This window comes from Lynx rufus, unplaced genomic scaffold (assembly GCF_022079265.1).
Source record: "Lynx rufus isolate CCGP_SWC_20201006 ecotype Redwood Valley unplaced genomic scaffold, mLynRuf1.p SCAF_15, whole genome shotgun sequence".
Taxonomy (NCBI): domain Eukaryota; kingdom Metazoa; phylum Chordata; class Mammalia; order Carnivora; family Felidae; genus Lynx; species Lynx rufus.
The window spans coordinates 26,248,308-26,320,396 of record NW_025814829.1 but is presented as its reverse complement, the minus strand read 5'-3'; the positions used below and the strand labels follow the sequence as shown (position 1 = coordinate 26,320,396).

Genomic DNA, 72,089 nt, shown 5'->3' with positions numbered 1-72,089 from the left:
TTTTTGTTACTTGTCTGCATCTCTCATTGCTCTACAAGGACAGGGATGGAAATCTAAATTGACATCGAGGATTATCATATCTTATTAGGATTAGCGAACTCAGAAAATGAATATACATTTTCAAGAAAGACAATTTCCAAAGAATGTTGAAAAGGGTTGAAATAATTCATAAAAAAAAAAAGAAATGCAAGAAGCCAATAAACATTTTTAAGAGCTTTTTTTTTTTTAGTTTACTTATTTATTTTGATAAATAAATAAGGGGCAGACAGAGATGGAGAGAGAATCTCAAGCAGGCTCCATGCTGACAGCATGGAGCCAAAGTGGGGCTCAAACTCACGAACTGTGAGATCAGAACCTCAGCTGAAATCACGAGTTGGAAGCTGAACCAGCTGAGCCACCCAGGCACCCCAACAATAAACATTTTTTAAATGCTTAATCTCGCAAAAATAAGATTATTATAACAAGTAAAATTACCAATTAAAGACCCTTAAAAAGCTATAATAGCTTATGTGGAAGGGCTTCAGGGCTCTCATACTGTCAGCAGAAATAAAAATGGCTATAATACATCTGGAGGGCCCTTCGGTAATAAATATCAAAATAGGTTATGAATTTTTTGTTCCAGAAATTTTATATCATAAGGAAATAATCATAAGTCTATGCAAAGTACACACATATAGCAATGTTTATAGTGGAAGAATATTGGACACACCCTCAATGTCCAAAATTTTGATTACATTAATCTGGGGCATGATACGCAGTCATTAAAATAATACAAAAAAGGAGTATTTATTAGTATAAAAATTTAAGAAGTATTATTAAGGGGAAAATTATAAGATATTATTTAATATTGTAAAATATCTCATAACATCTCCCCGCCTAACAAGAACAATGTAGAAAAAAATCGTATTTATTACACACTAAAATGCAACAGGTAATTCTGGATGGTGCTTTCCAAATCTTGCAGTTTCTACAATAAACACCTGTGTTTGTCTCTGAACAGAAACATTTTATAAAACTAAAAGTGCAGTAAAAATTTCCCCAGTGAGTAATAACATAAGATAGTGGAGAGAACATCCACCCCTTGAAGGAAGCACACGAGACTGAGGGCTACTGCGGCTGAGGACTGAGGAGCTGGTGGTGGGGTGGGGGCCAAGCAGCTGACTGGGCTTGGTTAGGAGACTGACCGTATACAGAGGGGATTAAGCAAATGAGCAAATATGTCAGATCCTTCTAATGACTATACTCAACTTTTGCATCTTTGGTACGAATGTAACAGAAATGACACTGAGTTTCCCTCGTTATATCCTATCCGGGGCTCACGGCCTCAGCCGATATCATGAATGGAGATGTCCACTCTGCTCGCTTCACTAAAGGAGGTCTTTCAGCCTTCTTCACAGTAAAGCTATCTTCTTTTTGTAACTAATAAAGATTTGGTGGTGTGATACGTTCAGATTCTGCAATATCCCATTCCTTATCAGTTTCTCAATTCAATTATTTAGTACCAGCATGAGTTCATGAATTCCTTTTTTGTTCCATGGGTAGTAATTACCTATTGCTTTACGGTATATTTATTACAATATACCTATTACCTTTACGGCCAAATTATCTCAGATTTTGCCAATGGAAATCTCTTCAAACTGATTGCCGTGTCCTTAGAGCACACCCCTACTATTCTTTGAGCGCTGTCTTACTTTCTGGTGAAACCAGATGCTTGGGCTCGACTGATACTTTTGTTACCCCATCGTTGGAATAAGTCATTTCTGCCGTTCCCATTGTTGTCTCAGTGGAAAAGGCAAGGGGGTATATGCAGGTGTGTATATACAAGCGGTCATGCATTTACACACTTATATCTATACTTATTTCTTTATCTAGCCACATATAATGAAAAGAAAACCTAAAAGGGAAAGGCGGAAGAGGGGAAAATATAGGAGAAGACAGGATGGAAGGAGAAGAGGAAGAGGAAATTTCATATATTTTTCCCTTGAAACTAAGAAGCATTCATTTCTGGAATTTTCATATAAAAGTAAATCAAGATTCATGTTTATGTTGAAGAAAAGATGTATATACCTTTAATTTATAATTTGTCAATCATATGTTACACCTGTTTATCGGCCCTGAAAATCTTTCCAACTATTTTATATTTCCAAAAAATATCCTAAACGGTTAGGATTCATGCCATTAAAGTAATTTCCCAGGAAATAAGTTTAATAGATATGTATTATATATAGTCTACAATATATATCTATATTAACTATATCTATATCAATTTTACTGTTAGCATATTTAATGTGATTTTTAAATTAAAAAATTTGGTGTCCAAGGTGTGTTAAAATCATTTGGTTACCTATTAAAACAAACGACCAACATGTTTAAGTTAGAAAGTTAACCCACTTATGTAATTTAATAAAAATACGTTTAGTCTAAATATATACCTGCCATTGTTTCAGTATAAAATCTAAAATATAAGGGATTCTAAAAATATTTTTTGTTTAATAGTATTAGGGATATATTTTTGTGAATTAATATTCAAGGTAATATTCTTTAAACTGTAAGTCATGATATGAAATTAATGGGTCTCAGCCAGAATTTGGTAAAAGAATGAGAAAAGAAGAAAAAAGAAAACGGGTGATTGTGCAAATGAAGCATATATATTGTGAGTTAACTGTAGTGTATGCCTGTATGAGACTACTGCATCACTAAATAATGTATTCCTTACCGTTGTTAACTGTCAAAATAATTCAAAACCATTCAAAGAGATAATGCAAAAGATGATAAAAAATTTCCAACAAAGCATCTTAGATAAAATAAACTTCTCAGCATGTAAGTAAATGAATAACTATCAAGTAGGAAGACAAATTTAATATCACAATGTACTGAGAGTTATAATAAAAGGTAGCCAAACTTTTTTTTTTCTCAGCATTAATGAACTTGTATTAAGCACTCCTATTAGGTATTACTGGAAATAAATGCTCTTTCCCCTCAATTGCTGACTAAGGGACACATCATGTTTTTGCCCTTGGATTGGTGCGCTGGTGGTATTTCTCATTGCCAATGCAAGCTGCAGAGTGAGCAAAAAAGAATCTAGAACAAAACAATTGCTTTTTTGCAATAATAAAAATATCACCGGGTGAATAGTTCCTATTCAACTGTCCCTAAGGAGAAACATGTATACAAAACTAGAGCTCAGAAGAACTGGATTTGTTAGGACGTCTACAATTCCACCAGGCTGTACGATTCCAGGGGATACCATTCATGTAGAACACAATGTACAGAAAATACCTTTTGCAAAACTGCTTGAGACTGCCACTCGTTTGCCACTGCTGCGACCATGGGAGCAAGTGTTCTGAGCCTTCATTTCCTCACCTGGAAGTGGGTGGAGGGAGTTTACCTTGTTCATAGTCATTGTTCTTTCTAACGGGCCATGTTAGCTCATGAAGAAGAAGGAATCTCTCTTGGTACCTTCTAAATTCTTTCCATTATGTTTCTCCCCTGTCTCTGGTGCCTAAAGGAACTCAAGCTTTGCATGCTGTGTAATAATGACTTCAAGTGGTATCCTTTGATTGTTTATATTTTAATAAAACTTTGGAGAACTTAACATGAATTCTCCTGGTGTGTTTTCAATTATCCCACCAAGGAAAAAATATGGGAGCACAATCCACGTTCTCTGGTGAATATTATGCGTATGTATTACTCACCCTTGTCCATTGATCATGGATAAGATTGACAGTGGCTTTTTCCATCAGTTATTTTATAATCACTTCATTGTGCTACACGGATATGATATGTGGCATTCACAATGTGTAGATATTTTTGAAGCCAGGGTCCAGTCCTCTCTCCCTCCCTCCTTCTCTCTCTCCCTCCCTCCCTCCCTTCCTACTTTCCTTTTCCCCCTCCTTTTAGAGAGTAGGTAGAGGTAGAGAATTTGCAAATTCTCTATTTTGCAAGTAGCTCTTGAAAAAATAATGCATTAATTTTATTCAAAATGATTATTTGCTACTCAGATTTTTAAACTTTTTTCTTTTAGACCAGCTTTGTATCTATAGAAAAATCGTGTAGTCCAGAAGGTTCCCATGTATCTCGCAGCCAGTGTCTCCTATTATTGGCATATAATAGTATGATATATTTATGAAAAATTATTGAACTAATATTGCTACATTAATAGGTGAAGTCCATACTTCATATTTCCTTGGTTTTTAACCAACTGTCCTTTTTCTGCTCCAGGATCCCATCTAGGATGTCACATAATACTTAGCTGTCATGTCTCTTTAGGCTTCTCTTGGCTGTGACAGTTTCTTTGTTTTTGATGACCATGACAGTTTTGAGGAGCACCAGTCAGATATTTTGTACAATGTTCTTCAGTGGGGATTTGTCTGATATCATGGTTAAATTGAAGTTATGGGTTTGGGGGAAGAAGGCCATAATAATAAAAAGTTAAAAAACCATAAACATGACTTTTCACTGTTAATGTTGACCTGGATCACCTGGCTGAGGTGTTTGCAAGGTTTCTCTATGATAAATCACTCTTTTATCCCTCTTCCCATACTGTACTGCTTGGAAGAAAGTTAGTGGGCTCAGATCACACTCAAGGAGAGAGGAATTATGTTCCTCGAGGGGATAGTATCTGCATACATCACTTGGGATGTTCCTTGATAGGAGGTTTATCCAGACTCCCCCACTTACTTATGTATTCAACTGTTTATTCATATTAATGAGGACGCATGGATATTTATTTTATATTTTGGCTTTCATTGATTTTTTTTAGAGTATATAAAGCTTATCTGATGGAATTTGGACCCCTTGCCAGCTCAACTCCTGCCACTGTCCACCACACACCCCAAAATTCTAGGCGCAGGAAACACTTCTATGTTCTCAGACATGTCTCTTTCTCACACACCTGTGTCTCCACACACCGTTTGACCTTCTGCATGCTCTTGTCCACATTTGGTAGTGGAATGCACATCAATCCCTTATGATCTAGCTCATACGACTGCCTAGAAATTAGACTTTCTCTGTGCTTCCTTGGAAGTGTACGTATATGTCTATTATGGTATTTGTCACATTATCTAGCGTTGTTTGGACTCTTTATCTTCCTAATGAGATTGCTACGTCATTGGGCTACTGGTAGGTCCTTACACCCTTCTCTGCTCTTCAATATCTAGTGCCCTGCCTGGCGTAGAAGAGATTCTTAACACTATCTTCGAATGGATGGACAAGGACCACAACTTTGCTAGTTAACGGAGTTGATTTTAGAAGCAGTCTCAGGGTCCTTTCTAGAGAAAAAAAATGACATTGCAGATCTGCTGTTAATAGGATATACATTTTGAGTTGCTTTTATCCTCTTGTAACGATGTGTTTATTCTGATCATCCAGATTTTCTTATGCAGTAATCTTTGAAGATCAGGCATTCATGAGATGGCTGGTCAGAGTTAAGGTCACAGTTTCTAGTCCAGAAGCTGCCTTTCTCTCTGTGAGGAGAACATACCCCCCAGGCAAGGATGGAAGCCAGGGTGACCTTGGCCTCATTAGTAGAGTGCCCTAACCAACCGAACTAACCAGGCAGACTACAAAGGCAGCAGAAAAGAAATCCAACAAACACAGAAGTTGACTTTGTAACATAAAAACTGCAGCCTGTATTGACACACACAAACTGGCTTGACTGTTTTGACTGTCAAGTAGTCAAGAAAGTCAGAAAGTAGTCAAGTTAGCCAACAAGCATGTCTGACTCTTTTTCTCTGACTAGACTCTGAGTGCTGATTTGACTGGTGTGTGTTTGTAGTAACAGTCATGTTTTTCTTGCCAAAAGAAAATGCTAGTGGTTTTTTTTTCACTGAAACTTAATGTAATAACTGTTACATCATATAAATTCATTTCCTTAAGACTATGTGTCAGACTATCAAATCAGTTAAAGAAAATTCTCATCCTTTTTCTCTTTGAAATTATGGATGGACTTGTTTTGCTCCAAATTAAGTGAATTCATACTGCCATCTAGTGCTTTAAAACAGAATTATCTGTGCAGTTGTGAAGAAATTTCAAATCAGGCATTGATTGGGTGTAAACACAATATCCTTAGTTCCCTGTGTAAACAAGTCACTTGGCTGATTCAGGCTAGTGTTTTGTGTTTTTGGGTTATTACTCATAGTTGATTGGGTATTGACTTTTTATGATACTTAACTGGTGTGGGAAATCATTGATTCAAGTACAGCTTGAAAAGAACCCCCAAAACATAACCAGAAACATATGTCTCTTTTCTTTTAAAAGTATTAAGCATGAAATGAACCCACAAATAAAACCAAACTGCGTTTGATGAATGATGAGAATTGCAACCTTAGATAAATTAGGTCTCCTTCCATCCAAATACGGTGGTACAGTAGAAGGATCTGAAGACAGATATTATTTTATTCCCTATACTTATGAAAAAATATATTCCCTGAGTCTGTTTGGAATGAAAATCCAGAAAGGAAAATGTTCACTGAAGAGAAAAAGCAAATTACTTTGCTTCTTCTTCAAGAAAACAAACCGACCTCTGTTTATTAAACAGTTTCTGCCTTGGTTGCCCTCCCTTCCCATAGAAAATTGTTCTGACAGTTTCAGAACTTGATTTAAAATTTATGAAGGAAACACACAGTGAAGAGCCTCTTGATTTGGGAGCATTTCTGATCAAGGCACAAGTAGGCAACATATTTACATTATTTTGTTGTTGTTGTTCCTGAAGTATCTTTATACGTATTTCTCTTCACTTAGAAGCCTTGTATGTGCTATTTCTTCTTCCACTAGCACTGTGAGGTATTATTAGCCCCAGGTACGGTGAGCTGCGGGGTTGGCATCCACAACCTGTCTCCTATCTTCCATGGCGCTTTCACAGCTACAAGTGTCCTTAGTTCCCTTAGCGGAGTTTTGAAAGCTTGGATGGAACAGTAAGAAAAGGAGTAGAGAAGAAGGGGAGAATTAAGTGCCCTGGACAGGGAGAGAAGGCGGCTCAAGGTGGGCACCGGCGAGGCAGGCTGTGAAAGCTTCATGCAGCATTTTATACAAGGCTTTGTAGCCCGTATAATTCCCTAAAGAATGGAAGAATTATGGTAAACAATATATTTTTATGGCATATTCCTAAGTAGATTATTAATAATTATCAAACACTTAATGAAAATTGGTAGTGTAAGGGGCGAATGCAAATTCAGTAGGGAGATCATGCAACATACTGAGCACCAGCCTGTCAATTGCGGCTAGTCACATACAACCAATTTTGTTTTTCTTTTTCTTATCTATTCTGATTCGTTTCAGATAACTTACTTTTTTGGTTTTAATGTTCCCCAGAAACAAATTCATGTTTTATAAGTATTTCATAATTAAAAAAACGTTCCTATAGCCTAGACTTTAAAACATTTTAAAATGAAGCTTAATTTTAAGGAGTGTTCTGTTTTGACCATTATAGACCGGCCATTTAACGTATTCCATGTAAAGTAGTTTTATCACAATGGATTTTCTAATAGCGGTTCCCACCTCTCTCTAATTGGTAGGGGAGAATCCTTTGCCCTTGCAGTATTATGTTGCTCTGGATGGAAAAACATGCTTAGACACTGAAATATTTATGATTTCGTCTACCTGCATTATCAACTCATCACGACTTATTGGTAAGCAATCGTGGTGCCTCTTGGCGAAAAAAGCAATGCCAGAAGTGGTAAGGCTCATGCTGACGGCTGTGTCTGGGCTACCGCCAGCTACTTCAGTGCTCCTTGCCCTTGGCAAAGAACTTAGCGAGAGAACAATAAAACATATTGTTGTAAAACAGTGAAATGTACCCGGTTTGCCAGTTTGCATATTTCTCTGCAGCTCCCCGTGATACAGGTAGCTATGGGCAGACCTGCAAGGTTTGCCCAGTCTTACTGGCTTTGAACAAAATTGTTTTGTTTCAGGCCATTCTATTGGGTGGGCTCCCGAGGGCATTTTGAGGACGGTGGGGGAAATGGATATTTTTTTGTTTTGTTTTGCCCTGTTTTGTATTTTTAATAACAACAATTCATGAATTAATTTGCCCCACACAAAGCCTAAACAATGGGGAAAAAGCCTTTGGGAGTCATCTTTGAAAGGAGCTGGCAGTCAGGAGGAAGAAAATATTTGCCACAGCAGTTAGAAGAACATATTTGACCGCATCGACATTTTATCATTCACCGAAAGCCTTTATTTGATTTAGCTGTTGTTCTGTCCACAAGTTTTGTCCATGTCACGCCCGGCCAGCCCTCCCGCCTGGAGCCTCACTCCACCAGCACAGCGTAAACTTGCATTCACAGGAAATCTACGGAATACCTTAGCTGCGCTGGCAGAAAAAATGAGCTGGTGCCCAGTGAGTTCCAACCACAAAAAATTAGACAGCAGGAACTTGCAATTCCAAATGGGGTAATACAGTAATTGTTTTTCTGTAGCTCTAGAATAAAGAACATGAGTTATTGTAAATTGTATTTTCCTGCTTTCCTGAAAATATCAACCTTCCACTTCATCTAAACCCACGCTTGGGCCTGAACATTTAAAAACTCTATTACATTTATGTCATTCTGGCCTTTGTGGAAGATTCTGGAAATCATCGCTGTATCACCTGGAGGTTAGCAAAGAACGTGTGTGCAGTATCCGTTGAATGGTTTGTTTGTTGAATGAATGAATTTAAAAAATATAAAGAGATGTTTCAAAATTAAAGTGAAGACAAGTTAGTATTATACGTCAATCAAATATGTTTTAGAAGTTGCATAACATATGTAAGCATGTGATTTGTGTAAGTATCAGCATGAACAACCAGCCAAGTTTTATGCCTGTACCTGTCTGGCAATCTGTTTTTCCTTAATCATATTTTAGTTTTTCTATACATAATTAGAATTGGCCAACTCTCTGTATTTTTTTAAAAGATAGTATTTTATTCTTAATTTTATTATAGAATAAAATTTTATTTCTAAAAGGAGACAATTAGATACATTTTTTCCAAAGAAATTAAAAAATTAACATTTGTTTAAGTCTAACCATGTTCAAGGAATTTGATTTTGTGTGTTTCTATTATAAATACATTGGCATGTCATGATTAGAGAGAAAATTCAAATGGATTAATACAGATTGCCTTAACTATAACTGTCGGCGTAAGAAGCGTTTAACGGTACCAAACAGAAAAATAATTATGTTTTCTCCCTCCCTCCCTTCTTCTCCTTCTCTCGCTCTTCTCTCTCTTTCTGTTTTGCATGGAGGGATTTATGGAGAGAACATGAATCCTGAAATTGTTCCCCTCCTATCACAATTCATGGCAGCCTATAAAACCCGCTTAAAATAGTAGTGTGTGAAGAGATCGTTCCCAGTGCATGCTTGGAAGAATGTGTCATAGTTTCAGGTTTCCCCATGTGCATAGATTGCTGCAGTAGAACATAGGAAAACAAAAATAAAAAGCTAAAGTAATGGAAATACGATAGCGGAAGAACATTGGTAATTGCAGACTGAAAGACTGATAGCATTTTGTTATTGGCGCAACCAAATAGACACAGTAAAGAATCCAGGTGAGGTGACATAAGTTCTTTAGCATAAAACACAGGCGAACAGGATGCATGTGTAACCCTACACACATGCACGTGCACAACCACCAAAAGATCATGGAGAGGACCAAGACAAAAACACTTTTTTTTATAAATATATGTAGCTAAGTGCCTCATCTCATTGAGGGAGGGCTGGCATCTGAGACTAGCACTCCAATGTAGTTATAGATGAACAGGTAAACAAAAAACAATTGCTTTTTGTTGGCATGTGAACATTCACTGAAGCTTACCTTGTAGTAAACATGAGTTTGGTTGTTCTAGACAAAACTGTGTAGTACTTCCAAATTTAACAAAGAAGAGAAACTGAAGACTAGATGTATTGTTAAGAAAGGACCCCCATTCCAGTAGGATCCAACTGAAACCTTAGTCAAAACTGTCATATTCAAAGTGAGGAAGCCAGAGCCTGTTGGTGGCTCTCTGCTATTTTTGCAACGCAGGGTCTACATCTGCATCCATCCACATCATTGACGTCTCTTGGATCTTCTTCCTTGGTTCTCAGTCATTGTACTGCCTGGGGCTCGGGTCTTCTCGTCTTTCATTTGTTACAATACAATGCAAATTAATGTAAGTTTGAAGACATCTGATACCTCTAGCAGCAAATTTGTGCTTAAGTTTCTTTCTCATGCTCCCTCAAAGTATCCCATATTTTGGCTCATTGTGGACATATTTCCTCTTTCCGTCACACAAGTGACACGCTTCGATATCTTCTCACTATTTCTTCTACAGACATTCAACCTTTTGAGGAAGAGGAAAAAAACATTAAAACACATGATTTTGAAGGCCTTTACCTTACTGATTGTGAAACTGTGATATGGTTCCTCAGTTTTCTTATCTGTAAAATGAAGATAACAATACCTACCTTACAATCTGGTTTCAAAATTAAATTAGAAAGTATGATTATGTAGTGGTCCTGCACTGGTGCTGGGTAGAGAGAAAGTTCCAAGTAAATACTAGTCTCTTTCTTGCAAAAGCATCCTACCTCCAAAATATTTTGTTGACTCTGGGCCAAATTAGTTACATGAATCACATCACATCATTATTCATTGTGAGAGCAAGAGGAAAAAGAAAACAAGAATATGGCTTGTCAACTATGTTGGTGGTCATTCTCTGTTACCAAAACAAAGGATAACTGTATGCTGTAGATAAACTCTCTGATAGGAGAGTTTAGGGAATATTGTGATTAGGGAAGGATTAGGGAATTCTTGAAATGACGAATTTACCTTGGCAAGAAGAAGAATTGCAACCAAGTGTATAGACTCAGGATAACATGAGTACATTTTTAACTCTATATAGGAAGATCATATTCTATTCCCTAAAATACTCTGTGGGTTGAATGAAAAGCAGGCAGTGGGTATTTTAAAGATAATACATCACGAGGTCACATTTGTATAAGTTGTTTTAAAGATTGGTATTACCATCTCCCTTCCTCTTTTGTATCTGTAATATTGTGATTTCTAATAAGAAATGTATATTTGGTCTTCATTTTCATTTCTGGCACAGAGCTCCTAAAACCTTTGGGATTTCTTAAGTGAGAAGAATGACAAAGATTCTTTTGTTATGATAGTGTGGTAACTTTTGAAATGTCTCTGGGTCACCTAAGGATAGGGGATTGGTCACCAGAAAAACCAACCATATGATTAGAGGATTGGAACTTCCTTTTTTTTTAAATATGAAATTTATTGTCAAATTGGTTTCCATACAACACCCAGTGCTCATTCCAACAGGCGCCCTCCTCAATACCCCTCACCCACCTTCCCCTCCCTCCCACCCCCCATCAACCCTCAGTTCTCAGTTTTTACGAGTCTTTTGGTTTGGCTCCCTCCTGTCCAACTTTTTTTTTTTTCCTTCCCCTGGTCTTCTGTTAAGTTTCTCAGGATCCACATAAGAGTGACAACATATGGTATCTGTCTTTCTCTGTATGGCTTATTTCACTTAGCATCACACTCTCCAGTTCCATCCACGTGGCTACAAAAGGCCACATTTCATTCTTTCTCATTGCCACATAGTATTCCATTGTGTTTGATGAATGGATAAAGAGGATTGGAACTTCCCTTAGCCTCCTCCTTCGGGGAGGGTAGAGGGGCTGGAGGTGGAATCAATCCCCAGTGGCCAGTGATGGAATCAATCATGCCTTTGTCACGAAGCCTCCATAAAAACCCAAAAGGTAGGGTTTGGCGAGCTTCTGGGGCTGTGAGCTCATGGTGGTGCTGGAAGAATGGCATAGTCAGAGAGGGCATGGAAATTTTCTGCTCCTTCGCCCTTTGCATCCCCTCCATCTGGTTGCTGTTGAGCTATCCTTTTACGACAAACCTGTAACCTAGTAGGTAAGTAAAATGTTTTACTGAGTTCTGGGAGCTGCTCTAGCAAAGTAATTGAACTCAAGGAGGAGGTGTGGGAACCTATGGTCTATAGGTGGTCCCCCAGAAGCATAGGTGATGACCTGGAATTGTGAATTGTGTCTGAAGTGTGTGTCAGAGGATGGAGGGTGGGGTGAGGAGTCTTGTAGGACTGAGCCCCAAACCTGTGGGATCTGATTGCTGTCTATAGAAAGACAGTGTCATAGCTGAGTTGTATTGTAAGACACTCCTCTGCCAGTGTTCAAGAACTTCTTGGTGGTTGGGAAACCATCCCCCTTACACACACACACACACACACACACACACACACACACAGACACACGTATACACACACTGGAACTGATGTCAGACCTTTAGTATCTCTGTCTAGAAAAATATAAAAAATATTGCTATTTCTTCAAAGGGTGAGATACTGGTAAACACTATCATTTCAGGTGGGGCTATTCATCAACAGCTTCTTTTAGAGGGATGGCCAACTGTATCTTTCCATGTCATAGTATAATATTTGAAATATAAAGATATATTTTCTGATATTTTCTTTTACTTTTTGGCCTTTCATGGAATCAACGGCTAGATATGCATTGCCTCAAGGAAAGAGCAATGCAACAGTGAGAACTTTGCACTGAAATTTTTACCTGGTTGTTGAGTTTACAAAACAAAGACCATAGACAGGAACAAACAAATCTCCCAAAACAAAACCCTGGAGAATATGCGATGTCATTGCAGGGCATATCACCAAGTCTGGACAAGGTGCGTCAGGGAGGAAAAAGAGACACTAAGAAGGGAAGTATTGATACTCTGAGTCTTTGGGAAAGACTCAAGGCTTGTATTTCACCAAACCTTAGCTCTTTTCCCAGGTTGGGGCAAAAAAAAAAAAAAAAAAATCCCTGAAGGGGTCTGGAGGAATCTAATCGTAGAGGCGTTTGGTGCTTCTCTTCCCAGGTAGAGCCCTGGTGTACAAGAAGACCCTAGACATGAAGTGGCTCCAGGATGTGTCAGTGCAATAACACGTGTGTGACAAATGGCCTTGGGTAGCACCATACGACCTACCATAGCTCTCAGGGTATTCAGGAGTAGGCAGTTCTGATGCTTTCATGGAGGAGACGTGAGCAGCTGGGTGAGTAAGATCTAGAGCTGTCTTGGGGAGCGTAAGTAAGGGGTGACTCAGTAGGAAGTCTTGTGGGCTTCTGAGGAACAGATGGAAATGCAGTGGGCTGGGTGGATGTCCCTCCCCCTACTGCTTCGACACTAGAGAAAACTTAGCCTTAACTTCAGAGAAAAGGGAACACCCATGTTGACTGAGATTGAGATCCTGTTAGGAAGACAGGTGGCTCAAATCAGATTTAAATTGGATTGTAGAAAAATAGAGGTGTTTTTGCACACATTGAGGACCGAAATAGTCAACCTGCAATTCTATATAACCTCTAGGGAAGGAGCATGATCTGGAAAATATTCATTTTGTAAATGTAAGCATCATCTGTGGGTTCACTGGATAGCTGACTTTATCTCTGGACATTCAAGGTTCAATTAGAGTGCCCTCACTGAAGAGTTTAAAAAAAGATGCAAGCAGGCGGGGCACCTGGGTGGCTGAGTCGGTTAAGTGTCCGTCAGACCTCTGCTCAGGTCATGATCTCGCTGTTTGTGAGTTTGAGCCTGGTGTCAGTCTCTCTGCTGACAGCTCAGAGCCTGGAGCCCACTTTCTGTGTCTCCCTCTCTCTCTTTGCACTCCCCCCCCCCCCCACGCTGTGTCTCTTTCTGTCTCAAAAATAAATAAATATACACTAAAAAAAAAAAAGACGCAAGCAGGCGATTGCTAGAGTTTTAGTTCTATCTACTACAGCAGAGGCTGTGTAACCTTGGGCAAGTTTCATAACATTTTTGTGCCTTGGTTCCTCAACAGTCCACAAAATGGGAATATCTGTGATTCCTACTTTGTAAGATTGTGGTGAAGATTGAATTAGATATCATGTAAAGTGTTCACATAGTGACTAGTGTATGATAAGAGCTCACTAAACGTTCACCAAAATAAATGCTTTCCATGTGATTTTGAGGATGTGATTTTACAAAAAATCAACTATGAAGGAAGATACTTAGAACAGGAGTTAGAGTGAGCATCTAATAAAGCTTACTCGGGGCCTAGGGCTACACTCAGTAACACTGGTGCTTGCTTTTGCAAGGCTCATAGTACCTAATACGAACAAGAGTCATATGTATATGGTTCGACCAAATATGTACAATGTTTTCTCTTGTCTCTGATGCTTTTCCAACATCTTGACACATCATCAATTAGAACTTACAGCTTTTTTTTCATGCACAGTTCAATACTTTTTATGGGCATTCATACAAATAAAGAAAAAAGTCTCGATTTATTTCCAGCAGCTAGAATTTCCTTCTCTTGACTTTGTCTTTGCATATAAGAACAGCACACAGTTGCAATGGATTGATACAAAGTATATAATCAGACAAGGAGACTCTCCTCTTTGAAAGAGGGAAGTAAAAAGTTTGAGGAGGGGAACTATTTCAAGGTGGGAAACAGAAAGAGAGTTTTAGTGCCACTATTTTAATTCGCTGGCCTGTTAAGTTGGAACCTTTCTAGAAAGATGAGCTCTTAGGATGCTATTTTTCCTTCTGCAGACAGGTGATTTTGCACCGTGGTTCCACTCTCTGGGAGCATGCTGTTCTGAGGATGGAGCTGAACAGCCAGGCTTTCATTAAGCTTATTTGCATATCAGCTCTTCGGACTGTGTGCGATCTGTTTTCTCCTTATGTAAAATGAGCATAAAAATGCTACATCCCAGGGGCGCCTGGGTGGCTCAGTCAGTTAAGCATCCGACTTTGCCTCAGGTCATGATCTCAACAGTTTGTTGAGTTCGAGCCCAGCATCGGGCTCTGTGCTGACAGCTCAGAGCCCGGAGCCTCCTTTGGATTCTGCGTCTCCTTCTCTCTCTGCCTGTCCCTTGCTCATGCTCTGTCTGTCGCTCTCACTCAACAATAAATAAACATTAAAAAATATTAAAAAGAATACTACATCCCAGGGTTATCTTTATCATATAAAAACATACATATAAAATACTATGCAAGTTTTAAAGAATTATACAAAATGAAGGATTAAGTTGTTTTGTATTTCTATTTTCATATAATGTTTACTTTTTTTTTTTTATGACTGCAACCTTGGTAGAGTTTTTGGCATACAGCATCTTCTCCTAAGTCTTGCCATAGGTACTTGGCTTCTGGCCTTAGAAGAGAAAATAGCTTTTGGGTAGATATTAAGTGTGTGCCTTAAGGAATTGTGGCCAGGTGACTTAAGTCTTAGCTGTGGAACAAATCAAGTGCCTGGTTACTCAGTATACTTCTTTCATATATTTATACCTTCATCCACTCATTCACCTCTCCATTCATTCATTTAATTATTTATTTATGTATTCATCATTCATCAAATATTTGTTGAATACCTGCCCAGGTGGAAAGGACCAGGACTCAGGCATGAATAAAGGGGTTGTAATCCATTATTGAATTTGAGATAAAAAATAGATCTGGTGTCAGTCCCCCTTTTCACTATCCTGTCATATATCTCTGTCTGTCTCTCTCTGTCTTTGTCTCTCTCTTGCCTGCACAGCCCAGCCACAACAGTCTTATTTCAATCACTCAATCAAAGCATTCTTATTCCTGACCCCAGGACCTTTGCCCTTGCTTGTTGTTCCCAGTTCTTCACCTGATAGATCCTTCTGCCATTCAGGCAATAATCAAACTCACCTCTGCTGACGCTCCTTTCCTGAGCCCTCTAGCTACGTAGCTCTATACTGTTTCCTGTGTTATAGTCTTTATAGTTCTTATTGCTAGCTGGAATTACCCTGTATATTTGTTCCATCTCCCACTACCCCCAGCCTTCCCCAGAATGTTATCTTCAGATTGGGGACGTGGCTATCTCCAGTGTCTCAAGCAGTGCCTGCCTCAGGTCTTCACATGGCTTACACAGAATAGGAACTCAAAAATCTTTATTAAAAGAATAAGTGAAGTGGAAACCTAGCCTTTAGCTCTGGCTGAAAGTCAGGGCAGATGAGAAATAATTCACATTTAGCTTCCATCATCCTTCAACAAAGTCATTACTGATATTAAAGATAAGTGAAAATGGATACTGTCTTTCTCCCAGGGATTGTGGAGAATAAGCGAACTACATTCAGTTCTCTGACAATGAGCTGGGGAAAAACAGTATCTATAGCTACACGAACTGGTGGGAAAAACATCCTAACTGCATACTGGGTGAGAATAAGCAATAGCTAATATCCATGAACATGACTTTTTGTTATGTACTTTTCACTAGACAAAACCTTCCTCTTAGGGAGAAGTGAAGAAGCCAGAGGTGGACCTTAATCATATTTGATATCTGCCTCTCCCCCCCTTCCCAACCGGGCTGGGCTAAATGCTCTTCATCTGTTCTAACCCAATGGGGATATTTTTATGGTTATACTTTGTACATTGTACACCACAGTGATCACTTTCTCTGCTGCATCCGTCCTAGACACTCAGCTCTGTTTTTTGTACACCTTTGCTTTCCTGGAGTCAGACATGAGGCCTGAACAAAGCAGGTAACTAGCCATTGTTTCTGGACAATTCCTTTGTGCAATGGAAAGAGAAGCATCTGTGTGTGAGGGATGGTGGCAGTTAGAGAATAACCCTGTTATTTGCTTCACAGTTACAGCAATAATATGGATAGTCACCGTTCACTTCCAACTGTTAGACAGCAATGAATAGTTGAGCAAAGGAAAAGGATGGAAAAGGATGGGAAGGAGGGCCTTGATTTGATTGCAGAGTCTTACGTTATGCTAGATGGCAGAATCATTTCTAATAGATTTTGGTTAACCCCAAACATTAAACATTTAATAGGAATTATATTAATTAATTAATAAATAGGAATTAATTAATAGGTTATAATGTGATGCTTGTTACATCAAACTGCGTAGCATTGAGCAAAACATCATGACTAACGTTATTAGGAAACTGTTTTCTTTAGATATAAAAATTATGTTGCTACTTTCTGAAATAGTAGAGGGGTCTAAGTATTTCCAGTAAAAGATTTGGCCTGTGGAAAAAATGCTCCCAGAAATAAAAGCCAAAACTGCAGTGTAATTTAAAGCTCTCCTGGTCTCTTCTCTATCTTTCCTGTATTTGCCAAGGAGCAGATTATACTATTAGTCTGAGTTCAATGGAGGACTTTAATTGTACGTAAGAGTTGGAATTCAATGATTCATCATTTCATTCAGCAAATATTTACTGAGGACCTACTATGTGCCTGACACCATTCTACACTCCAGGAATAAAGGTAACAGTGGAAGGAAGGCAGGCAGTGCAAGCGAGGTTGGAAATGGCCAAGCTGATTTTAAATAATAAAATGAGATTGAAAAGAAAACTAGGTGGTTGGAAATGGGAGCGATTTGAGGTGGGATGGTCAAGAATATCTCCTTGACACGCAGATTTAAGAAAGCAATAGTCTGTATAGTTGACAAGCTGGGAAAATAGGAGAAAAATCAATATGTCTGCGATATAAGAATGAGCCACATATGGTAGTATGTTTACCGTAAAAAAGGTCAGCATAGATCTTCCTAACAGTCTTAACACCTCTTTATCAAGGAAGAATGGCACTCCCCCAAATATATTAAGTTAACAAGTTGGCATGGAAATGCTACACTGATTACTGATAATATTTCAAGGTCATATTTACTACAATTTTGCAGTAATGATGTTTGGATCATGTATTCACAGCCAGTGTGACCATTCCGTAGGGAAATTTCTTATGGTTTGAATTATCTTCTACTAATGTAGAGTGAAGGACAATTAAAGAAGAAAGCAAAACAACTTTATACTAGCTAAATATCTTACTTATGTGTGATATTTGCTAGGTCAGATACTTGCACAGGTTGAGAAATTAGCCTCTCAAAAATGTTTATTGGTTTAATTTTATAAGCAAGGGCCTGTCGTACCTACTGAGGATAGAAGTCGACCTTCAAGGATCTTACAGTCTAATTGGAAGATTAGATGTGTGCACACACACGCACATATCTTGCAATGTAATAGTGTGTAATTTAATAAGGCACCAGCAATAACTCCAGGAAATGTATAGATATAACACATGATTTATTCAGACACCAATCTATATTGTCCAAGCACCATTCTGATGGAGAATTCCTTTCCTGGTTTTCGCATTGTATGGATTAAACTTTGGATGACAATTATAGTGAATGAGGCCCATCTATTTCAGGGATCTTTTCCTTTTAACTGGAGCAGTTGACGTAAAAGACGATAAAAAAAGATTAGTTACAAGTCCCATATTGTGAAATCAAATTTATAGCAGCTTACCAGACAACTCACTTTGGCAACAAATATGTACATGCAGTCTGATATTGATGTTCAACAATATATGCTCACTCCAAACTGGTGAAGCCCATAGCCCTCTATGGTCAAGGGACATTTCCTCTGTCTTGATATTAGTAGAAGCATTTTCTTTTAGGTCTCTGATTCTGACTCCTATTCTACATTATTTCATCCCCTATACTCTGTGTATCACATACAGTGCAATGGTTTAGATCACAGACGCAAGGGTTAGACCACCTGGGTTTGCATATGGTTGTCCTCACTGTATAGATGTGAGATGGTTGCTGAACCTATAGGCCTTAGTTTACATTCTGCATAATGAAGATGATTATAATACTGTAATGGGATGAATGGTGGTCTCCAAAAAATTATTTTCACATCCTAATCTCTGGAACCCGTGAATGTTACCTTATTTGGACAAAGGATCCTTGTGGCTGTAATTAAATTGAGGATCTTGAGAAAAGATCATCTTGAGTTGGGCCCTCAATCCAACAAGTATGTTTATAAGACATAGAAGAGGAGAAGATACAGACAGCACAGGAGAAAGTGATGTGAAGGAAGAGGCAGAGGCAGCATAAGGTGACCACAAGCCATGGAAGCCACGGACGGCGGCAGCCATCGGAAACTGAAAGAGGCAAGGAGGATTCTCCCCAGAGCTTCCAGCCCTGCCGGGAGTACAGCCTATTGAAATCTTGACCTCAGACTCCTGGGCTCCCGAATTACGACAGAAAACGTTTCTGTGTGTTTCAGCCGCCTGGCTTGCGGCCATTTGTTTCACAGCCTCAAGACACTCCTATGAGTACCCGCATCTGAAATTTGTTGTGAGGATGTACATCAGTTGGTGCAAGGCTCGGCACTCAGTCAAGTTTGGCTGTCGTTATTGGAACAATTGCCTTCTGTAGCAAGGTTGTTTTTCGTGCCCGACATTCATTCGTCTAACTTCTCAACGTCACCTTGACTTTCCTTTTGGGAACTACTGATTTTATGTCCTGAATGATACACGGACACAAAATGATTGCTGCTAATTTCATTCATCTAGGTGTCCTAAAGTGACTTCATTTTCTCTTGTCGTCAGACTTCACGATGCCCCATTTCTTGGTCTTTTACTCCATTTGGTGGCCTGCACCACACATAACCTCTTTCCTCTTGAGTCGCACTTGTGTGTAATATACAGGCGGTATCTGGAATGTGCATAAGTGGCCATTGCCACATGCTCAGTGCTAAATAAAATAAGCTATTAATATGATTTCTGGTCAGGCTCTCCCACTAATTTTGAGACTAGTTTTCAAATTGATAGATGTTTCCACTTGGCTGTTTTGAGATGGTTTCACTCTGAGTATGTGTAACATACAACTATCTTCCTCAAAGGCTCTATTTTTAGATTATCCTTTCCTGATAATTACATTAACTTTTTCTTATTCAAGTTTTGTTTTAACCGTCTTTAACATTTCTTTTTTTTTTTTTTTAATGTTTATTTATTTTTGGGAGAAAAAGAGGATGCCCGCGCGAGCTGAGGAGGGGCAGGGAAAGAGGGAGACAGAGGATCCGAAGCGGGCTCTGTGCTGACAGCAGAGAGCTGAATCCAGGGCTCAAATCCACCATGAGATCATGACTTGAGCCGAAGTCAAGAGTTGGACGCTTCACTGACTGAACCCTCCAGGCGCCCCTTTAACTTATTTCTATCTATCATGACTATTCCCCTATTAGGGCCGCACAATATCATTCAAAATTCGTCAACGTCTATCTTGTTTTTCTCTCAATACTCAGCCTAGTCCTGATTCACAGTCTTTCCTAGTGAGATGAAGATAAATATTTAGCTGAATGAAAGATTTTCCCCTACTCTTTATTTACAATCCAGACTCCTGAAGGTAAGCCTTTCTTAAATACTGTTTTCATGCATAACATTTTCCTACAAAAAATTATAATTCCACTTCTCTAACAATAGAACATGACAAAATAATGGATCCAGCAGTTACACAGTGGAACGTTTGTAGTTATTAACAACGTAGGATACAAAACTGCATAGGCAATATGATCTCAATTTTGTTATATGTAAGCACTCATATAGAAAAAGATTAATGAAATATGTTCAAATGAAACTAGCAGTTACTGGGGAGCCTGGGTGGCTCAGTCATGATCTCATGGTTCATGGGTTCAAGCCCTGCATCAGGCTCTGTGCTGACAGCTCAGAACCTGGAGCCTGCTTTGGATTCTGTGTCTCCCTCTCTCTCTCCTTCCCCGCTTGCGCTCTCTGTCTCTCTCTCAAAAATAAATAAACATCAAAAAAAGAAAATAACGGTTCTCTTTAAGTGATGTTATTAGAGTAATTTTACTTCCTTTTTATGTTATTTCCCCCCCTGACTTCTCTACAGTGGGTGTGTAAACCTTTTATAAGTAGATATAGGAAATATAAATTTAAGACACATTCATACTCTGTAATAAAATTTGGATTCCCTTGGCTGTCCTTCAAGATCTTCTGTAATGTGACCCAGTTAACCTTATGTCCTGCTCTTTCCCAAGCAGAGATATGCCCATTCCTGCCTAGTGTTTTCACTTACTTTGTCCAGTTCGGCGGATGCCTTTTATATCCAAATCTCACCTGTCTCTCGAGGCCCAGACCTGTGAAGACACTCTGAGACAGCCCTTCTTGATCTTTTTCTTTTTGAGAATCTTTGTGCCTTCTTCATCATTGACTAATACAGCTGTGCGTTCTGTTCTATCTCATGACTGTAAGCTACTGTTGTACATGTATAGGTCATAGCACCTCAAAGACCAAACTTCCCGAGTGTGGCATTGTGTAGCCCCCGTAGTCTTCCAGGGAGAGTTCAAAGCACAGCAGAGATGTCTCAGCTAAACATTTTTAGGTTGTAAATGAGAGAAGCCACACTCAAACCAGTTTTTAAACAGGGACATTTGTTGGTTATGTAAATGGAAATCCAGAGGTGGGGTGAGCCTCACGGTGGCTTTGACCTGTTTCTCTGAGGGTTTCTAGGTTTTTCTCTCACTGTGTGTTTGCTTCATCCTCAGGCAGACTTGCCTCAGGGTAGCAAAGTGCTTGCTGTGGTTATTGGCACTATGTCTGCTGAGACATACAATGTTCAACAATCCTCAGATTCATGCTAATGGGGCAGGACTGGGTCACATGACCACCTGGCACCAATGTCTCTGACCACGGTTTAAAAGCATTGGTTGGCTGACTTGTGTCAATTTTGTCTTCGTTAGAGTTGTGTCTGAAAGGTCTTTCGTCAACCACGTAAACCTACAGAAATCAGGGGATGATGGGAAGGCAAAGGGAGATGCACAAGTTCCACTATGGTGGGAATCCTATAAACACTGGCTATACAGACTATAGCATGCCTGAAAAATTGGCTAATGCCATTGGTTCATCTCTGCATGTTGCCACAAAATTCAATTACAATGTGTCATTTACTCAAGGAAAGCTTTAAAGAACTGAAATATTTCACGTATCAAAGTGCTTAATCCAATATGTTTTCAGGATATTTGCTTCAACAGGAGCTTCAGAATGAGATTGGCTGAACAATTGTTTGCTAAACCAACTGACTACTTTCAGAGAATAAGTTCACTGATGCTTTGCACACGCGATTATCATGACTTATAAATTTTTATTAACTACAAATTGACATATTGAGAAACAACCCTGGGCTTAGGACCGTTCCAAAATAATAATCTTCCAGAATCTTATCTTAAACATTTAATAAAGACTTTGTATTTAAAAAAAAACCACAAAAGTCGTTGGAGCCTGCTTAAGATTCTCTCTCTCTCTCTCTCTCTCTCTCACTCTTTCTATCTTGCCCCTCTCTTTTGCTTGCACTGTCTCTCTTTCTCTCTCTCTCAAATACAAAAACCCCCCAAAAGCACATATAAAATAATTGTCAAAAGTATGGCACAAATTAGAAACAGTTTAAGTTTTACGCAGTTCTAATACCTTAACTCCTGTTCTCATGCTTTAGATAAGCTTCAATCACTTGCTGACAAATTCAAAGGACTTATGAAATGACAGATACGAGAACACTTTTTATGTTCAATTTTTGCTTTCTAATATGTAATGTCTTTGATAAATTAGTTTATTAAAAACTACTGTATCATCACTTACAGTTGTCACAGAATAATATCGTGCTCTGGAGTTGTATTTACGTCTTTGCGATTCAGGAAGCATTTGGGATGGCATATCGAAGCCAGAAGTTTTTACTTTAAAACGAACTTAGTAGAAAAGACATTCTCAGAAACGATAAACGTCTTTTTTAACTGGGAAAAAAAAATTCAATTTCTATCCTCGAATTTCCATGCTCTCTATCTTCTCTCCTTCCCCCACCCCTCCTTCCATTAGAATGGACTAGAGATTGCATATTCAATGAGTCATAATTCTAGGCTCAAATCATCCTGATTTCCTGGGCCGGCCGGCAGAGTGCTGATGAATACGGGATGGTGGACACACAGAATAGAAGAGTCCGAAGATGATGGGGCATCGCTGCCTGGTAGAGTGTGGAAAGAGACAGGAAGCCCCAACAGGAAGGTGGGGGGGGGGTGCCTCTCGAGGATAGCAAAGCAATTCTCAATAGTTCTTTGTGGAGGGTTCGGCTAACCAGTTTCTCTTTCAGACTTCTAACCCTTAAGATTGGTTAAATCCATCTATATGTAGCTAACATCAGCTGTAACCTGGGAATGTGGAAAAAGAGTTTGCAGTAGGAGTGCACTTCTGAGAATATAGAAAAGTTTACACAGCCTGGGGTACTTCATTTGTTGGGAACCTGGGAGACAAAGCCTCAGGATAGGAGGAGAGCTTCAGAAAGAGAGGGGTAAGTAAGTTGCAACTTACTTGGTACAGGCAGCAAGCAGCTAATTGCAAGTAGCTTTTTTCAGTTAAGTCAAGGGAAGTGCTCAGCCTTTTATAGGATTAGTGAAGTTATCATCCTCGCTCTCAAGGACTGATTTGGGTGTGGGGAGCAAGGACATTGGAGAGTCCCTTGTCACAATGATACTGCTTGTAACTTTCACGGTGAAGGGCAAATCTCCCCATAGCTTGTTATAATAAAAGAGATTCAGAAGCAGCTGTGCCCTCTTCTGGCTCTGGGACGAAAGGGTCTGACAGAAAACACTGGAACAAGTCACATTAACCCACCTGAATTCATGGAGCTCTGGGGCTGTGACGGGAAAGAGCGCCCGGGAAGAGGCTTCTTGAAGTGAGAGAGAAAGAGAGAATATAGAATTCTAGCTGTGGTGGGAAAACAAAGGAAAATGGACACAATAGCGGAGGGTAAATAAGAGGTTGTTCCGGGAGAGCAGCAGGAAGAAGATGGCTCATGAAGATAGAGAGCACTTCACGAGAGAGCTTTGTCTGAGTCCCGAAATGAAAAGCAAAGAGGAGGAAAAGAATCATAGAATTGAATGCCGGGAAAAGCAAAGGAAATGGGAATAATTGGTCTTCTGTAGATGGGACCCAGGCCCAAGACAGAGAGAGGGAGGGCTATGGAGCTTGAGCCGAGGGTAAAGCTTCATGCCTGAGGAGTGGAAAGAAAATGAGCCTTTGGAGAATTGAACTTAAAAATTTACAAATATGGAGCTAGTGCAGCTTCAAGTAGAAATATATTCTAACACTTAAGAATATGGCAACTAGCAATACAGTCTCTCAAACTCTGGAAGCAGCAAAATATGGTCTTCTTGTAATATGACTCAAAAGACTAACATGTATTTTAGACCTAGGTTCTGGATTTAAGATTTCTAAGTGGCCAAAAATGAAGGGCCCCTCCTGAGCAGGTTACTACCAGAATACAGTGCATATGTAAGGCATTTAAGGAATGGTAGAATGGCTACCCTAGCTCCTACCATATTCAAACGCTGAATCTTCTCAAGGTCAGGGAGAATGAGGGAAGCTCCTTTGGTAGTACCAATGTTCCAAGTGAGAGAAGTAAAATTGCAAGGTCATACGGCGAATGAGACAATTTCCGTGATATTCTTTGGATTTACATACACTCGGGTTGAAGCCCCTGTTTTACCAGTTACTGGCTCTGTGACTTGGAACACATCATTTAACCTCTCTGGGCTTTAGTTTTGTCATCTCTAACATGGGGAGAAAGGCGATCTCAACAGATCTGGTCTATAACGTGAAGGCGGCAAGCCAGTTGCCAGCACCTTCTTTTGATCACTTTGCAGATGATGCTGGAGAAACTTCATCCTAAACTCCAGAGCAGAGGCAAGCCTAGGACATCTCTCCAGCCACTTACAGAGAACAGAAGGAAGGGTGGCAGCTGGCTGTAGGCTGAAGGACCAACATCTGTGACTGTGACCTCTGTCTGGACACAGCAAACTTTGACATCAACCTCCTAGGTTGATAAGAAGACAGAAAAAAATGGTGCATGGAAAGAACTTGGTTCTGTGACTGGAAACGGGTAAGTGATGTACGTGAGGGTGATACTACTGTGGCTTTGTGAGTATTGTCAAAAATGTGAGTCAGACAAGGACTGGAACTGCAGACTTATACTCCAGGTTTCTTTCTACCGAGTGGGCAGCTAAATATGAAACCTGGACTGAGAACACATACACAGATGTGACTTCAAAATGAAGGAATGTTAGAGTCTGGGATGTGAATTGTGTTTTGAAAGACATGGGAAGGTATTTCCACTGGGCATGGGAAACAGTGATAGAAATCGTTAACAGTGATGAAAATAGTCTAAATGTTATATACAGATTTAAATATTTCCAAGGTTGATCACTACTTATTTATACGAATATGTTAAAAGTTGGGTACTATCATTGTTCCAGATCTCTCAGCTTATTTCGTATTTGTGTTTATTAAAACAAGCCAAAGTTTTGGGAGGTGATGTGTGTGTGTGTGTGTGTGTGTGCGCGTGTGTGTACTCATGTGTGCTGTCATAACTACACAATGTCATTTTGCTCAAATTGCCAAATTCTTAATGACAAAGCAGATGACAAACAATTCCTGTTTAAAATGTGAGCAGTTATGGGTCACCTGACTGGGCTCAGTCAGTAGACTGTGTGACTCTTGATCTCGCTGTTGTGAGTTCAAGCCCCATGTTGGGTAGACAGATTACTTAAAAATAAATCTTTAAAAATTTTTTAAAAATGTGAGGAGTAGTACAGGGCAGATTTAGACTTTTTTTTTTTAATTTTTTTTTTCAACGTTTTAATTTTATTTTTGGGACAGAGAGAGACAGAGCATGAACGGGGGAGGGGCAGAGAGAGAGGGAGACACAGAATCGGAAACAGGCTCCAGGCTCTGAGCCATCAGCCCAGAGCCCGACGCGGGGCTCGAACTCACGGACCGCGAGATCGTGACCTGGCTGAAGTCGGACGCTTAACCGACTGCGCCACCCAGGCGCCCCTAGACTTTTTTTTAACAGCTAAGTACCTCCACCTATTAGAGAGTTAATAGCATTCATTTCATTTTAACACTTGGAGCCTTCACAGAATTCATCTCAACATTTTTCTAGACAAGCTTCACACTTTCAAAATGTGCTTTTTAATCCTGAATCCAATCAGCCCTAATTCAACCTTTATAGTTATGTCTGTAGAAAGACATATAAAAGATAAGCTAACCATTGACATTCCCAATATCCCAGACCATTTAAATCACAGTAGAACACTTAGAGCCAAACCTGTGATTCATTAGATAGGCACAGGGCTGCCCTTGTTATTAATTTCACTATAATTTCCTAGAGATAGTAAGGGAATGTTTAGGTTGAGCTATTGCCCAAAAATGAACTCAATATTTCAGAACGTTTTGAATAAAACATTGCATTAAAGTGAAATGTACTGGGTAAAGAAAAACTTGATATGACAGGAGTCTCGAAGAAAGTAATATTAATAACGAGTGTTACAGTGCAAGGCTGAGACCTTTTCTTTTTTACCAAAAGAAGAGGAGGCCATGTAATTAATAGGAGTAAGAGGCCAGAGGAAGAGAGATGGTAAAAATAATGGAACATTCTTCCTTCCCTAAAGTTAATGTTTCCAAAACTTGGAAACATTGCAGAAATCTATACAAGGTGAGCAAATTACTGTTAGAAGGAGAAGACATCAAAAACAGGTGAGAAGTCTTGGGGGCACCTGAGTGGCTCAGTCAAGTGTTCCACTCTTGATTTAGGCTCAGGTCATGATCTCACTGTTCACGAGGTTGAGCCCCATGCTGACAGTGAGGACCCTGCTTGAGATTTTCTGCCTCCCTCTCTCTCTGCCCTTTGCTGCTCATGCTCTATCTTTTTCTCTCTCAAAATAAATAACTAAGCATTAAAAAAAGTAGGGGGGTGTCCCTGGGTGGCTCAGGCAGTTAAGCTTCCGACTCTTGGTTTCAGCTCAGATCATGATCTCACAGCCTGTGTGTTTGAACCCTGCATTTGGCTCTGCACTGACAGCATGGTGCCTGCTTGGGATTCTCTCTCTTCCTCTCTCTCTCTGCTCCTCCCCTGCTCTCTCTCTGTCTCTCTCAAAATAAATAAATAAAAATAAGCTTCAAAAAATTTTAAGGGGCGCCTGGGTGGCTCAGCCGGTTGAGCGTCCGACTTTGGCTCAGGTCATATCTCGCGGTTTGTGAGTTCGAGTCCTGCGTTCGGCTCTGTGCTGACAGCTCAGAGCCTGGAGCCTGCTTCGGACTCTGTGTCTCCTTCTCACTCTGCCCCTCCCCGACTTGTGCTCTGTCTCTCTCTGCCTATCAAAAATAAATAAATGTAAAAACAAATTTTTTTAAATTTTAAAATAAGAAAAATATGTGGGAAATCTTGCATGTTTTCAGACCAGAGAACAGTGGTAGGGAATGCTACCCCGTAGACTATGAAGGTAGAAAACATTCTAGAAAGGAGGAAAGTGGAAGACTGTGAAGCACAAAATGAGCTTGAATAGTTTCTGGAGACTGATAGAATGCACTGGCTGATACACACTCATTGCATAAGGTATATCAGGAATAGCAACAGGAGAGAAATACTCATAAGACAAGGTTTAAGTGACACATGAAGATAAAGAGTTTGAGCAGGGAGAGAAGAGGCACAGAATCCAGGGGTCTTGGGGCATTTGGAGTGGTCAGTTACAGACCAAGACGGGCGCCTGGGTGGCTCAGTCGGTTATGATCAGGTCATGACCTCACGGTTTCATGGGTTCAAGCCCTGCATTGGGCTCTGTGCTGGTAGTGCGGACCTGCTCGAGATTCTCCCTCTCTGTCTCTCTCTATGACTCTTCTCCTCTCACCCTTGTATCTGTGTCTCTCAAAAATAAATAAATAAAACTAAAAAAATAAAATTGACAGACAAAGAAAGAGAAACTGAATGATGGAGAAGCTCTTAAGCACCTTGCTCAAAAGCAAGAAAAAACCGCCCAGAGAGAAGAGACAATGTGAATTAATGTCACTTCAAAGTGGAGAGAAGGAAATGAATTAGTTCCTCAAAAAATTGAAAATAGAGCTACCCTATGACCCAGCAATTGCACTACTAGGTATTTATCCAAGGGATACAGGTATGTTGTTCCAAAGGGACACATGCACCCCAATGTTTATAGCAGCACTATCAACAATAGCCAAAGTATGGAAAGAGCCCAAATGTCCATCGATGGATGAATGGATAAAGAAGATGTGGTATATAAATACAATGGAATATTACTCAGGGATGAAAAAGAATGAAATCTTGCCATTTGCAACTACGTGGGTGGAATTGGAGGGTATTATGCTGAGCAAAATTAGTCAGAGAAAGACAAATATCATATGACCTCACTCATATGAGGACTTTAAGATACAAAACAGATGAGCATAAGGGAAGGGAAGCAGAAAAAATATAAAAACAGGGAGGGGGACAGAACATAAGAGACTCTTAAATATGGAGAACAAACTGAGGATTGCTGGAGGGGTTGTGGGAGGGGAGATGGGCTAAATGGGTAAGGGGCACTAAGGAATCTACTCCTGAAATCATTGTTGCACTATATGCTAACTAACTTGGATGTAAATTAAAAATAAATACATAAATAATAAAAGTGTGGAAAAAAACACAGAAGGCATGGGTCAGGACAAGAGGGCTGTGATGGGACTTGATGGAGGTGAGGTGTTCTCTGGTCCAAAGTTATCCCACTGGACTCCATGCACATTTGATCACCAGCGGGGAAAGCTTCCTCAGTTCCATTTTTCAGTGGCAGGTAAAGGGGGAAAAGGTGAAATGATTGGCACCATTGCTAGACAATGATACATTTAAAAGGAAATGTGAAGAATGTAAAAATTGAACATAATAAATGTAGAGAATATAAGATTTGAAGAGAATATATGTAGCGAATATAAAAAATGTCAAAATATCGAGTTTTCAACTTTCTATGGGATCTTGCTTATAAAATTTCTATGAAGTGGAGCTTAACTTGATGACAAGGCTTGACTTTTCCCTCTGTTTGACATACCTTTGCTACCTACAGCAGCAAATTTCTTCTTGATCTTTGGGGGCTGCTCAAATGCTACTTTCCTTTAAATGCCTTTCTTTTCTTGCTGGGGCATCACCACTTCTCCTCTGCTCTAGCACTGTCCCCACAGGCCTCCCATGTTTCAGCAGGCATGAAATTAAATTCTAGCTCTGCAAATTCAGGGGCACCTGGGTGGCTCAGTTGGTTAGGTGTCCGACTTCAGCTCAGGTCATGATCTCACAGTTCATGGACTTGAGCCCCACATCAGGTTCTGCGTTGACAGCTCGGAGCCTGGAGCCTGCTTCAGATTCTCTCTCTCTCTCTCTCTCTCTCTCTCTCTCTCTGCTCTTCCCCTGCTTGTGCTCTGTCTCTCAAAAATAAAAAATAACCACAAAAAAATCTACCTCTGCAAATGTAATAGCTGTGGCATCTTGTGCAGATATTTAACGTTTGGGAGCCTTGAAGTTTTCACCTGTGAAACAGAGAGAATGCTAAGTTCCTGAATAAAGGATGACATTTCTTCAGAAAAATAGGAAATGAGCAAATATGTAATGCTGTTCAGGAGAATAAAGAAAATCCAGTAAAAGCATAAAGCTAAAATGAATGATGAAAAATGAAAATATTATTCAAGCAATACTTGGCCATTAAAGTTATATACTACACTATTAAAGCCATAAACATGGGAGGAAATGAAAATATTACACTGTTAAAGATATCAATGGAGGCTTTTAATGAAACATTTTACTGTTTGAATTAAGGAGCAATAACATAGCAAGAGGAAGTTAGTAAGTTAAAATAAAAGAAGAACATTACTTCTATAAACAGAGATTTAAAAACAATATAAGATGACTATAGCAAAAAAAAAAAAGAAGAAAAAAGAAAACAAGATGAAAACAAGAATTTCATCTTCTGTTATAGAAAATAAAAAGACTGTTCTTCTTTAAAAAAATAAGCCAATTTCCTTGTACATTTCTTTGTGTCTGGCCTCTATGATTATTCTGTATGGGTACTGGAGACATTTTGGTGGTCCCGCATAGCTGTAAGAACCTCTTAGAAGACACATCTGGCAGGAATGCTAAGCATAATTTACAATTGCTTTATACTGTAATGTGATTCACCTTAAGAAAGGGGAAGATTCCAACAACCCCGGGTCAAATTTTGTATTCCATTTTCTAGGTAATATGACCAATAGAAATAGAATATTCTGTTGAAAAGAATGTTCTGAAAAGAAAAGGGCACTTGGCGACCCAAGAAAAGGACACGGCAAAGAAGGAGGCAGAGTGGAGGATAAAAGTCAACGACTTGAAAAGGAAAACCTGGATAGCTACAGAGAACGATCAAGGAACTTGATACTTTGAAAAATAAAGGTACGCAGAACCTGAGGATAAGGACTGGAGGGTATTTGAAAGGTTTATGGAAATGGAACTCAGAGAAAGCAGAAATGTCTTGTGAAACGTTCGAGCTCTGAGGTGGGGGTGGGGTGGGGATGCTGCCTTCTCAGCGGAAAGTGAAATCAAGAAAAGGAATACATCTTTTGAGCTGCAAGTATGTACCAGGCTGTGTACTAGGCTCTTTACTTTTTCCTTTATCTAATGTTTGCAGAAAATGTGTGAGTTAGCATTATGTGTTCTGCTTTTTAAAATGGACAGACTGAGTCTCCCAGAGGGTGCTGTAACTTGCTGAGAGCTAACTGTACAGTTTGATGAGCCAGGATTTCAATTAAGAGATGCCTACCTTGAACATAGCTTTGCCTCCTACTTCTCCACCTAGAACCGTTAATGGTCTACAGCAAAAGATTTTGGAACCACTGAGGATGAAAAGAAAAACAGTTGGCAAATGTATCACAAAAAAAAGTATGTAAAGGAAATGTAAAAGGGAGAAAAGTGACAAAGACAGAATATTAAGAATAAAGAAATAGTTAAACACCACACACACACACACACACACACACACACGAATGGATAACAGGCCAAAGGATAAGTCTAATTGTGGAGGAAGAAGAGGAATTAAATAGTAGATGGGTTCTGTGAAAATTTTATTAGGTTTTTTTTTTTTGAAGGTTTTATTTGTACCACTCGCTTTTATTTATACAATTAAGTATAAATCCTGGTAGGTTATTTTTAAGCAAAAGTTCAAGCCCTAAAAAATAAAACACGTGCTATTTATTTTATAATGAATAATTCAACACAATGTACATCTATAGTGTCATCTCAATTTCTTTCTCACTCAATTTTCTCTTTTCAACGTCCCACATTTAACACACTCATGCTTGGCTTGCGTCTCATGCACTTTATTTTTTCTGTCTCTAAATTTATACAAATATTATTCTTCACCAAAGCGTCTATTTTTTTTTAATCTACCCTCAATAAAATTTAAGCATATAGTACAGTTCGTTACCTATTTGTATATTGTTATACACCAGATCTCTAAAACTTTTTCAGCTTACTGACTAAAACCCCGTACCCATTGGATAACAACTCTCCATTCCCTCATCTCCAACCCCTGGCAAATTCGATTCTACTCTCTGCCTCTATGAGTCTATTTTAGATACCTCATATAAGTGAAATCATGCAGTATTTGTTCTTCTGTGACTGGCTTATTTCACTTAGCATAATTTTCTCAAGATTTAAATTTCCTCAAGATTTATCTGTGCTGTGGCATTTGACAGAATTTCTTTCTTTTAAAAGGCTGAATAACATTTCTTGGTACATAGATACCACACTCTCTTTATCCCTTTAATGTCAATGGACACTGAGGTTGTTTCCACCTCTTGCCTCTTTGAATATGCTGCAATGAACATGGGACTGCAAATATCGTTCTGAAATCCTGTTTTTAAGTCTTTAGGATAAATACCCAGGAATGGGGTTGCTGATCCTATGCTATTTTTAATGTTTTGAGAAACTCCATGCCGGTTTTCATATTACTGGCACCACCTTGCATTTCTAGTAATATGCATAAGCGTTCTAATTTCTCCACATCCTGGTCAACACTTCTTATTTTCTTTTCTGTTGTTTTGTTGTTTGTTTGCTTTTTGATAATGGCCGTCCTAGCAGGTGTGAGGTGCAAACTCACAGTGGGTTTAATTGGCTTTTCTCTGAGAGAGAGTCCATATATTCCAGTGATCTGGGTGTATGTCTTTTTGCCAGTCCCATGTTGTTTGATTACCGTTTTGTTTTGAAATCAGTAAGTTTTGAAATTAGGAATCGTAAGCCCTCCAACCTTGCTCTTTGTTAAGTGTTGTTTTGACTGTTCAAGTTCCCTTGAGATTTCCTATGAATTTTAGGATAGATTTTTCTATTCCTGCAAAAAAAATGTCATTGGAATTTGGAAGGGAACTTCATGAAATCTGCAGATCACCTTGGTTAGTATTGACATTTTAAGAATATTCAGCCATCCAATTTATAAACACGGGATGTCTTTTCATTTATTTATATCTTTTTAAATTGCTTTCATAAATGTTTTCTGGTTTCCGTCGCACAAGTCTTTCACCTCATTATTTAATTCCTAAGTACTGTATTCTTTTTGATGATACTGTAACTGGGATTGTTTTCTTAACTTCCTTTTTGGATTGTTCACTACTGATGGATAGAAATACAGTTGACGTTGTGCCCTGCAACTTTATTGAATTTGTTTATTAGATCTAGGTTATTTTGTGTGTAATCTTTAGGAGTTTTTACATATACGATCATGTCATCTGCAAACAGACCGTGATCACCCTTAGGATGAAACCCTCACCATTGCAGGTGAAGCAGAAGAAAGTGAAGATCTTCATGCCATGACTGGAAACCAGATCTTTATGTCATCATCAGATCAAGCCTCATCTGAATTAAGCTCCATTGCTGGAGGTTTTAGTTATCTTAAGCCAAAAAGTCCCCTTTATTGTGTGAACCAATTTAAATGGAATTTACTGCTGTCACAAACAAAAGCATGATAGCCAACAGTCTTCAAATCTAGAGCTACAATCAGGCCCATATTATACTGCAAAAGTCCAACCAAGCCCAACGTGGTTCATGTCCCCACAGAACCTGCACACCTGTAGTTGCTGAAGAAAAACAGACAAGTAAATGAGAAAGAAATAATGGTACTAAAGACTAGGATTGGGAAAAAAAACAGATATATAGATCAGTAAGACATAGCTTCTGCACTTGAGGAATCAGAATCCAGGGGGATATATATACACTTATATGCACACATATAAAAATATATATCCAAATGTTTGTTCAGTGAAGTAGCTCACTAAGAGGTAAGCAAGAATGGCCAAATATGGATTATGCTTCTATCCAAGTTTTCTTATTATTTCTTCTTCTTCTTTTCTGTCCTTTCCTCTCTTATCATTTTCTTAAAATTCTAAGATATGACATTTGGTTTTAAAAAAAGGTTGGGGAAAAGTATAGTTTTCCAAATTCTGAAGCATTCTCCTCCCATCCTTGTTAGAGGGGCTCTTTACTGAGCTACAGGGCACAACCCACTTCAAAATTTTTAAAAATATATATGTTTTTTCATGCTTCTGCTCATCAGATAAATTGTTGGACTTCTAACTTTGAAAGCCCTTGGTGAATGAAGTCCTTGTAGTACACAAGGAGACTATAAAACACTTCTCACCATAGTTAACAACAGCTTCAGATTATTCATGGTTTTGCCCTCTACTTTCATAATCTCTACCTCTTTAACCTTTTTCTTTTTCTTTCTCTTTCTTTCTTGCTCTTTTTCTCTCTCTCTTCCTCCCTCCCTCCCTCCCTCCCCCCTCCCTTCCTTCCTTCTACCCTCTTTGCCCTGCTGACTTCATACTTTGAGAAATTGAAACCCCCAAATCAAATCCCCCCAAATATGAAACTTTTTAATAGTAATACCTCTCATTTATTTTATTCAAGTGCATTTTATGTTCTAGGCACTATCTAAGCATTTTATATTTTACAACAGTCTTATAAGGTGCATTATCATTAGCCTCATTTTATAAATAAAAAACAATCCAAAGCATTACATTCTCACAGTTTGTAAGTATTGGATCTGGGAGTTGAACTCATGCTGTCCAGCTCCAGAGTCTACATGCCCAGCATTATCTCATACTACCTTTATTTAGGTGTCATGTATTTGGATACATGATATCTTGATGTCTTTTCCAGTGTATTTTCATAAGATTTTGCGTCTGATTTATGCTATCCTTTTGTTATTTACTCTGACATCATGTGCTCTCTATTTTTACCTGAATTCTATTCATCTACTTAAAATGACAACTTCTAGTGTGATGAAGTAAAAATTTAATCCCAGTATGCATATTCTCTGAACTAAAAAATGTTCAGTAATATGAAAATTCTATGCGTGGAAGCCACCTCCCACACACCTTTAAATGGAAACTGTTTATTCCCTTTCTGCTGGTTCTTTCTAATGTCCATGATGTTAACTCTAAGCCCTCCCCACTGAAATGAGAAATGTGTCTAGCTTGTTCCTTTCTCTCCCTCCTGCCTCTGATGCTCAGAAATAATGCTGTCACCATAAGGAAAGGGAAGAAGTCATTGCCACACTTGTGGGGCTGAATTTCCTCAGATTGTTTCTAGCATCTGGATTGGAACTCAAATTTTTCACTGAAATGGTAGTCAATACTTGAGTCTTACAAACATTTATCAAAGGAAAGCATCACCAAGCAATCACCTGCATCAGAATCACCAAGAGCGCCTGGTAAGCAGGTTCATGGACCACACTTCGGACCTACTGAATCAAATTCTCTATAGTGGTGTCCCCAAATCCACTACTTTAAGAAGATAAATTTAAAACCCAGTGTTACCATTCCTTCCTGGAATTTAAGATTTGTTGCATCCTGCAGAAGGAATGTTCTATGGATTATCCTGGGAACTTGTGTAGCGTAACTAATTTAAGGTTAGGGGCTTTGTCACTTAAAATCCCCTACTGCCTTAGCGGAGGTTGGTTCCTGGTAGCTGGATGATTCTTTGCGGAGCAAAGTGGTGGATATGAGAATATTACTTTTGGAGATAGAAGTTGATGTTCTATTTAATTATCCTTGTTACACAGGGAATATACAATGTGAGGGGTGAGCAGGAAGGGAGGGAAAGGAAGACAATTTAAGAAAGGAAATACCAGAAGGAAAGCTAGGTGGCTGGTCTCTGTGCTATTGGGGATGGCAGAGCATGATTGCCTGAAGGAATGGCCAGAGAGACCTGGGGGGAGGGACAGGTGCAAAAGGAACATTTCAAAGGAAATGCTGCAGGTAAGGGCATGAATAATCTCTTTGACTCCAGCAATATTCAGGAAAAATATAAAACCCCTAAGATGCTTGGAGCCATGAACTCTCTTGAGAAAGCTGAGGATGGCGTGGGTTGCCTCCAGGTTATCACAGGTCAGAGCAGAGTCCACCCACGTATGTCACGTATGTCAGAAGGCGGCTGTATTTCCTGTGGAGTAACGGGTATGTAGAACGCGCAAAGCTATTTGGCACATCCCCCGACCCTCCCAGGTCTCCAGCCTATCTGTGTTGTTTGGTACTATTTAGGGGTTGGGGGAGAAGGCAATGGCCTGGGCTGGAAGGTATTAGGGGATCGAGATGAAAAGAGCTAGACAAAAACTGGGAGGCAAGATTCTGGTGGGAAGAAGGGGGGAGGCAGAAGTTGTGGCAGGTCAAAGGAGACAACTTGGAGTTCAAGAGGATTTCATACTCAGTAAATTAGTCACGTCTCTACTTAGTCTCGGCTTCTGCATAGGAGGACAACCGTGGGAGTGGAAGAGGGAGCTACTCGTAGTTCACCAAGAAAACAGGTATCACCTGGGTCTGTCTGGCATGAGGGAGCCTGTCTGTATTCTTTGCCCACTTTTGCGGGACTGCTCATGTCTGGCTGTCCTCCTTGTCCTCAAGGACTGTTTCTTCTCAGTGCTCAGTCTTTTATCCCTTGAATTCTCCTTAAAATATCATGGCTCAGTCTTTTATCCCTTGAATTCTCCTTAAAATATCATGGCCTTTAGCATTCTGTCATGTTCTCTGTTTCTTCTCTCTGTGCTCTCCCCCTCTTTTTTCATATCCAGCTAGTTCACAGTCTTACCTCTTTATTATCTCTTTATCCTCTTATGTCCATTTCTGCTGTAGATTAAGGACCTGCTTATCACCCTCCCAGATTCCTACAACAGCCTCTGAAGAAGTGCCTTGGTCTCCAGTCCCGTCCCCGTTTCAGACCTGCTGGACGCAACCTGCTCGATATGTGAATAATTCTCATCATGTTCCTCTGCCTCTCACAGCTGCTCCGAAGCTCTCCATCCGTTGCTTTTGTTTGTAATTTTTTTTTTCAACGTTTATTTATTTTTGGGACAGAGAGAGACAGAGCATGAACGGGGGAGGGGCAGAGAGAGAGGGAGACACAGAATCGGAAACAGGCTCCAGGCTCCGAGCCATCAGCCCAGAGCCTGACGCGGGGCTCGAACTCACGGACCGCGAGATCGTGACCTGAGCTGAAGTCGGACGCTTAACCGACTGCGCCACCCAGGCGCCCCTGTTTGTAATTTTTTTAATGTCTATTTATTATTGAGAGACAGAGACAGAGCACAAGCATGGGAGGGGCAGAGAGAGAGGGAGACACAGAATCTGAAACAGGCTCCAGGCTCCGAGCTGTCAGCACAGAGCCCCACACGGGGCTCGAACCCACAGACCGTGAGATCATGACTTGAGCCGAAGTCGGACACTCAACCAACTGAGCCACCAGGGCGCCCTGTCCCCATCCATTTCAAGTAAAGATCGAACAACTTCGCGTGGCCTAAAATACTCTTCAAAAGCCCCTCCTCGAACCTCTTCAACGGCAATTGAAGTCTTCTCCCTAAACGCTGGCTTTCTATGTCTGCCTCCTATTTTCTCCACCTCTGGGCCTTCGCACATGTTTTCTCTCTGGTTATAGCACCCCCGTCTCCTGCACCACCCCATATTCACCCAGCTAGCTCCTCATCAACCTCATGTTTTTGGCAGACCTGTAGGGGATTCTGAAAACCGTTTTAAGTTCTAATGCTGTGAGATTCTTGTTGCAATATTCATGAGACACTATTCCCACATCATAACCTAACTACTGATTGCTTATGGACATTAAATTTGTTAATAAAGACAATGTGCCAAGCACTGAGTTAAACCTTAGGAGATAAAGATGAGTAAGACATAGTTTCTGCACTTGAGGACTCACAGTCTAGGAGGAGACATGTGTGACTAAGTATCTTCCAATATGGCAAGTGTTATAATAGGGCTATAAAATCACCAAGGAAGTCATGGCCCCTTTCCTAGGGGAGTTGGGTAAGACTTCCCAAATTAGTCAAACCTTAAACCCTACTTAAAACACGACAAAACCTAGGGGTACCTGGGTGCCTCAGTCGGTTAAGTGTCCGACTCTTGGTTTCCGGCTCGGGTCATGATGTCACGGTTCACGGGTTCAAGCCCTGCATCGGGCTCTGTGCTGGCAGTGCAAAGCCTGCTTGGAATTCTCTCCCTCTCTTTCTCTGCCCCTCCCTGACTTGTGCTGTCTTTGACTCTCTCAGAAAACAAACAAACACCCCCAAAAAACAACCCAGTAGGATTGGCCAGGTTAAGAAGGAAACAAGAGAAAGTCTAGACAAAGTGTATAGTACATTATTATAATAACGGGCCTTAACATTGTTCTTTCATTTGCTAACACTTCTGCTTTGACTTCCTCACCATTTGCAAGGCCTTAACTTGCGGTATAGAGAGTGGCACCGGTTAATTTTTACCAGACCCATTTACTTATTTCACATCTGGGGTAGGGAGTGGTGGTGTGTTGGTGCATATTTATTGCCTGAGTGTTCCTGGTTCCTTTCTGTGTGGTCATAGACAACTTTGGAAGTTTTTTCATAAAGGGCGGCATGTGCGAGTTTCAGTTGGCAAGGTCACAGCTCTTTCAAACTTTGCTGATGCCTGGGTTGTCACCGTGAGAAACTTTCTGCCTCTTGGGTAGACTGAAACGTGTATCACATTCGGTGCCGGCGGTTTATTTGGGGTGTTTAGACATATTTGCATTTTTGCTTAGGAAAGCATCTTTCTGAACTGTGACGAGAAACTGTGAATTCCACTAGGAAACAGGTCTTTATAATATTGGCAAGGTTCTCATGTTCCTGTAAGCTCTATTTAAATATCTTTGGGGTTTGTCTGTGGAACACATATGTTCTTATTAATTGATTACACATTAATAAAAATGATAACAAATTAGCAGTTGTAGATGATTTTTCAATAGAAGTGCTAGCATGGTAAAACAGGCTTTGTTAAACTTCTGTTCCACTGAATCCTATTTACCCAAATAGAAACAGTTAAGACTTGCTCTACTTCAAAAAGGAGGTAATAGTTTACTTACACTGGCTGCGAAAATAAATTACAGTGATGTTCTGCCTTTCCTTACCTTCCCACCCCCTTCTACACTCATTCTATCCTTAAATAAGCCTTTTGTGTGTAGTTCCTTTTTCTTTTTTTTTTTTTAATTTTTTTTTTGAATGTTTATTTATTTTTGGGACAGAGAGAGACAGAGCATGAACGGGGGAGGGGCAGAGAGAGAGGGAGACACAGAATCGGAAACAGGCTCCAGGCTCTGAGCCATCAGCCCAGAGCCCGACGCGGGGCTCGAACTCACGGACCGCGAGATCGTGACCTGGCTGAAGTCGGACGCTTAACCGACTGCGCCACCCAGGCGCCCCTGTAGTTCCTTTTTCAACTGCAATAATATTAACTGACATTATTATTATAAACATGTATGTCACTCATGATGTGCTAGGTAGGTAACATTCAGAGCATGTTATGGGCACGTAGTTATTTAATACTTAGAGTAACTCTGTGGTAAAACTAGCATAGTCCATTTTACAGATGAGGGAATTAAAACAAGAGAGGTTGGTAACATGCTCAAGGTCATGGAGTTAATAACCGATGGTGCTGGGATATGAATCCAGACAGCCTGGTCCCAGGGATGATGCCCTTAACAACACTGCCTCCTTTGATAGCAGTCATAGTAAATATGCTTTTCTTCACACTGTCATAGGAGAGGTCCAATTCATTTAAACAATCAAACACAGGGAACCTCGTGCACTCAAAAGTTACATGGTCTTAAACTGGAAGTGAGATCTTGAGTCACAGGAGATGGCAGGAATGAGAATATGAGACTTGTCAGGTATGGGAATGTCCACGGCTGTATTTCCAAAACCAATCTCAAATGTGTGATACATAATAGGATTCGACAATCTTAATTGAATAAATGAAAGAGTGAATGAATGATTCGTACTGCACGGGATGTAAGATCTCCCAGTTATGTCATTGGTAAGTAGCTCCTTCAGGCTACCCTTAGAAGTGAGAAAAGAAACCCACTGCCCTAACCACTTCCTGCAGTGCCAACATCCGGCAGCACCAAGAGAATGGAGGTAGGGGGATGGGATATGGGACAATCACATAGAAATAACAGCGGTTACATTTCTTCCCGTGGATGAAATAGAAGCATTACATTTTTAAAGTTTATTTATTTTGAAAGAGAGAGAGAGAGAAAGAGAGAAGGACTGAGGGAGAGAGAGAGAGAGAGAGAGAGAGAGAGAGAGAGAGAATCCCAACCAGGCTTCACACTGGCAGCCAGAGCTGACATAAGGCTCAAACTCATGAACTGTGAGATCATGACCTGAGTCAAAACCAAGAATCGGATGCTTAACTCACTGAGTCATCCAGGTGCCCCAGAATCATTACATTTTTAATGGCCTCTGTGCTTAGATTCTTAGCTTTATTTTATCATACTTTCCTTCCCATAATCTTGTTCTCTTTAAATTTAGGAATACAGTATCCATTCCGAGGAGAATTATCCCAGTTCAACTTGAGAGCTGAAAGAAAAAGAACAAGGGAGCTGATGTCAGGTCTCAGTTCAGCAGTTGAGAGGTGGAACCAGACTCTGCCTCCCCCATGCCTGCACCTGAGCAGCTCCCCATCACCAGACAAAAGCACACAACTGACTTTATTTCATTTTACAAGTACGACGATATGTCTCCTTTGGACACTCAACCCTGCTTGACAGTCTTATTATAATTCCCCAGCACCGTCATCTGGTCACTTTCTAAAACAACCATTCACTCCTTCTCTTGTCTGGGTAAGTCTCCTGAAATTTCTGTTCATTCTCGGCTAATCATTTCCCTCATATTTATTTTGAAAACACCGGTCAATCAGACAGGAACTTTCTCATTTCCCTACTGCTAGACCTACCTACCACTTGTATGTCAAACTCCACTTGTATGTCATCTTCCTGTTAGTGTCAGGTCAACTCTTTTACTTCAGATGGGAATCCTATGCTTCCTGCCCTCTCAGGGACTTTGCTTCCGCAACAGTTTTCTTCTGTTCTTTAGAGAAATATTTTCTTCTCTGGGAGAACTTCAATTGGTGTACGAATATGCTCTCGCATTTCCTATCCAAACAAAAACTCGTTTGCCACATCTCCCCTTCATGTGGTAGCCCCATCTCTGACCATTTTCATAGTGTTCTAGTTAGCCTGTAGCTGGTGTCTGTCATTTGCTCACTATGCATTTCCTCCTCAAAGGCCTCCTTCACAGATCTGAGTCTGACAGTCACATATCTGTCTTATTGTCCTCCCTCCTCTTTTAAAGCGATAGCTAATGGGGATATCAGTTAGCTATTGCTTCATAACACATCACCCTAAAACTTTGTGGCTTAAAATAACAATTTGTCATTGCTCTTGAGACTGTAGGTCTTCTAAGTGGTTTATATGGTCTTCACTTTTCTCACTTATGTGTTTATGGGCCGCCGTGGGTAATGTGGCTCTGTTGACCTCTGTTGATCTAGGTTGGATTTTTCCATGTTGAGGATTGGATGTTTCCAGAGTGGCCTCATCTGGAGATTTAGAAATTGGCAGGTTTTCATACACTGGCCAACTCCATTCTCCTAGTTCTGTTCATCTAGAAAATAATAGTGCTGATCTATTGGTGGCAATTCTTGACTTTGTGCGTGTTTGTGTGTAATACAGAGAAACAAATTAGAAACCATTTTATTCCTCTACATCCTGTAAATTGCATGGCTTTGCTTTTAGAATGGAGTCATTTTTCATTTTGCAGTTTCTGATCGTGCCAACGATCAAAGGAAGGACGAAGGACGATTAAACACATCCTTACTTTATTCCATTTCTGTGTGAAGACCTGTATGAACAGGAAAATTATTTTAGGATAAGTACCTGTGCAAAAAAAAAGTCAACATTTTTTTTGTGACTGAGGAAGCTGTCATAGATAAGTGAGTTGTCTCTGAAATATGTAAAACCTTTTTCATATGTAAATAAAGTAAAACCTGGCAGCTTAGCCATCTGTGGGAGTGTGAGAGCTCTTGAAAAATGACTCATTCAGTTAGGCATAGATGTGAAACCATATTTGAGTGTAAAAACTACACTTTTACAGAGCTACAGAGCTAAGAATGCTGGAGATCACCACATATTCCTGCCAACATAGTATGTTTGCTTCTTCCATCCTTTTTGGTTCTTTGGATAGTCTAGTAATCAAATTAATATAGGACAGATTAACAGAAGGAAAATAAATTTAATTGCACACATACAGGATGCCCATGAGAAGATTAGACCCGAGGACAATTGAAGCTTAAATGCCATCTTACACGAGGGGATGAGATAAGGGCCTGGAGTTTCAAAAAGAAGGAGGGTGATTCACAGGATAATAAAAGGAGCAGATGTTTGGTAATTAGATGTTTGTCCTGCCACACAGGTAGGTCATGTAGATGCAAAAGTTATCTCTTGGTAATAGCTCTCTTTCTCAAATTCTTGTAGGTAGTTTAAGGGAGAGGTAAAGATTTTTCTTGAGTCTGCTGGGTCTTGATTGCCTTCAGCTCAAAATAGCCCACATGCCAAAGTGGCACACTTTGGGGAGATGTTCTGAAATAGTTCAGATGTTGAGAATAGATGTGGGGTCATTAAAAACATTAACAAATACTACAGAAGTGAGAGAACTACAGGTAATGAGTACTGACTTTTGCAAATGGTCTGATTTAGTATGTAGAATTGAATATTGAAGGGCCTATAGAGATCATTTAGTTGAATGCCATTAAGAATCTGAGACCAGCGAGATTGAGTAAGTTGCCAACAGGACATAGAGAGTGTGGGGCACAGCCAGGATCAGACACACAGGCTAGTGACGCCCAATCTTCACCATGTCTTTCGGCTGTCGTAGCTCCTTTACTGCTGAGAAAAATCCTCTACCGATTTTAGTGTATTTCTATTGCATGTAAGCCTAAAAAAACCATCCCGTGTAGGCTCAGGAATTTATTATCAACTTGTGTGTTCCAGATTACATATTCAAGCTGTTCTTACACAGAAAATTGACATCTCGATAGTTTTCATAATAAGGTATTTAAGATATTTTTCGTGAGGTAAGATATGTAAGGCAAATCACAAGGCTATGTCTTTTAGAATTATCTTTTCACATGGCAATTTTTCAAAAGTGCAGTTTTGGTCATTGTTTTACATAACTCACCTCTGAAGGAGTAATCAAAATCTCCAAATCTGTGTTAAAGTGGAAATCCTCCGTGGCTGTCCTCATTTGAGGGAGGCAACTTTACTTGATGTCTTACCTTGGTTCCCCCTCTACCCCCCAAAACTAAAAGGACATCGTTCCTAGGAAAGGTTGATACCCTTCTGGTCATTAATTGGAGAATCAGTTGTCTTTCTGGCAAATAGAGAAATCTATTTGAAATTTAAAAAAAACTAACCTGTTTGGGTTTCCTTGCCCAACAAGTTGGGAAAAACAAATGATATTAAATTTTTCGTCCATTTGCCCAATGTCAATATAAAATTGAATGTTTCTGAGATTTAAGACTATGTGGTAAAATTTTAATTTGGTCTGCTAGAGGGGGACCTACATCTAGTGTAGGTTAATCTAAAACAGTGATCATTTAGAATAATTTTAGTCTATATTTGGAATTGAATAATTTGGTAATGATTAAAATTTACCAGTTAAATTTTGTTTCAACTGGAACTAAATTTTGTCTACATATATTCTTGGAAAAGCAGAGTACTCAGAGATTCTTAATGATGTAAATACAGAAACTTTTCGGGGAGTAAGTAATGAAGGGTGAGGACATTGGAGTCATTGGCCAGACTGGAAGTCCCATGTCACTGTCATTCAAGCAACTGCGGACAAGTTCCTTAATTGCTATTTCCCATTTTGTAAAACAGGGATGCGTGCTAACACAACACACAATAATGGGATCAAGGTAATTCATACGTTGTACTTAAAGTGCCCAGTACCTAAAAAGAATTTAGTGATTACCGTCTAGGTGGCTGGGCTAATGGCATACTGTCTGCATCAGTTTGGGGCGGGGGCTGCTATAACCAAGTACCAAACACACTGGGTGGCTTATAAATAACAAAAAAATTTATTTTTCATAGTTCTAGAGGCTGGAAGTCTGAGATTAGGGTACCAGCATGGTCAGGGGCTGGTGAGAGCCCTCTTCCGGGTTGCAGATTGCCAACTTCTCCTCTCTGAGTGAACTAGCTCTCTGGTGTCTTCTTATAGGGGCGCGAATTCTAATCACGAGGGCTCCACTCTCCTGACTCAATTACTTATTAAATGGCCCACCTCCAAATACAGTGACCCTGGGGATTAGATTTTAACATATAAATTTTGGGAGGGACACAAACATTCAATTCATAATACATACTAACCTGCTACATCTGCTGGGGCTTTTTTTGTTTGTTTTATTGATTGATTGATTGATTGTTTTTAAGCCTAAACACCTATGCTAACAGCTCATTTAATTATCATTCACTTTTCTCTTTTAAAAAATGATAATTGAGGGGCGCCTGGTTGGCTCAGTTGGCTAAGTGTCTACTTCGTCTTAGATCATGATCTCATGGCTCCTGAGTTCGAGCCCCACATCAGGCTCTGTGCTGACAGCTCAGAGCCTGGAGCCTGCTTCAGATTCCGCGTCTCCATCTCTCTCTGCCCCTCCCCCACTAGCGCTCATGTATGCTCTCTCTCTCTCCTTCAAAAATAAATAAACATTAAAAAAATAAAAATAAAAAAATGATAGTTGAAAGAAGAATATCTGGTTAGTTGAAGGTAGGCAGAGAGAATGGTTACATAACCAACTCATGTCTTTTTCTGTATCATCTCTCTCTCTCTCTCTCTCTCTCTCTAATCTCTATCTTTCTATCATCTATCTTATTTAGGGGGAGAGTGGCAGAGGGAGAGAGAGAGGGAGAGAGAGAGAGAGAGAGAGAGAGAGAGAGGAGAAGGCTCCACACTCAGAGTGGAACCCAAGGTGGGGCTTGATCCCATGACCCTGGGATCATGACCTGAGCTGCAATCAAGAGTCAGGCACTCAACAGACTGAGCCACCCAGGTGCCTCTATATCTATCATCTATCTATCTGTCTATCTATCTATCTATCTATCATTTATCTAGTTTTCTATCATTTCTGTATCTATGACATTCTTACTGTTCTTTGAATTAGTGGTAACATCTTACTGATTTCCTCATTGATTAATGACTGGTTTCCTCACTAATGACTTAAACAAAATCCTTGACATCTGTTCATTTTGTATCTGTCTGAGATAGAAATCTTTCTTTAAAAATGATCTTTTAACAGCTACAACAAAGAAAACATTTTCTAAATTGCTCAGAAGAAGCATCTTTTTCCCCCTAAACCTCATACTCGCTAAAAAGTGGCCAGGTTCACATTTTTCTGCCAAGTGTCAAAAAATATGTTACTCTGCCGGTTGATTTACTTTATGTTAAATGACAAGTCACGCCTGTTACCAAGAAAGATATAACAACTTTTTGTTTGTTTGCTTTTAAATTCAGTGCTTATGTGTGAATTATGTCACATTGAAATCTGTAAATGTCTAGTGAATTTAAGATTTACATTTCAAATTTCATGCACATACCATTTATTGAGCAGTAGGGTGCACGTTTAGTGGGTAGCTCTGTAGTTTACGTGGATTCCCGGCTTCACGTCGCAAACCATGTTCAACAGCTGTTTCAGCACGACTTCCATGTACTTGTTGTAGCTTCCATTCAATTCTTTTATCTTCCCGAGTGTTCGCTCGTCTACTTCCTCTGAGAGATTACTTTGAGACCCCATTACCTGACAGAATACAACGGACAGAATTCACCACACTATCCATAGTAAAGTGTAACTGGTCTACTACTTAAACTTGTTTTGGCCTATTTATTAAAGATTGTTCTAGAGTGTACACATTGTGTATTATTTTTCTAGAACTTTCTCAGAGAATGGATACGATCACCAATACCATAAGTGGGATGGATAAACTTTGTTAAAAAATGAAAGGTGGCTATGGTCAGTTACTTCTACTTCTAGGCTGGTCCCCACACAGTACAAATTGGAGGCACATTCACAATCATCCTCCATATTCGGGAGGTTTTTCCTGTACTGCATTTTTCATATATTTGTAAGAATTGCCATTCAGTTCCTCTATCTTCCCCATTGCTTACTTTTCTGAATTAAAATTCTGGAAAGTAAAGTGGTAAGACATCATTAAACCCCTTGTGCTGGTTTTCAAAGAGCAAATAACTGATTTGCCAATTTTTTAAATATATTATCTGAACTGATTAATTGTTGTTTTCCAGGAAGATATAGTCACGATATGCCCAGTAAGGTACTTTTACATGCATGCGTATCTCTTTTTGGATAATAGATAATTTTGAAAATTTTAATATAAAGTGGATTTCTTTCATATTAAGATATACTTGTCCATTTACTTACATTATATATTTAGATACAGTTTAATATATCTTTCTGGTTACTCTTTTATCGACAGTGATTCCCAGTATTTCCATTTATCTCCAAGAGATTTGACCAAAATATAATTTCACCAGGGGAGTTACTAATTTAAAGGAATTCTTCAGTGAAATCCTTTGAAAAGTTACCCTTTGTAAAGCAATCAACTCCTAATTCATCTCCTTTGTAAACTCAGCCTTTCTTAAACATGGTATTGTTAAGGCAACACAGCTGTTTTTTGTTTGTTTTTCTCTTCTGTGAATGTTTACACACAAGGAAGGTATGCATTAAGTTCAGTCCAAGAGACTCCACTAATGATTGACTTCTATTTCAGGGTTGTTAGACTATTCTAAATTCTAGAATTCGCATTATCTTTCTGAGTCTTAAACTTGAAATCAAACACAATTGAAAGCTATCAGGTTCAAGTTCTTTTCTGTTTATATACCATGCAATAAGGGCTTCCCAGTTCAAAGAAAATCATTTTAAGGAAATATAGCTTCTAAGACATCAAGTAACTTTTATAAAATAACATTGAGATAAGTGAGCATACAAGGAGCAGACATATGGACTGAATTTCTCTTGCTAGGTAGAAGTTTAAAAATGGAAGAGAACTATTTACCAAAATAATTCTACCAAAATCATTTTTTTCCTCTAAAGCTACTATATTAAGTGAGATTCTATCCCACTAAAAAAAGTCCTAAATCCAATGTTTTAAGTGTTGAAATATTTAAAAGACAAACTATTATAAAATTATTATCATTTTTTTCTTTGGAGCAGTGTTAAAATAGCTATTATTAGGTTAGATTTCTGCACTATCCTGTAGGACTTTGGAAAAGTTTATTTCAACCTTAGGTTCTTTTTTTTTAATTAAATTAAATTAAATTTAATTCAATTTAATTCAATTTTATTTTATTTTATTTTATTATTTTATTTTTTAATTTTTTTTAATGTTTATTTATCTGAGACAGAGAGAGACAGAGCATGAGTGCAGAAGGGGCAGAGAGAGAGGGAGACACAGAATCCGAAGCAGGCTCCAGGCTCCGAGCTGTCAGCGCTGAGCCCGACGCAGGGCTCAAACCCACAAACCGTGATATTATGACCTGAGCCAAAGTTGGTCGCTCAACCGACTGAGCCACCCAGGCGCCCCTCAACCTTAGGTTATTTCAAAGCTGTCCAATAGAAATGTAATATGACCCACAAAGCAAATCATACAAATGATTTTAAATTTTCTAGAGTCACATTCAAAAGGTAAAAAGACTGGGTAAAATTAATTTTCGTAATATATATATTTTTGAGAGAACGTGTGCACACGTGTGCATACCCCTCCTCCACCTCCCCCACACACATACACACATCTGCGTGAGTGGGAGAAGAGCAAAGGGAAAGAGAGAATCTTAAGCAGGCTCCACACTCCATGACCTTGGGATCGTGACCTGAGACAAAATCAAGAGTCGGATGCTCGACCAACTGAGCCACCCAGATACCCCTAATAATATTTTTTATTTAAGCTTATATTCTTAATATTATTATTTTAATGTACAAGCAACACAAAAATTATTCCATTGTTTTTCATATGAAGTTTTTGTAATCTGGTATGTCTTTTATACTTACAGAATATCTTAATGTGGACTAACTACATTTCAAGTTTCATTAGCTATATGTGAAGTGGCCACTTTTTTTTTTTTTTAATAGAATTGACTGTCAAGTTAGTGCACATACAGTGTATGCAGTGTGCTCTTGGCTTTGGGAGTAGATTCCCATGATTCATCGCTTACCTCTAACACCCAGTGCTCATCCCAACAAGTGCCCTCCTCATGTTCATCACCCTTTTCCCCTCTCCCCTGCCTCACCCCCATCAACCCTTAGGTTTGCTCTCCGTATTTAAGAGTTTCTTATGGTTTGCCTCCCTCTCTGAAACTATTTTTTCCCCTTCCCTTCCCCCATGGTCTTCTGTTAAGTTTTTAAAATTCCACATATGTGTGAAAACATATCTTTCGCTGACTGACTTACTTCACTTAGCATGATACCCTCCAGTTCCATCCACATTGCTGCAAATGGCAAGATTTCATTCTTTCTCATTGCCAAGTAGTATTCCACTGTATATATAAACCACATCTTCTTTATTCATTCATCAGTTGATGGATATTTGGGCTCTTTCAGTAATTTGGCTATTGTTGATAGTGCTGCTATAAACATTGGGGTACATGTGCCCTTATGAATCAGTATTCCTGTATCCTTTGGATAAATTCCTAGTAGTGCTATTGCTGGATCATACGGTAACTATTTTTAATTTTTTGAGGAACCTCCACACTGTTTTCCAGAGTGGCTACACCAGTTTGCATTCCCACCAACAGTGCAAGAGGGCTCCCCTTTCTCCATATCCTTGCCAACTTAAGTTGTTAATTTTAGCCCTCTGACCAGTGTCAGGTGGTATCTCAATGTGGTTTTGATTTGTATTTCCCTGATGATGAGTGATGTTGAGCATCTTTTCATGTGTCTGTTTGGTGGCCACCCTTTTTGACAGTGCAGGTTTAATCCACAGATGACAGCTACTACTATTAGTTGTGTTCTTAATGTGGTTCTCTAAGACAACATGATAATTTTCTGAAAGGATTATAGTAGAGATGATACATAGCAAGGAGCCTAGCACTGAGTGACTAATCAGGAAATGTTAGTGATTTTTCACTGATTGTGTTGCTTGCACTTTCTAGTTTTTTAAAGCCATTATACACTTTCAGAAACATTGGAATACCCTTTAAAAAAGGCTCATAATCTCATGTCTCATCCTGCATAATTAAATATAATATTTTTTCTGAGTTTATTTGATGCACAGTAATTTGAGTTTCTACATTGTTCCCTAGACATTACTATACCAATAACTAACCATACACTATTGTTTTTACTTTATTTTTTACCTTATTTTAAATTCTTATATAGTTAACATACAATCTTATGTTAATTTCAGGTGTACAATATAGTGATTCAACAATTCTATATATTACTCAGGGCTCATTAAGTGTCCTCTTAAACCCCTTCACCTCCCCTCTGGCACCATATACTATTTTAGACGGCCTTCCATGGAAAGAATTCCATACCTTTATATCTGTAGACAGTGTTGATTTAAACCATGCAGGTGAGTAAAGAAATGAACATAAGCTCCACAAAGGATCAGTGGCATCTTGTCCACTGATGTATTACGAGTGCCTCAAACACCTCAAAGTGGATGCCCAATACATTTTTGTTGAACTGAATAGAACGATCAGATCTCTAGATATTACAAGTGCCTCAAACACTTCAAAGTGGATGCCCAATACATATTTGTTGAACTGAATAGAACGATCAGATCTCTAGATATTACAGAGAACTTATTACCTGTGTTCTATTGCTCTCGTTGGCAGAAGCCTTCTATCTGAATGCTTAGGACACTACAGAAATTAGAAGTTGATCATTGTGTGACATGGGGTGGGTACATTTGATCAAAGGGCACCCTTTAAGGACTCCTCACTGTTGATTTTCAAAACTTCAGTGTTGAGACTGATACACATAGATTTACAGCTAAATGACTGATGGTGGTGAAATCTTTCAACATTCAGTACGTTTCTTTATAAATTGTTCAAATGTTCCTGTCTAAGGGAAAGCAGAAGTTCGGGTCCCACCATCATAAGCAAAACACCGTTTGGCATGCTCAATATATGGTTGCTTCAAGGAAACAAAATGTTTTCATGATATGAACTCAGGAAGAAAGATGAAGATAGAAAAATCATCATTATGCTCCAGGCGACTATTTTCATTTCTCCTGTTGGGATTCATGATCCCTCTAACTTCTGCATTAATAATAGATTTAATGTTTCCACTGTGGTCCGATTCCTTTTAGCAATGTCATATCTTCTTTAGTAGAAGATGTTATATTTGGTAGCAATGATAAGGAAGGAGAAATAAATCTTCAATAAAACAATATTTGTTGTTATACAACCGACATTGGGATACCTGCTTTTGTTGATATGTCAGGGGAATGGAAACAGCACATACATTAACAAGAGCTAAGACACAACGGAAAAAAGTAACATCGAGGTGTCTCACCCACAGCAGGCAGAAAACTGGCTTCTTGGGTCTCCTCCCAGACCTCCTACTTGCCCTGGGTTAATGATGATGAGATTTAACTGGAATAGCAATATGTCTGACATATGGAGGTCATGCCAAGGAAGGAATATCTGTGCTAATGGTTTTACAATATGCTTGAAGTTAGCGGAGGCCTAAACATGTTGACCTTTCGATGTGAGCTTTTGATCAACTAGCTGTAAAATTGGCTTAGAGCTCTAATTATGAGAGCAATGAGGAGTTTTAATTATTTTCCAAAGCAGAGAACGAATATCCTGAGCCAGATTTACATCTTATGAGATTCTTCTGAAGAAATAACAGTTCAAGAGATTTAACCCAGTTACTTTCTAAAATTACAGTCAGTTTTGTTATGACTTAGAGATATAAGTACATCAGAAGTATCCTGCATAAAATAATAAATGCTGACTGGTATTAGGGATAACTATTTTCTCAGGTCCCAATATGTTATGGGTCATGACAGGACTCAATAAGAAAGATAAAGTCACAGAAGAAATGTTAGTTACTTATTCTCTCAATGAGTATTTATTGTACTTACTATGGAACAGACACTATTTCATTGTTGGGGAAAATAACAGAGAACAACACATAGGCCTTATTGTTTTGGTGTTTATAGTTCAGAAGAAAAGACAGGCAATAAGTAAAAAATGTAAGTATATGATGTATCTAGTAGTGTTACATGATATGAATATAATGGAAAACTACTTTCTTTTCTAATGAAAGACACAGTTTTAAATAAGGTGATCTGAAAGATGAGCTAACAAATGAACAGAGATTGAAGGAGGATGAATATGTCTAGAAGATAATGATTCCAGGGAGCAAATACAGTATGTGCAAAGGCACAGTTGGAAGTCGTGTGTTCAATCTGTTTGGGGAAGAACAGGAAGACCGATATGGCTGAAAGAGACCAAGTGGAGACAAAAGTAGTAGAAAACGTTACAAATGACCAAAGCAGATCTTGTTGCACATTGCTGAAAAGTGTTCTGGTATTTCCTTGTGATTTCCTTCTCATTTGGCTGGTTTCTTTCAATAAATCTTTCATAAGAATATAAAGAAATGCTTTTCCCTACACGAACATTTAAAAAATATCTGCAGTTCACAGTAAAAAGTGGGTGCATGACATTTTCAGAACTGACAGGTTAGAGAGATAGCCAAGGGCCAATCACGGAGGGCTGTATACACATGTATAGATCTAGGATTTTATGATTCTATTTTTGAAAGACTGATGAGAAGAATTTATTTTTGCTGAGTGGTCCACTTCATTCTGGGAAGGACTTTTTCTTTTAAGAAGGAGCCCCCTGGAAAAGTTTTTCCTATCACGGGATTCGATTTCCCTGACCCTCTACCAGCCCCACATCTACTCCCACTAAAATAAAAGTTGTAAGTAAGGGGATTTCCAAAGTGCTTGAAGTTCATCTTTCAATGTCAGCCTTTACTTATGTTTCTATTGGGGGGAAAAACCCTTATATCATATAAACTTTAGTTGTAACACACAGAATTTAAAAAAAAAATTATAGTCATATCACAGTAGGAAAAGGAGGATGTTGGTTCTGAAATTTTCATGCACTTTTTTTTTCACTGTAAACTATAGATATATTTAAAATGCTAGTGGAGGAAAAACCTTTTAAAAATATTTTCATGAAACATTTGTTGAATGAAGCCAGACAATTGAAAAAGAAATAATAAAAAAAAATACCAGAAGACTTTGTAGCAATTTGCTGAATCTGCCATATCTACTTTGGTCATTTTTTTTTTTAACGTTTATTTATTTTTGAGACAGAGAGAGACAGAGCATGAACGGGGGAGGGGCAGAGAGAGAGGGAGACACAGAATCGGAAGCAGGCTCCAGGCTCTGAGCCATCAGCCCAGAGCCCGACGCGGGGCTCGAACTCACGGACCTCGAGATCGTGACCTGAGCTGAAGTCGGACGCTCAACCGACTGAGCCACCCAGGCGCCCCTCTACTTTGGTCATTTGTAAATCTTGAATATACCAAAGAAAGTTGACCAAGAAACTCATTCTATAACAGTGTGAAACACTTTTTATTGATTGTAGTGGTAAATAATAGTAGACAAAAAAATATGTTTTCTGAAGTGTTTTTCTTAATAAAATGTGTTCATCATCTGTGGTGGGAATAATACTTTAACCAGTCCCTTCAGTTTGAATATTTGAAAATATGATTTTTAATATGGACTACATATTAGACATTCACTATTGATTGATACTTTAGACAGCAAATCGAAAAGTCTGGAAAGTGAACATGTAAAATCAGTAATTCTGTAACGTATAAGATTTAGTCTGATGTTCAGGCTTAGTTGAACTGTGTCTGCTCAATCCGTTGTATTTTTCCCCCTTGATATTCTGCATTACACCTCTTGAATATTAATGTATTATAATCTACACCACATAGAAAAGCTGTGCTAACTTTCTTACTTACCTTAGATTGTTTCAGTCGAAACTCCTTATCTCTCTGCATTCTGTACTGGTTAATTTCTGCCATGGCTTCCTCCTTAGCTTGCTTCAATCGCTTCTCTTTCCCTGAATATTAACAGGGGCAAAGGAGGAATGAATTTTTTAATTGACATGGAATTTCAAACTTCAATTCTAAAAAAATAAAATAGGCGAGGTCTACATTGTTTTCCTGATAAATTTCTCTAAAATGGTGAAGTTCATTAAAGAACAATATTGAAAAACACCTTACTTTTTCAACTGGGTTTTTTAGAGCATGGAAATGACAACTTTCTTTCACACTTACATGTTTAAATAAAATATCTGCCCATTTACTCACAGCAGTAACAGCCAGAGAACAGATTTTAGCTGTCACTTACTCGGAAAGACATTATTTGGTCAGATTTTCTGTCCTGATTTGCTGCCAGGAATACTTCAGTCCACACCAACTGGATCCGATTTAACACTGGCAGATCTCCAAAAACACTACAAACATGCAACTCAGACTCTATCAAACTGACTTACAATTTTTTAAAGCATTTTATTGGGATTTTTTTCTTAGCATTTGTTGACTCTAGAATGTCTGATTAAGCCCCACAGCACATCAAAGTAGGTATTTTTTTGTAGTAGCTTTCTCTGAGGGGGACTTGAAAGTGGCTGTAAAACCAATTGTTTTTAATGGTTAGGAGACTTAGTTAAATAGCTCTCTTTTCTTTTATTAAGAGCAAAGGTGTAAGCCTTAAGCCAGCAGACAGCAATGTAGATGAAAGTTTCAGACAAATACAATGCTGCGGGGATCATTAGCTAGACACATGACTTTTTTTTTGACAACCAGAGTAAATTTGGGGTGGGGGGTTATAGACTAATATTAATTGCTGCTATGCCCCCCAGCACCTTCAGGGGGTTAGGTACTAATGCTTTGTGGTCATTAAAACTTTAAAGAAACTCCAAACTGTATTAATTTTTTTTTTATCTGAACCCATTGTCCTTCAATTTCAGTTAAATGCCTTCATTCTTTTGCTTATTTAACAGTTTCTCTGATAGTGTCTCAAGCTTTTGCTTAGAATTTTTGTCAACTGTTATATTGTGCAGACCTTGAACTAAGTAAGCGTGTTCTCATTAAGCAGCGTGAAAGAAAATCTTAACATAAACTTCTGTCATCCACATACATACATGTTTTTATATGCCTTCACTTTTACATACCTCTGTAGCATTTGAGTGTAAATGGTTCCTGAAGCTCTCTCCCTGCGAAGCATGTGGTGTTTTGCCAGTTACTGTACATATATGCGGAATAAAGATAGATTTCCCGAGTTACAAACTGACGTGTCTCTTTTAATGCCTATTGTCCTTGAATGGGACTGAGTAAGCCTCATGCAGAGCAGACATTTAGCTACGTCTTTACTCTCTATAAAATCCAAGGTCTGGTGAAAATTAGTGCTCTTCTGATGCTTGAGGCTTCACGGAACATTAACAACACTGCTTACTTTTTTTCTACTTAGTTAATGCTCATTATCATTTTGTGTTTACAGATTCCTTAATTCTCCACATTTCTAACCATTTTGTGGCAGCTAAACACTATTCACGGAACAAATGCACAATATGTTGATAGGGGAAACTATCCCCTGATCCTCAGCCTTCTTTCTTATCACGGCTGTCATTAACATTAGGACAAACATATATTTAACGTGTATTAACGTTTTGTTGGTAATAATGGGTTGTAGGATTCATAATCACTTATAAAACAAATGACCTGAGACGTCACTACTCTTCCACGTTAATTACATAATATATAAAAATATTGGGTTCAAAGTCACAACTCTAGTACATTAAAAAAAAATAATGATAATAATAATAGGAAAAGCTCTGTGTGCCCTACCCTGGAGCAGAATCCAGTGCTCTACTTAAAAGGCTGTATATTAGCTCCATCATACAGTGACAGGCTCAGAGTGTGTCTGTGATTCCCCCGTCATGGCACCAGTCACCTGCTGGTTCTCATTCAATTAAATAGGAGAGCCACAGGGAAATTGCTGCTGGCACAGCCATTTTCTGGACAGACGCAGCAGCTGCCGCTGTGTGAGAGCCTGCATATGCTACACCTGATTTAATCCAGTGGAAGAAACTGGAGCCTAAAGCCTGCTGTTTGACTAGAGGTGAAGCAAAATGCATGCATGAAATCAACTTCCATTAACCTCTAGCTTTCTTCTCTGTCTCTGTAGGAAGATTTCCAAATTTTAATATTATGCCTTACCTTCTTAAGCATTAAAAGTATTCTGGGACCTAAGCATTTAGGTTTATATTCTTATTTCTCAATACTGTCTGTATCAAACATAAGGACGATCATATGGAACAGTCCAGATTTTAAATATGACAATCAAATATTTGGTCCCAAACTTCCTACAAGGTCATACAGGCTTATCAGGCCCAGGGCTTGTTTGCTTTAGAAGACGTGGTTATCTTATACTACTAAAGCAGGTGCTCCAGAGTTGTGCAGGAAAGGATGGTTTTGATTTGTCCATCCATTATTCTTTCATTGTTTATTGAACACTTACTATACATTCTGCATAGGGCTACAAATAGAAGATAGAGAAATGCACGTGGTATGGTCCTTGCACGAATACAGTGTAATTTGGAAATGTGTACATGGTGCTCTGGCTTCCAAGAAGAAAATGCAAAATACATAAAATTGTGAAGAATACATGTAATCAAGTAGGAAAACAATGGAACATATGCTTTGGTTCTGTTTGTTCCATGGCAATTGAAAATCACACATTTATGGAAATTTTCATTACTTAAATTCTAGACAATCAGTGCTTGCCGTCCATCCCAATAGTCGTGTTATGTCTTATGTTATTAGGGTAAACAGGGGCGCCTGGGTGGCTCAGTCGGTTAAGCGTCAGGCTTCGGCTCAGGTCACGATCTCGGTTCACGAGTTCGATTCCCATGTCAGGCTCTGTGCTGACAGTTTGGAGCCTGTAGCCTGCTGCGTGTTCTGTGTCTCCCTCTTTCTCCGCCCCGCCCCCCCCCAATTCTGTCTCTCTTGCTTTCAAAAACAAATAAAACATTAAAAAAGTTTTTTGGGGCGCCTGGGTGGCTCAGTCGGTTGGGCGTCCAACTTCGGCTCAGGTCATGATCTCGCAGTCCGTGAGTTCAAGCCCCACATCGGGCTCTGGGCTGACAGCTCAGAGCCTGGAGCCTGTTTCGGATTCTGTGTCTCCCTCTCTCTCTGACCCTCCCCTGCTCATGCTCTGTCTCTATCTGTCTCAAAAATAAATAACTGTTAAAAAAAAGTTTTTAAAAATTATGTTATTAGGGTAAGTCAAAATATAAACAACTGGACCCAGATATGTAGACGGGGGGGGTCAGAGGAGGCTGCCAAGTGGGGTCAGGGGAGACTTCTCAGGAGGGGATGATTGAGCTGACTTTTTAGGCAGGACGGCAATGGGGATGAATATTTCATTTTGGAGATTAGAACAAAGCACAGAGACCCTTCCTAAGCTAGTTTTGGACACTCTTTGTAAATGGCTACACCTTAATAAAGGTATTCATTTTTTAGACATGTGGCTTGTCATGCAAATATGCCCTACATTCAACATGCCCTGATTGAGATATTTTACGGGAAATTTTGTGGAAGGGAAAGAGAGGGGGAAAGATGTTTGAATTGATTTCCAGGTGATTTGTAGGAAAAGAATTAAAAACTCAATTTGGGCAGGTAAAACTCAATTTGGGAGGAGGGAGTGCAATGTGAAGGATGGGATCTCCCTGGTTTTGTGGTTAGGAGAGGCCATGTAAATTGAGTGTCCCAAATGCGAATGAGCCCTTGAGACACAGAGACCCTGTTCTGTTGACTGGATTGTTATATTGGTTTTGGAATTTGTTTAGGGATGAGGATGATGGGATGTCTATTATTATTTCAGAAGAGAATCAAAATTATACACTAGGCACAACGGCAGTAAGATATTAGAAGCTTTGTAACCTTAAGCAAATTCGTGTGTCTGCGCCTGAGTTTTCTCATCTATAAAACAGATTTAATAATTTACCGCAATAAGTCATTAGATGTTTTAGGAAAAAAAAAATGTAATTAAAATGCTCGACAAAGAACAGCTATTTGATTATTTTTAATCATGATTAGGAAAATGAGCCCAGTTTTGGGGGAACTTTGATTAAGAACAAAGATAATTAATACAATGTGAGTTTGAGGAAAAGTCCTGAGGCTGTCACTAGAAAAGCCTCTGTGGGCTTCCCTGAGGATATCCAAATGGAGATAGTTAAGGCATCTGGACAGACAAGTTTGGATCCAGAAGCAAGTTCTGAAATGGATGTCAGTCGTCTGGGTTTGTACATGTGCTAGTCATAGGGATAGGATTTGGACTGCAACCAAGGGTGAGTGTACAGAATGAGGAGAAAAGAGAGCTAAGGTCTCAAACTGGGGGGCTGCCAACATTCAAGAGATAAGAAAAGGAGGAGGACTCTCAGGAAGAGCCTGAGAGTTAGTGGTCAGAGGAGTAGGGGAAATCAAAGAAACATTCAAGAAGGATGTGGCCAACAGTGTCAAATGCTACAGAGAATGGAAAAAAGAGACATTTAAGCAACGAATATTACTGAATATCCTCTTTGTGCCACACGCTGTTTCTAGATCTATAAATACAGCAGTGAAAACCATAAACAGACCAACTTTCTATTCTCATGGAGCTTGTAATTTGAACGTATTAGGTGGAGATAGAAAGCAGAGAGTTTAGGGGCACCTGGGTGGCTCAGTTGTTTGGGCGTCCGACTTCGGCTCAGGTCATGATCTCATGGCTCGTGAGTTGGAGCCCCGTGTTGAGTTCTGTGCTGACAGCTCATAACCTGGAGCCTGCGTCGGATTCTGTGTCTCCCTGTCTCTCTGCCCGTCCCCCACTCATGCTCTGTCTCTCTCTCTCTCTCAAAAATAAATAAACATTAAAAAAAACACAGAGTTTATGATATGATAGTGATAATAAGTGCTATGAAGAAGAAAGAAGGAGCCTAAGGGATAGAGAGACGGTGTTAACTTAGGTAAGCCTTGTCTTTTGGATGAAGTGATATATGAAGAGAGACCTAAAAGAATAAGACAATTAGCCATGCAGCTATCTGAAGGGAAAGAGCATTCCAAGTAGAGGCAACAGCAGATGCAAAAACCTTGGGTATGTGACATGCTCGAGAAGCAGCAAAACACTATCATGGCTGGAAGAAAGAGAACAAGATGACTGAAAGTTAGGAGACGATACTAGAGAGGTAGCAGTGACGGCAGGTCACACAGAGCTCATGGGGCACGACAAGGCTTGTTTGGTCCTTGAGATGCTAAATTCATGAAGGGTATTTAGCAAAGGTGGGGCATAACACTACATATGATTTAAAAGAATTTCTTTGGCCGGTGTGGTGAGAATAGATTGTAGGGGCAAGAGAGAATCAGGAAGACCAGTTTGCAATCTATTGCAATAGTTCAGATAAATGTTAACGATTGCTGGAAATGGTAAAGTAGCAGAGGAATTAGCAAGAAGCTATATATACTTTGAAGGCAGAGTTGATGGATGAACATGAGAGAGAGAGATAAGGCAATGATGACTCCAATATTTGATTTTGGGAATAGAGTTAAGAATGCAGTTTAACTGAGATGCCTGGTAAACAACTAGCGACGGTAGTGAGAAGGCTGATGTTCGTATGATTTTGGAGATTGAAGAAGCAACCAGGGCTGGAAATAGCAAGTTTAGGAATCATCATTTATGGAGCTGGTTTTTAAAGCCATGGGTTAGATGTGATCACATAGGCAATATCTACAGATATAGAAGAAAACAGGTTCAAATTGGGACCCCAACTTTAGAGATTAGAAAGATGACAGATAGCCAACTGTGAAAGTGGCGTCCCAAGGTCAAATGAAGGAAAAGTTTCAAAGATGAGAGAGGGATCCAGTTGTGACCGAGATATCTAATTAATAAAAAGGTTAACAATATTTGTGGTCTCGGCAAAGGGAACTTTGCTGGAGTTACAGCGACAACAATCTGGTTGAAGAGGGTATTATGCTAAGTGAAATCCGTCAGGCTGAGAAAGACAAGTACCATATGATCTCCCTCATATGTGGAATCTAAACAAAGCCACAAATGAATAAATAAACAAAAAGCAGAATTAGACCTATAAGTACAGAGAACAAAATCATGGTTGCCAGAGGGAAGAGTGGGGGGGGGATTGGCAAAATGGGTGAAGAGGAATGAGAGAGACAGACTTCCAGTTATGGAATGAGTAAGTCACAGGAATAAAAGGCACAGCATAAAGAATATAGATAATGATATTGGACCAGCGTTGTATGGTGACAGATGGTATCTACCCTTGTGGTAAGCATAGTGTAACGTATAGAGAAGTTGAATCCCTATATCGTACATCTGAAACTAATGTGGCATTGTGTGTTAGCTACACTCAAATAAAAAAAAATAATGAGAAATTTGAATAAAAAAAGGTAGACACAAGGAATACAGGCACCTTTTTACAAAAGGGAACAAAGAAGATAAAGGCTCAAGACAGTCAGTCGAGTGGATTTGACAGAAGATGTTGTGAGTTCAATTGTGTCCTTCAGAAGGATATGTTTAAATCCTAACCTCTGGTACCCATGAAGGTGACCTTATTTGGAAATAAGGTCTTTGCAGATGCAATCAAGTTCAGATGAGGTCATACCGAATTAAGATGGGGCCTACATCTTATAGGAGTGTCCTTATAGGAGAGGGAAATTGGGACATAGAGACGAAGAGGCACAGAGAAGACACATAAGGGAGAAGGTCTGTACTTACAGAGGTAAAGATTAGAATGATGCAGCTCCAAACTAAGGAAGGCCACGGATTGTTGGCAATCACTGGAAGCTGGAAGAGAGGCATGACAGATTCTTCTCCCTTAGTGCCTCCAGAAGGGACCAACCATGCCAGCACCTTGTGTTTGGACTTCTGGCCTCCAGAACTGTGAGAGAATACATTGCTGGTCTTTTTCTTTTTTTTAACCATCCTGTTTGTGGTAATAGTCACAGAAGCCCTAGGAAACTAATACAGGGGCGCACAAGAAATAGACTGGAGTGTCAGCTGAGCACTGGAAGCAAGGCCAGGTATCCATGTGCGTGGCAGGGAGAGTAGACATCCAAGTGAATGAGCCACCTGACAAAAATATGCATGAACAGAACAGAGGCTACCTTACTTGATGTGAAAACAAAGAGCACTTTGTGAATGGAGATTGCGGTCTGTTACGAATAGCCATTTTTATTCTGTTGTGCAGAAGAAAAACAACAACAACCTTCCTTGGCTTTTGGGGATTGTGAATAGTATGATAAAACCAACCTGGTTCAAAGAATGTCATTATTTGCTCACTTGCTACAAACATTGGATAAAGTCATGTCACCAGAAAAACAGAGCAGCAGAGTTCCTTTGGTTACACAGTTTCTCTGCCGACCCTAATCTCTCATTTCATATCTTTGCTTCCTTGGTATTTCTTTTGCAATTCTTTGTACTTGTATTTTCCTTATTAAAAAAAAAATCGTTAGTAGTTTTGTGTAGATTCTGGATTGAATATAATCAATTGCTATTCCTAGATGAAAATGTTCTGTGGCTGTTTTAATATGTCCCACTTGAAGAAATGAAAGTCCAATATACTTACAAATACCCCATTAGTCTGTGGACTGTTAAAAAAAAAAGAGAAAAAATTTACAGGCCTACAAAACACACAAGACAGGGCCATGAAATTCTAATATAACAACTTTTATTTTATTAGTTTATTAAAAGCCATGTCTTCATGAACCAAAGTATTCACTTGCATAGAGAAGAATTTATTAAATCAAATCAAGGTGCTTGTTTAAATAATTTGGAATATCTGTCTACTTGGAAGCAAATAGGCAACTAGATGATTTAAAAAAAATATTTATGGTTGGTGTCCTATAGACCCAACACAAACGAATCTGCATTATTATATTAGCTGATGTATCATCGAAGTAGACAGTCAAAATATTGTCTTAACTATTTATTTTGCGCTGAAGTATAATTCAGAGAGGCCCTCATAGAAGATTGTGCTTCAGAGATCAGTGGAGCTCTATTATTCTGCTGTACTTTTTGACAGAATTCTTTTTGTTAAGTAGTGGAAGAATATTCATAGTTAACATTTATTGAACACCTACTATGTGCCAAGTAGTGTTTTAAGTCCTTTATACATATTAACTCAGGCAGTCTTGAAAATTCCATGAGGCAGATAGTGTTATCTCCATTTTGAGGCCAAGGAATCTGAGACACAGTGAGGTTCAAAGATAATCTGGCCAATTCACCCACCCAGTAGGAGGCAAAAACTGGATTTGGATCCAGGCAGACCAGATCCAGAAAGCGAGCACTGACCACACCATCTTGGCAGAAAATTCTAGGTGTGTCCTTCACTTTTATTAAGATTGTCTATTGCTTGTAGAACATTTTAAATATACCTACTTGTTCAGTTTTTCTCATGTTCAGATTTGAACATTTACATTGTTTACCACACCTTCCAATCTATATTCTGTAATACAAGTTCTAATTTTGAGTTAAACACTATTTTTGTCAGCTGCCAAAGTAGATAGACTGAGTGTTTATTTGTGAGAAAGGCTATGGTTCATCTTTGGAAATAATTAGGGATTATGGATTCTCTATGTGATGTTGAGTCACGTGTATTTGAGCATTTCAAAAGAGCTGTAGAGTTTTCCAAGTTTCAATGGGTGTAAACGGAATGAATGCTGATCTCATAACAAGCCATAACTACAAGTAAAAATACCATATATTTCAGAGGAACACAAGTCTTTTTTCTGCCTATTGATGATGGTACCTTGAATTTCTAATCTAATTCCGTTGAAAGTAGTTCAGTTGCCCATACCTGGAACTCCAGGACAGGTCTGATGTTCTGCTGTAAAATATGTAACTTGCCTTGGGCCCACACACTCACTTTTATGTTTTGATTCATGCAAATTTTTAAGGCAGAAGGTGTTAATTTCAAGTAAGGTAATTTAAAATAGTGCCAAACTACTGTGATTCCATCTAAAATCGACCTAACAGCAAGACTATTTTGCACGTAAAAATTTGTGTCTTAACTGATAAATATAATTTAATCTGTAATCAGTAAACACAGGCCGATATCTGAGCTTTTCTAGCCATCTGCTAGAGGCAGTCCAACTCTCCCTCATTACAGGAAAAGCTGACCCAGAACTAGCAGCAGTTGTTAAAAAAAAAAAAAAATTAGATCGTCCTAATCTTTTATTCCATTCTCTTATTTTTATTCCTTATAGTAATATATAAGTATACATATTATGTTAGTTAAAAATAAAAATAACTATTTTGATTATACTCTATCTTAGGTATAGTTTTCTGATCCTTAAAACATCATGGCCATCTATCTATCATCTATCATCTATCTATCTATCTATCCATCCATCATACATATGGCATATATATAAATATATATATATATCTGATATTTATATATTTCATATATATATCTTGTATTTCTATCTAAAAAAGAGTCAAACTCAGAGATGTGGAAACATAAGAAAAAAACCAGTGCTTTTTCTACTCTGTTGTTTCACAGCCCAACTTTTTGAGTCTGCTCACCAATTTCCCTCACATCAGCCCAGCCACAATGTTCTCTCGTGACCAGTGAGTGTCTTGAGAGCAGAGACCTGTACATTTCATTTCCAGAGACCTAGCAGCCTTCAGGAGAATTCCTGATACATCAAGTCTACAAACTCTTATCTATATCCCTTAAGGCAAAGCATTTATACCTCATATTGTATTATACCTCAGCAACTTCACTGAGCTCCAAGGCAGTCCTTTTTAATGGAATATATTAATATTTTTGCAGCATTATATATAAATATACTACCTTACTAATCTTGCATTTTTCTAAAATGATTAACATGTGAATTGCCATTGTTTTTTTCCCCCCTCTCCGTCCTTCCCTGTCTCCCTCTCCCTCTCTTTTTCTCTTTCTTTCTTTTAGATATATATTAAGGAGCCCTTCCATGTGCAGATTTCTGAGAAGCTTTCACATAAATGGATTTAACAAAGAGAAAGTGATCCTAGACTTCCCATGATGGTGGCCACTATTGCGATGTATCGGTTTTCATCTGAAACTATTGTCAGATATTCAAATGCATTGTTTTTTGGGGGGAAAAAGTGAAATATATGGGTTTACAAAAATGATGGCTATCTGCACCTCTTATGGCATTATTCCTTTCTCCTTTTTATGTTCATTTATGCATTTATCTCACTAGAATTGTTCACGGAAGAGTCTAGGTCTACTCATTAGTGTATATAACAAAATGGCTTGGAAACAGTAGGCACTCAATAAATATTTACTAAATTAAATAAATTAATAAATTACAAAACCAGTGAAATATGAGAAAGGTGGCAAAATACCAGGTACAAAAGGTAGTATTTTATTTGCTACAGAATGCTTGAGAAGTCAGTATGACGGGTGCAGTAACTGAAGTTGTAACCAAAAACTGTTACCTGCTGATAGCTACGTAAGCAAGCAGCTACTATCTGGAGAAAACTGTCCTTAAAGCCTATGCTTTGTGAGGCAAAGAGGACAGACTGACATTCTCCGTAAAATACAGCGCAAAAGTTGGTTGTGGAAATAACATTTGAAAAAATATTTTCCAAAATGTTTTTATGGCCTGGATACTTATGATTACTGGTTGCATATTGGCTTGAATATTTATGATTGAAGACCAAGGGAAAAAGTACACAAGTACTTCAAGTTACTGGCAAATCAAATGAATGTTTTGTATGAAAATAAGATAATATGTGGTTTACAACACTGCCTTCTGGGGAAGATTGTCCAAGGACAGCATATTCGCTCGCCGAAAGGCAAGCAAGGTTGGCTTTTATTTTTACTATGAAATCTGTGTCTAGAAAGTTTTGAGTGGTCCTCTCCTCCAAACAACTTGCATGATTCACAAAGCCTTTCTTCTCGAACGGCTTTGCAAAAGACACACTGGCAAAAAGCAACTGAATCATATGATAGGATTAATGTACTCAATATTGTAATTTTGCTTTTTCCATGATGAGGAAGCAAAGGTAATGCAATTCTAACATCTTAAAATAAGTTGGCCTTCTGTTCTGGAAGTTCTAAATGTGGTTAAAAATTTGCATAAAAGATAAGGAAGTTTTCTACACTGCTTCAATCAGCAGGTCCTTGACTGCTTTGTTTTCTGTAAAATTACTCTGCATTCATACCATTTTGCAGTCATTTGCATGGTTTGTTATAGAAAAAGAAATGGAGAAGTAGGTAAAGTTTGTCTTAAGTTTTTCTCCTTCCTTTTCTCTTTGAGCACCTTCCACATGATGAAGTCCTCCTTTTGCCGCTGTTGGTAGTTACATTGCCCACCGCTCAAGAGATCAACTTAAGAAAGAAAAATGATTTTACCTGTGATCAAAAAACCCTGTGGAATGAGTAGTGCCTCGCTCCTGGTTTCTTCTCTTGCATTATAATGCACTGTTGCAGCATCCCATTCCATACATCTAAACAAGCTTTTGCACTACGTACTCTGTTCCTATCACTATATTCACCCGAAGAGTTGCATCAACATTTTTAAGACGGGGCCACTTCTTACTGAATTTTGAATCTAATTGCAGGGGCAAGACATGTCATTAGGAAGAAGCTAATAGACACAAATTATTATAGATTAAATAATAATGTGATATGAAACAGGATAGTGGAAAAAGCGTAGTTCTTATTCCTAAATTCGAGTTGTTCATTGACAACATGTTAGTTTATTCATTATGAAAATTATGAAAGTTTTGTATAGTGCAGTTGTTAAGATCTCCTCTGTACCATTTGTACTATGTGTGACTTTAGGCAAGTTGCCTGATTTATCTGAGCATCATTTCTCCTCTTTGCCAAAAGAGTTGGTGTGAGTAAATAAAGTAAGAATTAAGCATGGTGCCTGCGTGATATTTTCTATCTTTAAAATATGACCTTTGGCAAATGATGAATTCTCAGTTTTTACATACATAATGTGGAAATAATAGTAACATCTCATTCATATGGTTGTGGTGAATATCAAAGAGCATAGGAAGGGGGTTGACATTTACTGAGATCATTCTGTACTAATATAGAGATGCATGACTACATAAAAAGAAAGTTAGAAAATGAGAATAAAATGGAAATATTTAAAAAATATTGGCAGTTAAAAGCCAATATTAAAGAGGGATGGGAACCAACTGTTAACTGTTACTGTCACAATTTTATAGGAACAGAAGCTGATGCTTACAGAGGGTAAGTAATTTGCTCACGTTCACTCACAAGTAGATTCAGTCTGGAAGTTGTCTATCTCTTAACCGTTTCACAATATTGAGAAACTGAGGCGTGGCAGCATTAAGGAAGGTGCAGAGACAAGCCTCAAGGCCTTGTCTCCTTGTAAACTCAATGTCCACTGTCATTTCATTTAGCACATGACCTCTCTGGAGGATCTGGGTTAGAGAACTTCGTCCTCTGGGTAGCCAGAGGGACATATGACTGGGTAGTTTCAGTGAACTGGCCAAGCTTTCTGAGGGTGTGGTGGAAACAGGGTTTGAAGCAGAGTCTGTCTGCCCCTAAAGGCCCATGCTCATTTCGTTGCACCCGCCTCAATCATTTTGTAACAAATCCCTTATAAGTAAGACAGGACGGAGACTTACTCTTCTTGGCTTCCTCTAGCTTGTCCTTGGCCCTTTTTTCTGCCTGAAGGAGCTGGTGGATCCCCTGAGACTGGCTGGTCATGGCAGCCTGCTTCGAGTAAGGTGGCTTCTGTGAAATCCGGGAAGTGGCACATCTATTTATCCTTTAAGAAATCACCACATAACTCAGATTGTTGTGTCAACAGCGAGTTCTAAACACAGGTGTTTGTTCCCAAATGGCCTGATTGGGCCAGATAGCTGGGCCCCAAGGAGACACCAAGGGTGGAATCCAGAAAAACAAGTTCAGTCAAAATGAGGAAGCTGAAAACTTGTCATTTCAGCTAACTTCAGTCTTCTATACAAAATAAGATTTTCATGGGGTATTGAGTCTACTTATAAAAAAAACAAGTAAGATACCTTTTGGCAGATTAGCTTCTTTCTTCCAAGAAATATTGACTTATTTACGATTTTTTTTCTTTTTTTAAATGTTTATTTATTTTTGAGAGAGGGAGAGAGAGGGAGGCGAGTGGGGGAGGGGCAGAGAGAGAGGGAGACCCAGAATCCCAAACAGGCTCCAGGCTCTGAGAGGTCAGCAGATCCCGATGCAGGGCTCGAACTCATGAATCGTGAGATCATGACCTGAGTCAAAGTTGGATGCTAAATAGACTGAGCCATGCAGGCGTCCCACAAAATTTTTCTTTCAAGTTGAAAGACCTTTCTTTGTTCTTGTCCATGCAGTTCTGGTTTTAGAGGTTTTTTGTTTTACTTTACTTGTTTTACGGGTACAATTTTCTGTTTTGGGTAAATTTATTAACTTTTTGCTAAGAAAGAGATGTCCTGGCTTTGTGCACACAAAATAGACTAGGAATCTATTCTTTTCTTTTTCTAGGCCTCAGGTGATAATAATGAAAAGATTTCTTTGGGGCATTGAGTGCTTTTTAGTTAGTAATGCTATATGCTAGAGTTTCAGGGAGATCTCAGTGTGGTGACAAAATCAGGATAAAGGGAAATTATAACTGTAGGTTTTGAGGTTAAATTAAAATAAATTAAACATGCATTTTATATTACTCAGTGCTTATACTGGGTGTTGTCCTAACATAGTAAGTACAGTGAAATCTACCTTGATTTGATTCAATCCAGTAGTGATTGGAACAAGTGAGAATGTTAATCAAAATGGAAAACTATAAAATATCATTCATATGTATCTAAAATTGTTATATAAGAATGAAAAGCTAATATGTTGACTTATGGCCAAGGCTTTTTTTTTTCCTGAAATGGTCTGTAGATTGGAATTTCACATATTGTTACTTCCATTAACTACGCCTCTGTTGCTTCACTTATAAACACCAGGTCAAATTTCTTTCAAGAGGCACATGGATTTAAAAATAATTGTAAAATAATCTGAGAGCTAAATCTTTTAAGGTTTTAATGATAACTTTCCCCTGATACTCTAGAGTTATCTCGTTGTCCGTGCCTGTAGCACAATGTTATGTGTATGTCGTTTTTAGCAAATCTTTCTGAAAGGAACAGCTCTTTTTCACAGGAATGCCTTTCTTTTTGCATTCATATGTAATCAGTTTATAAAATTTCATTTTTATTGCATAATTACAGTGATTGGTGTAGCTGGAATAAACAGATATTTGAACAAATACGGGTCTGGAAAACATATTTCAACTCATAGGAGCACATGTGAAGGCAAACTGGAGTTCGTTACCTTCAGGTTGGGCTTGTCTTAGGCATCAGTTAGGATTCTTTTAGTAGCAGAGAGAATGGAGGTTTTCAATGATTTCTGTGAATAGTTATGTGGCGATTATGATAAGAAACCTGCTTTACTTTTGTATTAACAGAATTTATTAACTATTTCCTGCCTGCATTTCCCTGAACGAGGGCCAATCTTGAATTACTGAGAAAGGATAATTCAGATGGAGTGAGATTACTAGAGTGGAATTAGGTAGGAAGGATTTTGTGACAAAGGTAATCCTTCATGTGGCATAGGAAACTACAATGTCTCCTAAAAGCTTGAAGAGACAGATATGACTGTCATAATCTGAACAAGGTACTTAATGAAATTCTCACCAGCAACGTCTTCCCGCGTCCACAATGACACGTGCCCGGCCCAGTTTTATTCCTTTCCCGTGTGCTTAATTTTTTTTCATTAGAATCAGTTTGCAGAAATAATATCATATGAATCTGCATGTATCTTAAGTCATCTTAGAGGACATTATACTTTCAGACATCTGCTTAGAACCGAAAATATATATTATGTGAAATGCAAAAGATACTTAACATCACTTCCTGCCCCTACCACCAGGAAATGTACATCTGTGATTCACACTGGGACTAATTGTACTACTAACAAATTCAATCACTTGTAACTCAGCAATACCTTGATTAAATTTCAGTCTGACAAGGGTGCCTGGGTTAAATTGGTTGCTTAAGCATTGGACTCTTGATTTCAAGTCAGGTCATGATTTCATAGTCATGGGAATGAGCCCTGGGTTGGGCTCCACACTGAGCTTGGAGCCTGCTTAAGATTCTCTCCCTCCGTCTCCCTCTGCTTCTCCCCCACTTGTATGCATATGCATGCTAGCTCTCAAAAAATAAAAACAAAAAAAGTTTTAGTCTGAACAAGTTCTCATACTCCTATCAGAATCCTGCATGTAATGTCAGATAACAGTCATGACAATTTTCAGTAACCTAGATCTTCAATGGAACAAAAGAGTCACCTGTTGGTAGTTGCTGCTAATACAATAATATTGTTAGACCCCCTTCTAAATGCCTGTTATGCTCAGTAAGCATATCAATGGCAGAAAATTTTAATCATGTTTTCTTTGTGATCAAAACACACGATTTTTAATTTCATGGTGGAAGTTTTTTCTTCTTTTATTTAATGGAAATGTCTCCGCTGGACACAAAAATATAGACAGGACATTGCATAATCTCTATTGACGAAAAGATGCAAAGTGGAATATCCGAGATGTCTACTGAGGAGATAAAGACTTAGGGCATAACTCAAAGTAGGGAGTTAGAATGGATTCTGTTTTCTCTTGACCCACAAAGGATTAGCCTCCTAATGAAAAGGAGGGATGGAAAAAACCACCTATAACAGAGAAAAATGGAAAGGAAGCTACTTTTCCATTCTGGGCTCTAGGTGAAAAGAAAAAAACAAGTAAAAATGTGTGGGTTTGAAATTATATTACCAGGGTGTTCCGTAGAGATAAAGCCATCCTGAACAGAAGCTTACAATCTAAATTGCAAAAGAAATGAGAAGGTGAAGTCAAGGAGAAGTGGGCAGTATAGTGGTAGATAGAGTCAGATGCCTGGCAATGGAATTTAAACTTTATCATGCAAGCAATGGGTTATTTTTTATCATATTTATTTACTGTATTATTATTATATTATTACTACATGTTATTAACTTACTATAACTGAGTTATTCCCTTTTTTAAAGCAAAGCTAATTCCTGATATGTCTATTTATTGATAAAATTTACACTTTAACGATAATCCTATTTTGAAAAAATTTATCTGCTAATGACCCGGATTTTGAGTTGTGCTTTTAAGGTTTTGTAGCATTGAGGTATCAGTGGACAAGCATTTCTTTTCGTATTCACTAATAAAATACAACTATGTTTCAAAACTGGGTCTAATAGTTTACAATTTATAATGCATATTTCCATGCATTAGCTCATTTGATTCTCACAGTAGCACTGGCCACAGGTATTGTTATCACACATCACATTGACTTTACCAATAGAGAGGCCAAAGCTTCTATCAAATAAGCAAGACTAATGGTTGAGAAACTTTGGCTCAGAAAATATGAATAACAGGCCCAAGGTCAGAGTTCCTAAGTGGAAGGACCGAACTGATCTCAAGGTCAATCATCTTCCTGCTGCACAGTGCTCTTTCTATTCTCAGAAAAACTTTCCTTCCATATTTCATTTTTCTTGATGAAAAATATAAACAGAAAATAAGGAATGTCTTTCTATGCTCAGAAAAACTTTCTTTCCATATTTCATTTTTCTTGATGAAAAATATAAACAGAAAATAAGGAATATCTTCTGTTGGCTTTTCCCTCTGTATAAAAAACTATTAAAATACAAATCAATTAAAATGCTAGATGCTCAAACAGTTGATAATAAAAATATCAAAACAAGGTGAGATTTGGCTTAACCAAGGTCTTGCTTGTTAAAGATTCCCCTTCAGGAATGCTTTTTTTTTTTAATTTAATTTATTTATCTATTTTTAATTTAATTTGTTTTATTTATGAGAGAGAGAGAGAGCACGAGTGGGGGAGAGGGAGCAGAGGGAGAGAGAAAATTTTAAGCAGCCTCCATGCTCAGGGCAGAGCCTGACGTGAGGCTTAATCCCATGATGCTGGGAACATAAACTGCACCAAAATCAAGAATCTGATGCCTGAAAAATTGACCCACCCAGGCATCCCAGGAATGCTCATTTTAAGCAACTAGACTTCTTCCTGTTCTGTTTATTTGGGACCACTTGCTCTGGTCTTATGGTTTATTACATTCTTTTTTTTTCTTTTATACTTACAAATTAAACCAAATAACAGAATTTTCTTTAATTTGAGTGGTATAAATCATTTGGGGTTTCTATGTTAATGGAATATTAACATTGTTGATTTTTATGAGTGACCATATAAGAAACACAATTTACTGATACTATTACTTATTATTTATATTATATTATACTATATTATATTATTTTATTTTATTTTATTTTATTAGTGAATATTATTTTCAAAGATAGATTAAGTACCTAGCTAAACATTTTTATAAAAATTCCAAGGACTGGAAGGAATTAGGCTTTTCAGATGAGGTACAGAAATGGATATATCACTCATAGTAACTGTGAAAAGGAAGTGTAAAATCAGTATAGTACATATTTAGGTCACAGTTCTTTGATGACTTTTTCTAAATACTTTCATACTTATTTTTTATTAGTGAAAAATGAAAAAAATCTTAAAAATGACAAAATCTTAAAAACAAAATCTGTGCCCTTCGGAAAAGTTTTAAATGTTGAATTAAAGTGAAGGATTACAGTGAAATGCTTCTTATTTTTACTTGCACTTAACCTGGAAAAGATTTAATATCAAACATTTTGAATAGCGGTAATTATAAATTTAGCAAGTCTTCAGTATATATACATATTTTTTTGGTTTTTCTTATTTGACGTTTCATTTCTACTCAGACTTCCTCTTATTATCCATTGTATCATCACCTCGGCATATTTCAACTAATCGTATGATCCTTCTCTCTTTTGCCCATTTCGGTTTAGCCCCTGAATCTGATTAATAATGAAAAGTAGATTAGCCCCTGGTTTCCTGAAGGCCTGGGGCTTCCAGGTATTTCAAAGCTGTCAACTTCAATCCTTAAGCAAAACTCTAAGACTTAGCCTGGGTGCTTCTACAGAGCACAATATTATGCCATGTTAAATGGCTTCCCCATTTCTAGTGAGGCTCATGCTACTTCTCAACATGGATTCTCTGGGAAATCTGGATAGTTCTAGTCTGAGGGAGTTCTGAGATTGTTGTGTAATTGTCTCCCTTCCCCACTAGCTCTCTCTTCTACCACATACTGGTATAGTAAGTTTCACTGGAGTATGTGGGTGTTTATTCAAACAGATGAAAGATAAAATAACCATGTTGTTCTGATAGGTAGGCATGGGCATCTTTGGAGTTTCTTTTACTCCATCCCATTACTCTTAGTGGATGTTTTCTTTAAAAAAATTTTTTTAATGCTTGTTTATTTATTTAATTTTTTTTGAGAGAAAGAGAGAGAGACTGAGAAAGACAGAAAGAATAGGCATGGGAGGGTCAGAGAGAGAGGGAAACACAGAATCCAAAGCAGATTCCAGCCTCTGAGCTGTCAGCACAGAGCCCGATGCGGGGCTCGAACCCACAAATCCCAAGATCCTTAAATGAACCAAAGTCGGATGCTTAACTGACTGAGCTACCCAGATGCCCCTCATAGTTGAATGTCTTGAAATACTTCTTTCACATACCTTGGACATCAACATTTTTAATTTTTTTTCTACTTCTGGATGCTCCCATTCAGTCTCTTTTTCTTTATCTGGCTTCTTCTTATTTTCCTTCCCCTTCCTTCCTTCCTTCCTTCCTTCCTTCCTTCCTTCCTTCTCTTTCTTTCTTTCTTTCTTTCTTTCTTTCTTTCTTTCTTTCCCTTCCTTCCTTGTCCCTTTCTCTTTCTTTCTTTTTTCTTTCTTTCCTTCCTTTTCTTTCTTTCTTTCTTTCTTTCTTTCTTTCTTTCTTTTCCTTCCTTCCTTCCTTGTCTTTCTTTCTTTCTTTCTTTCTTTCTTTCTTTCTTTCCTTCTTTGTTTCTTTTCCTTCCTTCCTTCCTTCCTTGTCTTTCTTTCTTTCTTTCTTTCTTTCTTTCTTTCCTTCTTTCTTTCTTTCTTTCTTTCTTTTCCTTCCTTTTCTTTCTTTCTTTCTTTCTTTATTTCTTTCCTTCTTTCTTTCTTTTCCTTCCTTCCTTTTCTTTCTTTCTTTCTTTCTTTCTTTCTTTCTTTCTTTCTTTCTTTTCCTTCCTTCCTTCCTTGTCTTTCTTTCTTTCTTTCTTTCTTTCTTTCTTTCTTTCCTTCCTCTTTCCCTCCTTCCCTCTGTCTCTCTCTCTCTCTCTCCTCCTCCCTCTGTCCCTGCCTCCTTCCTTCCCTCTCTCCCTCCCCCTCTCCCCTTCTTCCTTCCTTTCTTACAAATGTTGCAGTTACCCAGGATTCAGTTTTTGGATCATTTCCCTTTTTTATTTATATTCACTCCCTGGGTGATCTTATCCTGGCTCATGGGATTAAATGCCATCTATATGCTGATGACTCACAAATTAAATTCCTACTTTTCACCCTTCCTCTGAATGTCAACCTCATCTTGACTTAGGTGCTTAAAAGTATTTTGGACTTAACATGCCCTATCAGAGTTCCTGAACACCAACAAGTCTGCTTCTCCTATATTTTTCCTTATTTAAAAAAATGATAGTTCCATTCAATATTTGCTCAAAGCAGAGTCTTTCTTTCTCTTATTCCCCATATCCAATCTTTCAATATATCTGTTGACTCTCCCTTCAAAATAAATTCAGAATCTGACCTCTTTCCATCTCCCCACTAATGCTCTGGTCAAAGCCACATCATTTCCTGAGTAGATGATTTGTCACAGTCTACTAAGTGTTCTTCTGTTTTTATTCTTGACTCCACTTAAATGTGTTTTCAATACAGCAGTGAGAATAATCCTATTAAAACAGTGAGGACAATCTCATTCCTCTGTTCAAGGCCTTATAATGACTGTCTAGTGCATTTAGGGTTAAAATCAGATTCTTATCAAGGCATCTAAAGGTTTCCACCATTCATTCCACTCAAGTTCCTCTGACCTCCCTGCTCCTGTGTGCCACATGCTGCTGC

At 38.6% G+C, this 72,089-nt stretch overlaps 1 protein-coding gene across 1 annotated transcript; it reads right to left on the bottom strand.

Moving 5' to 3' along the window:
* Window positions 1-39,332: 39,332 nt before the first annotated feature.
* Window positions 39,333-64,888, bottom strand: ATP6V1G3 (ATPase H+ transporting V1 subunit G3). The gene is made up of 4 exons (XM_047077272.1): window positions 64,690-64,888; window positions 51,999-52,099; window positions 44,593-44,792; window positions 39,333-39,523 (listed from the first exon to the last, which is right to left on the bottom strand). Exons 1-3 carry the CDS (start codon window positions 64,769-64,771, stop codon window positions 44,619-44,621), a joined length of 357 nt encoding a protein of 118 aa, XP_046933228.1. The 5' UTR covers window positions 64,772-64,888; the 3' UTR covers window positions 39,333-39,523; window positions 44,593-44,618.
* Between the last annotated feature and the right edge of the window lie 7,201 nt (window positions 64,889-72,089).

What these genes read in the sequence shown, in the direction of transcription:
- ATP6V1G3 (XM_047077272.1), bottom strand. Translation starts at nt 64,771, where the DNA reads ATGACCAGCCAGTCTCAGGGGATCCACCAGCTCCTTCAGGCAGAAAAA. An exon ending in GCTAGAGGAAGCCAAGAAGA is followed by an intron (nt 52,100 to 64,689) that starts GTAAGTCTCCGT and finishes GTTAATATTCAG; the next exon opens with GGAAAGAGAAGCGATTGAAG. An exon ending in TTCGACTGAAACAATCTAAG is followed by an intron (nt 44,793 to 51,998) that starts GTAAGTAAGAAA and finishes GTATTCTGTCAG; the next exon opens with GTAATGGGGTCTCAAAGTAA.